General features: G+C 41.5%; 1 protein-coding gene across 1 annotated transcript; it reads right to left on the reverse strand.

The window, feature by feature from the left end:
- Window positions 1-12,482: 12,482 nt before the first annotated feature.
- On the reverse strand, window positions 12,483-26,408 carry LOC147900548 (transcription factor ILR3-like). Its single transcript, XM_087376784.1, has 6 exons — window positions 26,057-26,408; window positions 25,642-25,844; window positions 24,340-24,402; window positions 14,989-15,066; window positions 13,318-13,480; window positions 12,483-13,178 (listed from the first exon to the last, which is right to left on the reverse strand). The coding sequence occupies exons 2-6, from the start codon at window positions 25,752-25,754 to the stop codon at window positions 12,903-12,905; spliced, it is 693 nt and encodes a 230-aa protein (XP_087232910.1). The 5' UTR covers window positions 25,755-25,844; window positions 26,057-26,408; the 3' UTR covers window positions 12,483-12,902.
- Window positions 26,409-72,089: the final 45,681 nt, after the last annotated feature.

Raw genomic sequence — 72,089 nt, forward strand, 5'->3', positions numbered from 1 at the left:
TTTTTTAATGCTTGCTTGAATCTCAATGCCTTGTTTTGGAATACATATACAATTGTGTTGCTATCCAAACTTATAGCTTTTTTTAATGCTTGCTTGAATCTTAATGCCTTGTTTTGGAATACATATACAATTGTGTTGCTATTCAAACTTATAGCTTTTTTTAATGCTTGCAATGGATGTACTAGCTAAGGAGTCGATTTTGGTTTTGGTTACTTTGTTTGAATCTCAATTCACATATATTACGTTTCCTTGTTTTGGAATACATATGCAATTGTGTTGCTATCCAAACTAACATCTTTTTTTAATGCTTGCAATGGATGTACTAGCTAAGGAGTTGATTTTGGGTTAGGACGGGGCTATTTTCACTCAAAAGTAGAAGTTTTGATTTCCTTTCCTTTACAATCAAACTCTGAGGGAAGCCACCCACTAGAACTAGTGCAATCTACTATCTCACTTGTTTTTTGTTTTCTACTATTTCCTCATGTAAGATAGAATCCATTCAATCTATAATTTTTCTTCATATCAAAAGGTTAGATATTCATTGTAAAAGATGCTGAATTCAATTGATAAATTCTAATCTTTGGAGCCAAGATTCACGATTGCTTTAAGAGTCCCCTATCCTTCAATCCTTGAACCTAAAGATAAAACTTAATTCTAAAGATTAAATGGTGTTCTATGTTTTCCACAAGCAATGTGTACATGGGAGTGTTTATGAATGGTAGTAAAACTTAATTCTAAGGATTAAATGGTGTTCTATGTTTTTTCACAAGCAATGTGTATATGGGAGTGTTTATGAATGATGTTAAAACTTAATTCAATAGAGTAAATGGGTGAAAGAGTGTATCAATGAGTGGAAGTTGTCTCTTCTAAAGACTAAATGGACATGTTCTTTGTTTTTTCCAATTCAAGCAATAGTCATTTTGGTAAGAGAGAGAGAGAGAGAGAGAGAGAGAGAGAGAGAGAGAGAGAGAGAGAGAAGGGGTTGGAGTGGGAGAGAACATCCACCAACCAATAGACCCAATTCAAAGCATGCCAAAACCAAAAGTCCATGCCTCAACATGAAAGAATCTGATTAAAAAAGTAGACGCTAGGCACCACAATAGCATAACCAAAAACAAGGTTAGTAGCACGATGAGAAATAAGAGCATTACCATAACAAAAATAAGAATAGTAGCATGATGAAAAACAAGAGTATTAGCATAACAAGTATCAAGAGTAGGAACGTGACCAAAAGCACAAGTAGTAGCATTATGAAAACTAGGAGCAAACACTAGGAAACACCAATATGATAACCAATAAAAAGAGTAGTAGAGTAGTTTGGGGAAGAAAGTGGGAGAGAGAGAGAGAGAGAGAGAGAGAGAGGTCTTGGAGAGAGAGATGGGGGAGTAAAGGGAGAGATGTGAGACGGTGGAAGAGAGGGAGAGAAGGAGAGAGAAGGGATGAGATATAGATTTGGGCAAGGGGGAGGGATGCGAGAACGAGAGAGAAGGGATGAGATATAGATTTGGGCAAGGGAGAGGGAAGAGAGCAAGAGAGGAGACAATGGAAGAGAGAGGGAGGGAGGGACAGGAAGAGGGAGAGAAGGAGAGCGAAGGGATAAGACATAGAATTGAGGGGGGATAGGAAGGGAGATGAGAGGTGGGCAAGAAGAGAGAGAGAGAGAGAGAGAGAGAGAGAGATTTCATGTAACTTTCATGAGATACAAGGGAAGGGGGGCATGCACACGTGTGCGAGAGAGAGAGAGAGAGAGAGAGAGAGAGGGGGGGGGGGGGGGACATGATAGACAAGAGCAAAGAGAGAAGAGAGGAAAAGGAACATGAAGAGAGAGAAAAGATGGAAAGGAAATATGAAGAAGAAGAAAGAAGAGATATAGAGAGAAAGAGAGAGAGAGAGAGAAGAAAGGGCACATGGAAAGAGAAGAGAGAAGAGAGAAGAGAGAAGAGAGAGAGAGGAGAGATGGTACATCTTACAAATAGGATCATCCAAACAAAGATTGGAGAAGTAATTTCTTTCGATAGGCAACATTATTGTCATGCTCTAAGGACATCCAAATTCTTACCTTGCAAATGAACAAAGCAATAAGCTACAAACTATTATTCGATTAGATTGGATATCATGCTCCTTAACCACTTGCAATAGTGCCCATGCCAGCCGGTTTTATTTGTCCTTGAACAATGCAAACCAACCTCATTATTAGAAAGATTGTGTGTAGATATTGTGTGTAGACTCAAGAGGTAGAGCATAATTTTTTACTTTTTTAGTTGCAAACATTGCATGAGCAAACCTTGCAATACCAAAAACAAAATCCGTTTTTGGCATTGCAAACAAATAAGCTTGCATGGGCAAGCCTTTAAATGCAAAAAATTTTAAAAAAGGGGCTCTAGGAGCCCTTGTTTGTGCTGCCATGCCAAACGGCCAGATGGTGCACCAACACAAATAGGGGCTCTAGGAGCCCCTGTTTTTTTTTTTGCATTGTAGGCAAATAATCTTGCATGGTTGTCTAGCCGTTTGGCACGCCTTTTTTGCACTAATGAATTCCACTATAATATAAAAGAAAAGTTTTAGCAAGCCATGATAACTAATCTCTTTTCTCCAAAAACAATGTGTCAATGTACAATTATTTTTTGAGAGAGCAAGGATCATTTATTTGCAGGCGCTGATACGAACAGGGGCTCTTGGAGCTCCTTTTTTTAAATTTTTCTTGGAGAACTCTCTCTCTCTCTCTCTCTCTCTCTCTCTCTCTATCATCTCTACATGGACTCAAGTCCCATGAAATACAACAAATTTAGCAAGATCAAAAGAATATTATATTATGAGATTTGTACAAAATTTTCACAACCAGATGTGAGAGTAACAAAGAAAAACACAACCACCATAAATGGTGTGTCAATTCATGATTTTCTAAGTGAGTCATCGCCTTGGATCTGTGGGGGTTAAAGGTCACTGTGCCTTAACCCCAGTTATGTACAATACTCAAACACATATATAAATGAATGAAAAAGAAGATTAGGGTGGTTCTGCACCCACCAAACTTGTGTGGCTCTCTGTCTCTCTCTCTCCTTCTTCCGTTCTTGCTTCCGTTGAGAGCACTCTCAACTGGTATCAGAGCCCGGGTGATTTAGCTGAGCGTGCGTGAATGCTTGGAAGCTCAGCATCTCTGTGGGAGGAAGGAGAAGCTCTGTGGGAAGCTTTGTGGGTGACTTTACTTGCATCCGAGTGTGCAGAGACCTTGGAGAAACCTTTGGAAAAGTCACTTTGGCTTTGCGAAGTGGTTTTGAGAGCCTGTTAAGAGCTTTCAAAGAAAAAGTCGTTTTTTGAGCTTTTTCATGTTCCGTTCGATGACAGAGACTCCGTATTGACTTGTAGAGGCAACTATTGCTTGCTTTTGGTGTCCACATTACTTCAGGAGCTTGGAAACACCTTCATTCTTGAATCTGGGATCATTTCAGTGGATTTTTGACTCACTGTATCAGTTCCTGCGTTTTTTGCCCGGGTGTTGGAACTCAAGTTTGGAGCAACCATTTGCAGATCTGTCAGTTCCGGTGGACTCAGGAGGTCCTAAAACTTCTATGTTACTCATCATTTGCACTCCAGTGGAGTTTACAGATAGCTCTGTTTCCAAAAACGTTTTTCAGTCCGTGTGTTGGACCCAGTGATTGAGACCACGGTTTCCAAAACCGTCTGTCCCATTGCGTTCCGGATGCCCAAAAACCCCTACCTATCAGTTCTTGCGTGATTCGGTGGAGGAATTTCAGAGTTATAAATCTCTGTGTATTCGATTTCGTCTCTCTGTTATGCATTTTTTCATACTAAGGTTTTGAAACCTTAGATTTATGCCACATGGCAGTGGATAAGTGTTGACTCCCATTTCTCATTCATCGGTTGGGATTTTGGAGTTCTGGCAGAAGAGAGATATTTGCAGATTTTCTTGCTGAGTCCGATTATGCAATGGCGCCCATGTTTTGAAGCATCTCAGGTTCTATTTTCAGTAGCGCTCATTACCGTGGGACTATGATTTTTTGAGCATACCTTATGCAGATCACTCTGGTTGCAGTTTGAGCAGTGTGCGCTCATTCGTGGTATGCATTGGGTTGCAATGGATGATTTATAGGCCATTTGGATGCATTGCGGTCCTTGTTGGATGCGCTGATAGGCCCAAATTGCCTTGTGGGATGCTATTTTTTATGGACGCTTTGCACATGGATGCTATTTTATGCTGAGGGACAGCTTTGAAACATTGCAGGTGATGCACTGATAGTGCTATGCTCTCTTGGATGAGACATTATTGATGCAAATGCCAGTGGACAGTGTTTATGCTTGAGTCATTTGGCACTTATTGGCATTTTCTTTTGGGCCAGATTTGCTCATATGGATGCATAGTATATGCACATGAGTCAGATGCATCTTTTGATGCTTTGAGCTTTGAATTTTGGTGATATTTCACTCTATTGTGGCATACACATTTGGGTGCACCTGGTATTTGGTGTGATTCTCTCTTGCAGCATTTGGGATTTTGCTTTATTTGCATCATGGCATCCTCTTCCATGCCTGAAAAGGAGTTTTTCAGCATTAAAAAGTTTGATGGGACAAACTTTTCTTTGTGGAAAGAACAGATAAGGGATGTGCTTATTCAAAAGAAGCAGATTAAACCCTTGGCAGGGATTGAAGCTAAGCCTGCAAATATGTCTGAGGATGATTGGAATGAGTTGGATGCATTAGCAAAGTCTACTATTAGACTTCATCTTGCAGAGTCAGTTTATTTCACAGTAGTAAATGAGCAGACTACGGAAGATTTGTGGAAGAAACTGTGTGCCACTTATGAAAAGGAAACTGCCTCTAATAAAGTTTACCTCATGAAGAGGTTGTTTGAGCTGCAGATGAAGGAAGGGGTCTCCATTGCTTCTCATTTGAATGAATTCAATATTATTTTCAGCCAGCTTCAGGCTCAGAAAATGAATTTTGATGCGGAGACTAAGGCAATATTTCTCTTATGTTCATTGCCATCCTCATGGGATACCTTCCGTACAGCTGTCAGTAACTCTGCACCTGGTGGAGTACTGAAATTTGATGATGTTGTGGGTAGCTTGTTGGCCGAGGAGATTAGACGGAAGTCTATGGATGGCAACAAGCAGGATGCAGCCTTAAATGTGCAAAGGGGCAGATCACAGTTCAGGGGGAAGTCCCAAGAAAGAGGGAAGTCTCGTAGCAAATCCAGGGCATGGAACATTGAGTGTTACCATTGTGGCAAGAAGGGCCATATGAAAAAGGATTGCTACAAGCTGAAAAGAGAGCAAAAGGATAAGAAAAAGAATGCAAATTGGGGTGCAAATCAAAAGGAAGAGAGTCCAAGGGAGGACAAAGGAAAAGTGAAGATCGAGGAGATCAATGCAGTCACACATGATAGTGACAATGATGTTCTCTTCATGTCTAGTTTATCTACAGAGTTGCTTACCACTTCAGATGATACATATTCCCAGGATTGGATTTTGGATTCTGGTGCTTCATTCCATGTTACTCCCCATAGGGAATGGTTCTCCACTTATGATAGTGGAAAGACAGCATCTTGGAAATGACTATGCATGTGACATAGTGGGAGCAGGTGACATAAAGTTTTCTTTTGCAAATGGGTCTGCATTTGTTTTGAAACATGTGAGACATGTGCCTAAGCTGACCAAGAGTCTTATTTCAGTGGGTCAGCTAGATGATGCTGGTTTTCACACCACTTTTGGCTTTCAGAGTTGGAAAATTCAGAAGGGCTCTATGCTTTTGGCCAGGGGTGCCAAGTGTGGGACTTTGTATCCCTTACATGTATCAGGGGTATTTGATCATGTTGTTGCAATAACCGAGCAGCCAAGCACTTCTTTGTGGCATTGCAGGTTGGGGCACATGAGCCAGAATGGAATGAAACTCTTATGCCGTTTGGGTTATGTACCGCATTTGAGTTTCTCTGATTTTGAATTTTGTGAGCACTGTCTCTATGGGAAGCAGACTAAATCAGCCCATAAAAGAAGGGGAAAGAAAGAGTTTGAAACGCTTGATTTGGTGCATTCAGACGTATGTGGTCCCATGCCTACACGGTCATTAGGCGGGGCTGAATACTATGTGACATTCATTGATGATGCAACTAGGAAAGTGTGGGCTTATGCTATAGCTCGGAAGAGTGATGTGTTCCAGGTATTTCAGAAATGGTTGGCCTTGGTTGAGAATCAGTCAGGTAGAATGCTTAAATGCCTACGGACTGACAATGGTGGAGAGTATCTCTCTCATGACTTTCAGCATTTCTGTGATACTCGTGGGATTAAGAGGGAGCTTACATCCCCTCGTACTCCAGAGCAAAATCCAGTTGCAGAAAAGATGAACCGTACCATTCAAGAAAGGTTGCAATGCATGCTTTCCAATGCAAGTCTTTCTGGTGGTTTTTGGGCTGAGGCAATGAAGACTGCAGTGCATGTGATCAATAGATCACCTAGTAAGAGTTTGGATGGTGGTATTCTTGAAGAGGCATGGAGTGGCAAGAAGCCCTCTTACTCTCATTTGCATATATTTGGGTGTGAGGCATATGCACATGTGCCAAAAGAGCTTCGAAAGAAGCTAGATCCTAAGTCTAGGAAATGCATCTTTCTAGGTTATGGTGAAAGTGGAGAGATGGGCTATCGTCTCTGGGATCGAGAAGCAAAGAAGATCATACGCAGCCATGATGTGGTCTTCAATGAGAAGAAGATGCATAAGGCACCCATGAGGGATGTGGAAATGAGGAGAATCACTTTCCAGGATGTGAATCCACCTGCATATGTTGATAGGCAGCAAGCTGTCCATGCACCAAATGTGCAAGAAATGGTACAACCAAGTACTCCCACAGGTATACAATCAAGGGTAGATGATGGATCATCTATTGGTGGAAATGATGAGCCAAATGTGGCTGATATGCAAGTGGGACAGCAAGCTGAAATGCCCTTGAGAAGATCATCTAGAGTGTCTAGACCGCCTGATAGGTTTGTTCCAGGGGTAGACTATGTGATGCTTACTGATTGCGAGGAGCCTTCTTGCTACAGAGAGGCTATGATGCGTGAGGATCAACGCAAGTGGGAGTATGCTATGCAATCAGAGATGAGTTCACTTATGAAGAATAAGACTTGGGACTTGGTTTCTTTGCCACATGGAAAGAAAGCATTGCCATGTAAATGGGTCTACAAAATGAAGGTCACAGGTGATGATGTGCCTAGATACAAGGCCCGTTTGGTTGCTAAAGGGTTCAAGCAAGAGAAGGGTGTGGACTTTGATGAGATATTCTCTCCGGTTGTGAAGATGACCACACTTAGATGCATGCTTGGACTAGTGGCAGTAGAGGATATGGAGCTTATGCAAATGGATGTCAAGACAGCTTTCTTGCATGGGGATTTGCATGAGGACATCTACATGGTGCAGCCGGAAGGCTTTGAAGAAAAGGGCAAAGAGCATTTAGTTTGCAAGAAGCTGAAAAAGAGTCTCTATGGTCTTAAGCAAGCACCTAGAGAATGGTATCAGAAGTTTGATGCTTTCATTCGGTCCCAGGGTTTTAGAAGGAGTGAAATTGATCACTGCCTCTACACTAAAAGGGCTAAGGATAGTAGCCTGATAATCCTGGCACTATATGTGGATGATATGCTATTGGCTAGCAAGAATACTTATGAGCTAGATGCATTAAAGGCCAAGTTGCATGAGGCCTTTGATATGAAGGATTTGGGATTTGCAGGTCATATTCTTGGTATGCGCATCACGCGTGATCGGAGTAGGAAACTCCTTTGGCTTTCACAAAAAGAGTATGTTACAAAAGTATTGCAGCGTTTCAATATGGAGGGGGGGAAGGCAGTGAGTACTCCATTGCCTCCATATGTGAAACTGAGTCATACAGATAGTCCCAAATTAGATGAGGAAAGGGCCATGATGGCTAAGGTTCCTTATGCATCAGCAGTTGGGAGTCTTATGTATGCTATGATAGCTACTGGACCAGACATTGCATTTGCAGTGGGAGTTGTTAGCCGGTATATGGCTAATCCAGGAAAGAGGCATTGGGAGGCAGTTAAGTGCATCATGAGGTACATGAAGGGTACCAAGGAGATGTGCATCTGCTTTGGTAAAGGAGACATGCGTGTACTTGGGTACACAGATTCAGACTATGCAGGGCATGTGGATAGTAGGAGATCCACTTCTGGTTATGTGTTCACCTTTGCAGGTGGTGCAGTGTCGTGGATGTCTCGTGCACAGAAGTGTGTTGCTTTGTCTACCACAGAGGCTGAGTATGTTGCAGCCACAGAGGGTTGCAAGGAGGCTATATGGCTTGATCGGCTAGTGGGAGATTTGGGGATTCATACAGGTGTACCGACATTGCATAGTGATTCCATGAGTGCTATACAGCTAGCACAGAATCCGGTCTTTCATGCAAAGACCAAACACATTGAGGTCAGGTACCATTTCATCAGGGAGGTACTTGAGGACAAGCGCATAGAGCTTGTCAAGGTTCATACAGATGATAACCCTGCAGATATGCTGACGAAGAGTCTATCGAGTCAGCGGTTTGAGTATTGTCGTGTATTGATGGGCATTGGATAGTATGCTCACTGGTTGTTCTCCCTTAAAGGCACATTGTCCTTTAAGTGGGAGGTTGTGGGGGTTAAAGGTCATTGTGCCTTAACCCCAGTTATGTACAATACTCAAACACATATATAAATGAATGAAAAAGAAGATTAGGGTGGTTCTGCACCCACCAAACTTGTGTGGCTCTCTGTCTCTCTCTCTCCTTCTTCCGTTCTTGCTTCCGTTGAGAGCACTCTCAGGATCCTCCTGGCAAATTGCATGTCCTTGCTCATGATGGTCACCCTCTTCACATGGATCGCACACAGAGATTCGTATCCTCAAAAAGAGTTATTAGAGCCACTTCAGTAGCCTCTCACAAGGCAGGCAACGCGAGGGCTATAATTCATAGGCCATCCTTGTACACATCCTTGTAGGCAACGCGAGTGAACGGATCTCTTGGGATCAAGAGTTCTACACTCTTTTGGTATGTTCGTATCTCCTGGAGAGCGTTCATGCCTAGCTTTCTGTGATATCTCCTTCCTCCAGCTTTGGCTCCACCTCCTCCACCTCCACCTCCACCTCCACCATCTCCATCTCCACCTCCACCTCCACCTGCACCTTTGCCATTTTTATTTTTCGATCTTTGCAGTAAAGACTTTTTATCAGTAGTTTGTGTCAGTGCTGGAATGTCTGGAACCTTGTTATGCCATGGAGGTGGTTGCAAATGCTATCGTGCTTGCTGAGCTGCAAGAATTCTCTCACCTCTTTGTTGCTCCCTCCATTCCTCATCATCCAAACGTTGCCTTTTGCTAGAGGATTCTCCTTCCTGTCTTTGGGATATGTTGCTATCACCTAAGGCCTCCTATATTTGTTCTTCTTCATCGTCTTCGTTTGAGTCATCACCTTGATGTGTCTCTTCACTGTCTTCTTCTTCCTCTTCTTGTCTTTTGTCTTGTCTCTGATGTTGTTCCTCTTGGAATCTGACTCTGAGTTGGTGTCTTCCCATCTTTCCTCCAACTTTTTTCTATGCTCTTCCTTAAGTCTGCTAGCTCTGTTGTTTGCAGGATCGGTCTGCATGTCCTCTTGTTCACTACTTTCCCATAGTCCTTGCCATGTAGGTGTGATAGGAGGAAATTCACAATGACAAATGGAAGTTTTGTTGAGAGAGAGAGAGAGAGAGAGAGGAGTTTTAGTAAAGGAGAAGATACACTGAGATAATTAAGAGGCTTGCACTTTTTTAAGTCACTTTTATAGTTAAAGTTGTAAATGGACATGTAAAACCTTTCGCTAAATAAACCCCCTTAATAAAATACTACCGACTGTCGTCCATAGGAACCATGTGCCTCTACTCAACTTTTATTCTTATTTCCATTAATTAGTTTCGCTTCCTCTCAAAAAACTATAATTGTTTAAACTGAGTTCTTACAAGCCACAAATGGTTCAACTAAAATTAACCTAAGTTATGGCTCCCCAAAAATTTAATGTCCCCGTCAAAAGTGGATATTTCCAACATGCTTCATATCAATGGCATAAATGTACATTCTTTTTGGCGACCCAATGCTTTCCTAAACGGCTTCTGGTTGCTAGCCACCCTTTGTGCTTTTGGGATGCTTCCGAAGCTTTCCATGAACACCTTCTTTTACTCATTTGAGTTAAACGAACCTCTTGGGCTAACTGCATTTGCAAAGCTTTCTCCCTCGCATTCGAGGACTCAATTATCCACGATAAAACCACCCAAACATCTCACGAAGAGTGCCACTTCCCTTAACCCCACCTCCATGTCGTCTACTTTTGAAGTATGCACCTCAAGCTTTGTAATGCGACTTCTCCATCCCTTGAGCACTCCAAATATTCAGTGAACCATATTGTTGAAGGTACCATGGACCGTGATATTGCTGTGCAACCATAGGAAAGGTTTGTGAGGTAAGCATCAAATAAAATGAAAAGATATGAAATTATTGAGAACAAACATACCATGTAATGAGTAATGTGTGATTCATCCCATCCATCCACCATGGCTTCGGTGAACTCTTTCACTACGACTTAATATAGTTGCACATCTGCATTATCTATGGAAGGCTTTCTCAATATCTTTACCAAGTTATCCAGCGCTTTCCAAACACGTGCTCTCAAAGTTCTCAAATTAGGGTCAGCTTCTAAATTAGTGGTACAGTCACACAAGTCTTTCCAATAATCCTAGTGCATGTTTAATCAATTCTTGCCATGATTGGACAAAAATCTTTGTGCCTTTGAGCCCCCATGGACACTTTATTTGGAAGATTCCTTGATTTTCCTAAGAGTTGTGTGTCTTTGCATAGCTTCACATTTCCTCAATGAAGTCCCATGCTCGAGAAAGAGCTTTGAGCTTTGCAATACACATTTCCGCTCTCTCTACTTGGTCGAGAGAAGTTAAAAAGTAATCAAGAGTTCCTTATTTAGAGTCCTTTGCTTTGAGAAGAATCGATCCAACGAAAGTTTAAGTTGGATGTAATGGAGAAATAAGTTTTCCAAGGTGATAGAAGTTTGAAAAGAACTTTGACATTATATCTTTCTAAAACTTGTATTCAAAAAAAGCCCAGAGACATTAGCCTATCTTGGTAAAGTAGTCTTCTTTCATAGTCTTGAGAAGTAAAACTCTCGGAACTAAGTTAAAAGAATTGAAAAAGGAGGAAGAGAAAGCGTGGAAAGCAAATCACAAGCAATGTGTGGGATTCATGAGAGCTACGAAAATCCCATAACTTATGGTTTCCACACAATGGTAGGTAAAGTACTATGTTGGTAAAGAGGAATATTAAAGGACTTCTCTTTAGAGGTTCTTTTTCTCTTACGATGAGTTGATTTTCGTTCCAAGTTGAAACATCTTGCAAAGAAAGTTTGTAAAGCTCTCATCCAAAACAATTCCCGAGGTCGAACACATTATTAAAATGGCCCTCTACTCATTAGGAAAGCAACAAAAAGATTCCGCATCAAATTTTGCCATTGCCACATACAAATGAATTCTTCCTATGAACTTTTCTAGCTTCCCTAACATGTTCTTGAAAATGAATAAAGGAAGGCTCGACAAGATTATCCTACATAGAGCATATTACTACTATGTATGTTGTTGATAAAAGAAGGCTCAACAAGATTATCCTACATAAAGCATATTACTACTATGTATGTTGTTCATAACGTAAATTATGTGGTATGAATAGGACAAATAGGAACATAAGTTTTAAGATGCTTGTTTCTCAAGTGTCTTATTTTATTTGTATTAAAAATTCTTGCCAAGGCATTTTCTCCCTTGCTATATTCCCTAACTCTAGCAAGAGTGAGACTAAGTTGGGCTTGCTTGCACAATCGTTACTCATCCCAAGGTAGCTCCTTTACTGCGAGGGTACATCATGGAGCCAAATGACGGCAAAGAGATTGCATGGGTGTTTGGAAAGGTAAATATACCCCCCAAATTGGCAACTACAGTCAACGGCCAGTGCCCCAAGATCCTTTTGATCTAGAAGGACCAAAAGAGAAAAAGAGAAAGAAGTAACAAAGATAAAATATAAAATATAAAAAAAGAAATAAAAGTGGAGTAGAGGACAACTACCAAAGACAAGAACTAAAGGACCACAAAAAGCTATTGAAAAAGTCTTCGTAGTGCCCAAGCATAAGCAACTATACTAGGTTTCTAAAGACCCGTGTGTCTTGGTAAACTCAATGCTTACTAAAATACGCCCGGAAAAAAGAAGAAATGACTAAGCAAAATAAACAAGCATATCGGGACCAAAGTCTCTCTCTCTCTCTCTCTCTCTCATGAATGAAAGAAAGAATGACAGAATGGATTATTTAAGACATTAAAAACTAAAGGAAGTGTTACACTGATGTACCAATTCCTACAATGAAGCAATATTTAATTCCTTAATTTAAAAACACATGCATATTCAACTTAACTCTCTTTTCAAAACATCACCAAATCAGAAACTATCAATTTAGAAATTGCACACAAGGAATATTGCAATGTACCGGCAAGAAACGACCATGACAGGATTCAGGCCTATAGGGCTTAAGTTGAGATCCCATCTGGAGACAGTTTTTTCTCTCTTCTTTTTGTCTTTGTCGGGGACAATCCAAGGAGCTGCTTATATGGCAGCTGTAAAGAGATTTTGCAAAAACCACCACTAGAAGATAACGACAAATCGATCCATCACCTACCTAGATTGTCTTACATAGACCTGACAGCTATCCGAGCAAGGTGTCACATTATCACCTGCTCAAATAAATGGCCCTTTGCCTGCAGGATGTGCCACAATTGTCTTCGCAAAGACAAGGTATCACCAGTACACACACTGCATGCCCATTAAACCAGAAATAATCTATGCAACTGGAGGTCTGAGTGTGTGGTCCTGGGATGTGTCCAGTGCAGCAGGAGGCATCCATTGCCACATTCCCATTCCTGGATATCCAGGTATAGATGCAGCCTTATTGCCAGCAGCTTGATTTTGTGCAGCAAATGCTGCCATTGCAGCATGAAGAGCAATTGGATGTGGCATATACCCAGCAGGCATGGTCAATGTCTTCATTTGTTGCTCCAGCTTATCTTTTTCTGCCTTCAACCTCAGCTTCTCATCTCGAAGTTCATTCTTCTCTGCCTGAAAGATCGCAATTCCAACAGTCTCTCATCTGGTTGAAATCGATGTTTGTGTACTTCCAATGCTAATTAAAGAAACATTCCCACCAATATATCAAGCACTTGTAATTTACATTCAGAAGCTTTGCAGAACATCACACCTTTAACTCTTTGATAGTCTCTCGAAGCTGCTCAGTTGAGTCCCTCAGCTGCTGAGCTTCGGTCTTCAACTGATTCAGTGTGCGAAGTGCATCAGACAAAATGACCGTTTTATCTGTTTTCGGAGGCTTCCCTGGCTCCAAAATAGTGCTTAGTTCCAAGAACCTGGTTCATCCACCCCTCAAACCACGTAAATCACTTTTTTTCCAATTGTGAGTTCATATGAATACTAAAAGGCCAAATGCACCCCAAAAATGCAAAACAGTGTGGGCACACAGGCATACAAGCACCTTGAAACATCCTTTGGATAAACTGTGTCACCTTCCATTGAACATGAAAGTATGGAGGCAAAAGTATGGAGGCAAAAGTATGTGGCATCTTGTGTCACTTTTCATTGAGCATGAAACATTGTGACATGTGCAACATGTTTCAACATATTTCATATTCAATGGAATGTGTTCAGCAGAACTCCTACTCCATCACCTGTATGTTTGCCATTCATAGCGTACATACTATGATATCAAACTACTGCACTCAAGGATTAACAGATCTAGCGTGTTTTCCTCAGTTCACTAACAAAATGAGCAGTCTTGACTTCATCAGACTCCAGAATCCAAGCAAAAAGCCTCCAACTCCATCGCAAGCAGCACCATGTAAACCTCACCGTCTTAACCAGTATTTCTCCAGCAATTAAAGTCTGATGAGGCATGCCAAAAGCAAGCAAGCAATCACAAGAAAAGCCACTCAAGTGCATCAAACGAGTCGAGTTTGAAATACTGAGATTCAACAACGCTATACTAATAAGTACATGACTTGACAACAATATACTGATAAAGCTATAAGCCACAACCTTATAGCCCACAAACATGGCATTCTTAACTGTATCCCAACATGGCATTCTTAACTGTATCCCTCAGCTAATAACAAAAAATTGTGCACTTTTTAACTTCCTGGGCCTCTAGTATCCAAGCACAAATCTTCTAGTATTCATAAACCTGACCAAACACCCTACCTAACCAGCAGTCCTCCAAACTGCAAGGCGGTGGATGCCAAAGGTTAGCTAGCACACTACACCAAAGCCGTTCCTTACTGAATTTGAGTTACAATTGCTAGTAAAACATCGTTAGTACAAAAATGTAAACCTTCCAGCAGCTTTTGCTACCCCCACAAAACAAATATACCTTTGTAAGACTATCTATCCAATCGTACAAAGTCATTCTAAAGTCCAAAATTCTACAAAGAAAAGGAAAGAGAAGAAAAAAGAGCTTTTAAAAATTTTGAAAAACAAAAGGTAGACATACCCCCCACATAACAAAGGCTGGGTCGCACTCAAAAGCAAAGTCATTCCTTACTCAAACTCAAGCTATGACAGCTATTGCAAAAAAATTAAGAGTCAAGACAGAGATAAACCTTCCCAGCGGGATTTGCTACCCCACCTGACAGTGTAAAGATGAAATCAGCTCTTGCCAGATTTTCTCCCCCTACCTAGCAGTGGGGATTGCTTAATCCAGATCTATAGAGAAGGGACCATTTTTCACTCCCCGTTTCATACTAGTTCAGTAGCATCCATCTTGAGATGGTGATGAAGGTTGCAGGTTAAAATCCTGCTATTCTGATAGGTAATAGACTTGCAAGAGACAAGACATGTACAAATTCATGGTAAATAAACTCACCTGTCATTCAGACGATCCCTGCGCATCTTCTCCCGGCATGCTTTCGTACCACTGCCACCACAAGAATCCTCCCGCAACCTTCCATCACAAATTCAATCACATCAAACAGCTTTGAGTTGTCCTGCCATTAGAAAATGGCATCATGTCACACTGACGTTGTAAGTCAATACCCTTCCATTGCAAACCTGAAAATACAAGCATTTACATCAAGCAAGCCTGTATCACAACCAAAAAAAAAATCCACCGTTTTCTAAATGTTAGACCCATGAACAATGGAAACAAAGTACTTGCATCACAGAATTGCCTATGGTACCGCTGAGAACCCACTCCTCAAACTAAAGGACCTGGTAGAATAAGTGTTTCCCACTCAAAATGGTAGCATATGTTAGGTACCATGTGTATGGCACAACTACCAGTACGCTGCACTATATGTGAAAATTTTTAAGGTGGCTTTGTACATTATTATTGTTTCCCCCCAAAAAGGCAGGAGGAAAGGGAGAGAGAGGGCACTATGAGACTGAAAATCCTGATACAACAAGCTGTGGTAGTGGAGCTACTAAACGAGCGTCCATACCAATGCAAAATGCAAAAATGCAAAATGGCAGTACTAAGTCCTAAGTACAACATAGTCGTGTCAGTGGTCGACTATATATCCAATAGAGTGCTGTCGGCCACTCAGAGGTGCGGTCCTGGCACGTCTCCTAGTCGTAGCTCTGCGTCTGACCAAGGCTACTGTGACCCCCGTCGGTCGGGCTCCGACTCTAAACAAGGAGGGGATGTCCCCAAGTGTGATCTGTGTGTCAACCCTCTGTCTAAGTAAGTCTAATACAATTGAATTACTGATGGATGATGAAGAAATAGATAGTATTATGTATAATATAGGAATGATCATGTCAAAGTCAAGACTGAAAAATCAAAACTTATTAATATGGCTGAGGCTATGCTGAAGAGACTATGGCTGATCTGTTCCCATGGGAGGTAGGATGGTGTAGAGGCTACAGCATTTGCTGTTTGAAGAGGCTGTGACGTCTGCAGCTATTAGAGCTACGAGTTCTTCTTGAAGACACAAATCGAGACGAGTTTCATGAGAATGAGAGAGTAATACAAAAGGGAGTGAACAGGGATTTTCTGTTAGCAGGTTAGTTGGTTTTTCTTTGCCAGTAGATGGTGTCTAGGTGGTCTAGTGCTCCGATGATGGTCCATTCGAAGGCCATTTGTAATTGGGCAACAAGAGTGTGGGTGAGCCCTGAGCACTTGGAGCTTAATAATATCACTCAATGCATTGGGCTGAAGCAGTCATAACGGGAGGAAATTAGCGTATGCCGTCAAGCAATTTGTGGTGTGGATAGTTTGAGAGTTTTCTTTAGTCTTGCCCTGTGTAGTCGGTATCTTTGTCACTCTTCTTGATGTTTTGTTTCGTTTCCTTACTCAGCTTAAGGATGGATGGTTAGGGAGTAACCCTCATAAGGGAACCTTAGGAAAAAGTGGTTGGCCATGCAGCTGCAACGTGGCAACACTCTGGCATGCATTCGCTAACAGGAGCACGCTTCGAATCAACAAATGAATGTTTGTTGGAAGTAATGTGCTTGGATGCACCACCATCAAAATACCAAACCGCATCTAATATATCACTCACATTGAGTTAACTGATCTCAAGGTTGGGATCATAGTTGCATACTAAAAAAGACCACTCTTCAATCATGTCAACATCTAAAGTGTCACAAATCAAAACTGATATTCCAACTTCCTCCTCTTTTTCCAATATTTTCTTGTATCCCCTAATATGATAACCTGGCTTTTACCAATAATGTCTTTTTTGCTTTGCCTACATCATCCTTTGCCTTATTAGATGGCTGTCCTGCAGCAGCCTTAGTATGAATACCACCTTTATGCTTTGCCCTAGCTCCTATTTTGGACAGTAAGTGCTTGATTATTGCTGCGGAAAGAGGAATATTTATTCTTCCTTGTATGTTCCTCCTGCAATGACAAACCCACAAACTCCTCAAACTGAAGAGCCCGTGCATTGCTCCTCAAAGACAAAGTGAGAGAAGTGTGGAAACTCAAGTAGGACTCTGACAATGATTGCAATGTCCTCGATATCAAATCTTTTTCAAAGATCAACTCATCAATATATAGGGTTGCTTCTATTCAGATTCTCAAGATCCTTATTGAGAAATGAAACCCTTGCCTCATTCTTAAGACATGCCACACATGCAAAGAGGTCGTACAAGACCTTGTGAAGACTAATAAACCTTTTGATTTACAAAGAAATCAAGGCAAGAGCCTGTGCATCAGAAGCATTCCATCTCCTCTAATTAGCCGTGGCAGTTGCAATTATTGCAGGTGTCAGTTCAGCCACCACTATGACATGTGGTGTGGCTGGTGCATTAGGTGCAACACCTATAGGATTGGGTTCATCCCCATTCGCTAATCCTCATAAAACTTTGGCAACCAACACATTTTTAACAGATGCAGCAGCTCCAAAACAGTGGTGGCTCCTTGAAAAAATGGTTAACCAAGCAAGAAAATGCCTCTAAAACAGTTCTTGCGATAGAACGGTTCCATGAGACTGGAAACCAAGAATCCCCTTTAAACTAATGTACTACATTTGCACCATAGTTCCTGGATTGACTCTATCCAACACCACAAGCATAATGATTTTAAGGCTCACATAACAATGAAACATCATCTCGTTTTTGGAAATGTCCTAAGTGACTTATGACTAAATGCCGTAAGAAGCCTAGCTAGGACTAACTAGTCCTAACTATAGCCTACAAGGCCAAACCAGATCCAAGTGGCAACAAACCCCCCTCCATTGTATGGCTGAGGTATTATGGATACTTCTCGAGAATACCTGGAAACTCCTCGGTTAGAAGCATAATATGCCTGCACAGTATTGCACAGCACATCGTCAATGTATGACTGGTCATTTGTAACACTCCCTTGCTGAAATATGGTGCCTCCCATCTCATGCATGGGATGAGGCAAACTATGAGTATCCCCGTCAGGGATCCGAGTATCTCATTGAAATTGATGTACTATGAGCTTGTCCTTGACATCTTTGGCATCATAGTTCCTAGATTGACCCCGTATGCTCCCACAGTTCATAACAATAAACATAACAATTCACTTACGTTCAACACGCACACTGTGTCGTACTGTCACGAGTTTTGCTTCACACACATTGTGCAGCTAGTAAATTTAAAATTTACATCGCGGCACACAAGGCTTTTAGGCGTAAAGCATGTACGTAGAATAGCACTGCATCACTCAGCATTGCATGAATGTGCCCCATTATCAAGAATGTTTAAAGGACCACTGGACTCTAGATAATGCCTCCTTGCTTGATGATTTAAGTAATCAAATAATATGAGTTCCAGAGTAGTAAGCTCTATTGTGATTTTCACTTCTAAAAGCGTTTGAGTAGCCTATTTGTGTCTCTATATGTGACATACATGAGGAAAAGCTTATTTCAAATCTCTAATGGAGCAGCAGAAAAAGAGCCAAATCGTGGCTGAGAGTAAATCTCGACATTGAAGACAAAGGGCCAGGTAGAGGAACGTCTTATTTTATCATCAGTGGAGGCGATCTGTGATCAATAGATGCTCATACAGCGATGGCCACCGATGGTGATTACTGGTCATTTTTGGAGAGAGCCCCTTCAAGATAGAGAAGAGGTCCGGACTAAGCAACTCAACCAAGAGAACTACCATCAATTAAACACAGAGCGAAAGGCTTGATGTATTTCTTCATTTGTCCTTAACAATAAAGAAAATACTTGCTTTTGTTCAACAGATGAGTTTACTTCGTTCATGTCTATCCTCTCAATCAATGCAGTGCAACAACAGTGTTAAGTGTGGTTGTTTTGAATGTTGGAATATGAAGCCAAAGTGAGTCTAAAATGAGTGTCCTAGGTGTGTTTTAAAGTCTAGTGAGGCCTAGACATGCCATGTGTCATATTGGGAGTTATCACATATACACTATGGCTTTCTAGAGTCTAGTGTCACACTATATAGTGTTGTACTTGTCTATTTTCTATTATATCAATTAACATCAAGTTCTTTGGTATCATGTGAGTACTTCTCCATTGCTTTCATTTTCTTTCCATTTCATTTCCATTATGCTTATTATCTTTCCTTTCCATTCCTAGTGTTAGCTTGCTTCTCTCCTTACCACTATGATCTTTCATGTGGTATCAGAGCCATGTTTCTAGCCTTGCTCTCTCTTTCCCTTTCCCTTCCAAGAGGTTGAGGTGAGGGAGGCCAATGAAGCTACTCTACCTCCTCCTCCTTGGAAGGTTGCCCTCTTCTCACCTTCCTTGAGCTCTCTTCTCCACGCCATGATCTACCACCTCTCTTCTCCTTCCTTCAGCTACATCTTTCTGTGACCTGCGGACGATGTGACGCTTCTATCTAGATCTATAAGCAAAATCACGGCTTTATATCTTCAGCAAAGTTGTAGAGGACCTTGAGTACTACAAATTTCGTTTTTACATCATTGCAATCCAAGTTTTCTGTGAAAAGTTACAGCCCTTGCAAGAAGTGACGAAATTTGTTTCTGCGCGCGAATTCTGTTTTGGAGCTCAATGATTTGACAACCCAAGCATGACGCAACTAGCTTAATGTGGAGTTGTCCATCCTCTTCATTGTTGACCTCTACTCCAGTCCGCCATTCGCTCCTTCTGCCCGACATTCTGTTGGAGCTGCTGCCCGCAAGTTGGTGCCCATATTCTGCCCCTCATTCTCTTGGAGTTGTCCTTCTACTTCTATCTACCATGAAGAAGTTCCACGCTGCCTCTGTCTTCTTTGCCTGTCACTTGATGTGAGCTCTTGGCATTACATTGCGGTGACTCCTTCACGTGACTACTCCAAACTTTGGTGAAGACTTCCCGAGTTAGATGTGAGTTCTCCGATACAACTCCGACACACTCCACTACAGTGATCTCTCTGATTAGTGCATTACATCGAGCTTGATGTAGACCACTCTACATCAACAAGTGACTTCTTCAACATTGCTTATTCGATCAGTGTCTGAAGTACTTCGCATTGATTGACTTCCCGATTGGTCGTGGTACCCGAGGCTTCTACTTCGACATTGGTGACTCTCCTTCCAACATTTTGAGAGTCATCATCTGATTGCTCCATGTAGCTACCCCATGGACTTCACCGACACATATTTTGGGGCATTCCTACCTAGCGATTCATCGGCATCGTCATCGACTCACAGGGATGTGCAGACATGTGCCTTAGCTACTTAGAGGACATCTCTTACTTCTAAGAGATCTATTTTTATTATTACTACATGCTTGATGTTATTTTGGGATCCTCTGCCCTAGGTAGTCTCCCTAAAACGATATGAATTAAGAATTTTTTATTTTCATTGAGTCTAAAGGTCCTCTGCCTTGGATAGTCCTCCTAAAAAGGTGTATTGGTTTTTCTATTTTTTGGTGTGTGGCTTCCTAACATGTCCTGTTATGAAGCCAGGGGGGGTGTACTGTGGGAGCCATATGTATTGGCTTTGATAGGTCTCATTATCAGGCCTGGCCGAGTTCCAGGATGTTGGTGTATTCCTAGACCTATGAGCTGGTCATGTAGCCATGCTATAACGTGAGCCTCTAGCCTCTGAGCATGTTGAGTCCCAAGCCATGAGAGTGCTTGGATCAACCTCTGAACACACTCAGACTTTAGCCTCTGAGTTACATGGGGTGCACAGTTTAATGACTATCATTGTCATGTTCTGTTCTTGGTTCCATTCCAGTAGTCTCTCACCTTGCCTTCATGGGGGGGTGTTATCCCATATACACTATGGCTTTCTAGAGTCTAGTGTCACACTATATAGTGTTGTACTTGTCTGTTATCTATTATATCAGTCAACATCAAGCTCTTTGGTATCATGTGAGTACTTGTCCATTGCTTTCATTTTCTTTCCATTTCATTTCGATTATGCTTGTTATCTTTCCTTTCCATTCCTAGTGTTAGCTTGCTTCTCTCCTTACCACTATGATCTTTCATTGACATCAGAACTCAATCTAGCGTTCATGGTTAAGTGGTTGATTGATGCTCCTATCTAAAACAAAATCTGAGCGGCATTGCGGTCTCAGGTGAGGAGGAGGAAGCACTAGATAGGTGATTTGACAATGATTTCAAACTCTCAATCTAAAAAATCGACACAATGACTGCCAGAGGAAAAAATTCCCCCCTAAGCTTGCCGCAAGGTGTAAAACGCACATGGGTAAAGAGGGAGAGGCTAATGGAGTACGGTACTACCACTAGTTTGAATAGGGACAAAATATAAAAATACATACTATCCCAAACATGCTCCCTCTGCTGCTGACTAAGTCCCCATTACTGAGCTTTGATGCCAGGACTCCAAACTTCTTCAAATCAGAAAGAACCATGCTGCTCTGATAATAATCTAACATACGGGGACTTCCTTTGTGGGAATATATAAATGAAGAAAGAGAACTCAAGCATGACACACACCAGAGATCTTCCTAACTATAAAAGAAGGCGCCACTTAATGAAGGCCAATGATCTAGAAAAACACATTGTAAAGGATTGAGGATTTGACTTACCACGCAATCGTTACTATGTCTCAACTTGGCAAACTGAAATCTAAGGCAATTTATTACTCGATGCATTACTCCCAAGATATCAAGAGATATGCTAGAGATATGCTAGCACAGAAAAGTAGTTTAAAGCTGGGTCAATTTAAACTCGACAATTTGTTTATTTTCTAGGATAAGTTTCATGACGTGCACAAAAAAGATAAAGAGACAACGATAGGACACTAACAAAGCTAAGTATACTTACCTTTTGAACAAGATAAAATGAACATAAGGGATTAGGTTTTGCTTTGAAGCTTGAAGGTGAGTGGCAAGATAGCCAAAAAGAGGAGGGGGGGGGGGGGGAGGTGGGGGGGAGAAAAAAGCGAAAAAGAAAAAGAGACGTGTTATCCAAGAACCCTAGGAAACTTCCACATAACCCATGATAGGAATTAAACTCTGTTTACTTATTAGTTGAGGACAGCTAAAAATTAAGCAAGAAGGAATGTCATGACATCAGTAACAAATATTACCCAAATTAGTGTGCTAAACAATGGGATTAGTCAAGAGAAGAACATTGGTTTAAATGGCTTTAAAATCGAAGTTATATTTAGTACAGCAGGGAGAAAAAATGTTATGTTAAGTTATAGGTCATTGCCTAGGGGTAAAAAGGGATTATAATAATTAAAGTGTAGGGGTAAGGAACCTTAGAAACTCTAGTACCTAAGCTCTGAAGATTAACCTAGGTCTAGGGAGAATTGAAAGGACACATCTAATGAGGTGTGGTCACATCCCATATTCATGCATTCCACCTTTCCATTCCATCATTCTCAATGATTATAATAATTAAAGCGTAGGGAGAGGGGTAAGGAATCTTAGAAACTCTAGTACCCTTCATGCATTCCACCTTTCCATTCCATCATTCTTGAACCTCACCCCATCACCAATAGTACCCAGCTTTGAGAGCACTTATATACGTTTGTAAGACTAGAATATATCCAATCGTTTTTGAGAGCCCTTAGGCTAGGTCTATGCATGTAGATAGTAAGTCCAACATAAGAAAAGATTAGGATAGGCAAAGAAATACCCAATCTAGAGGTCATGGGGCCCTACCGTTAGAAATCTTGCACTTGCCGCCACGTAGCAGCAAAAGGAGCACCGAGTACAGGGGGTCCCACTCCCTTGCCTCCTAGCCACACATGCCCTCTCCGAGTCCCAAAAAGGCCGGCAGGACATTGGAGAGGGTTTTCACCATTATATTAAATTCAAGGTAACTCATATATCATCTTTGCATATGGGATTATTATCCCTCATATTCCACATGTCAGCTACGCACAAGGTGCCTCAATACCCCTCCAATATATCCACATTACCAAGGTGCCACCACGAGGGGGGTCAGGACCACACACCAAGGGTCCATATTTCCAACCACGAGGCACAAAATCGACTCCCCACAAAGATAACCCAACCACCAGGGTTCAACAGCGGCCAACAATTAATTCGGCCCCACCAAATTGGTTAACCCGTCAGAGGGTTCAAGGGCCGCCAACAATCAATGCAACCATTCAAGGGCTGCCAAAAACTGTAAGGAACTGCTACTGAAAACAGTGACTGTAGTAAGAGCACCCGCAGGCTGCCACCTCCCGCGAACGCGCAAAATCTACTCAACACAAGCCGTAGGTTGCCACCTGTCCGCAAGATCGCAACTGCTCTGATACCATGCTAGAAATCCAGCAATTGCCGCCATGTGGCAGCTCAAATAGCGCCGAGTATGGGGGGGTCCTACTCATTTGCGTTTTAGCCACGCAGAGTCTCAAAAAGGCCGGCAGGACATTGGAGAGGGGTTTCACCATCATATTATATTCAAGGTCACTCATATATCATCTTTGCAAATGGGATTATTATCCCTCGTATTCCACGTGCCAGCTGCGCACAAGGGGCCTCCATACCCCTCCAATATATCCACATTACCAAGGTGCCACCACGAGGGAGGGTTCGGACCACACCCCAAGGGTCCATATTTCCAACAGCTACTATTGTAGGAGGGCGTTGTTTTGATCTTCAATAACAACGCCGATGTGTGGCTAGTACCTGCACAATGCATCCTCAATTAATAGGCACGACTCATGGTGAATTAAAGCCCAAAATGGCTAGATGCAGAATGGCTTCCCAAAATATGCTTAAGTGGCACTATCTGCTAATGTGGCTGTGTGCGGCACATGGCACTGCTGAGATGTCTTACCACATAAGTAGGTGTTGGAAAAGTTTCTACCCACCTCGCGTGCAAGACTCAATCCCAACAAAGGCAGGTTCCTCAATGCAGATTCGTGATCCACGCTGTACCAATGCTGAAAGGAGTAGCAGGGAGCTTGAGTAGATTAGAAGGATAAGGTATCAAAATCAATACATGAGTACAATGGAGCTTGAGTAGATTAGAAGGCATCAAATCATTACATGAGCACAATGGAGAAGAGGCAGGCTTTGTAGTTGGGGCAGTTTGCGCCCCAATATCCTCCTCGTTAGCCCCCCTAACTAAATATCCCCCTAGTGCTAATCACATTAACTAAGCATTAATTTTCCCTTCATTACAAGATCAAAGGGGATGATTCTTTGCAACCCTGGGAAAGCAAACCAAAAGACTCAACCTGGAACATCTTTGCCCTTCAAGCAAAGAGTCACCTATTCTCACAGCTACTTCTGTGGCATCAAAACCTGCACAGATAAAGTTTACTAACTGGCAAAAGAGTATACAATCAAAACAGCACTGCACTGACACTTGTTACAGCTCAAGAATGTCCAAAAGTCACCTCTTTTTGAAGCAAGCCTTTTCTTGGTCATCTGTATCCCTTCTAGAGCAGCTGTTGTCAACACTGCAACACGCCATAAAACAATCTTTCTATAATCAGTACACGTGCCAAGTTAGATAACCTGAAGTGAAAAGACTGTAGATCAACCATAAATACAACATAAACCAACCGAAGATAGATTTCAATAGTACATAAACCACACACTAAAGGTGTTTCTGTATACACCTCCGACCTAACACTATAGCCACCTTCCAAAAAACATCTTGTGCAAGTAGAGCTGTCTCATACGACAGCTATTTCTCAGAGATCCAAAATCGAAGGTGCAAAAAAACACAAATCTAACAGAGCAAGCAAGACAAAAACTATCGGCTTGCCGATGTTTTACATAAAAGGGGTAGGTGAACCCCACCCTTTTTCACACAAAATAGAGAAAAAGAACAACAGAAAAACGCTTCAAAATTTCTATAATGCCACTGGAAAAAGAGCATGAGAAGCTAAGATGGCTAAAACAACCTGGGGTCAAGCTTTGAGACTCCTAAGAGAGCTGCGCATGGGATCCATAAATATTGCCAACCGTGTCAAGCTATACGTACCCTGTCCCCATCTTCACACCCTCTAGGTCGCAAATAAGTAAAGGTACAGGACAGAAAGAAAACACGAACGGATGAAAGCAAGGCAAGCTGGAAAATCGCCACAGGTGCAAATATGTGAGTACTTAGTTATTGTCCCTCAGCTCATCCAGCAACCACAGAGTATTCAGTGCTTCAAACCAAAGGACTTGGTCAGCTTCCAACACCATCATGACAAAGGCTGGTACGAAGTATCATGAATACCATGAGGCCTGTTATGACTCGTGAGTAAGTCTCAGAAACACTAGCTTCAAATCCAGTTGCTCAAGTGTGAAGGAAAAACTAGTAACGATAACATTGCAAAATTTCCAACGTCCTTGCAGGCTATCCTTAAGAGAGAAACATACTCAGAAGAAAAAGTGGAGAAGCTTCAAGACCACCACAAGGTAAAGGCCCTAATGCCTGGACTCTGGTGACAGTTCACATATAACAGATCGACTCTACAATGAAATCTCAGGCTATTCGCCTAGGATAAAATAGGAACTATTCCGAATTTCGTCCTTGAATTATTTGTAAATTTTAAACTTTGATCTTTCAAAACTTGTCTCTCCAAGTCGTACACCATTAAAGCAAGACAGAGTCCCTGAAGTTGTTTCGCAGTAATCGAAAATATAAAATGGGCACACCGTTTCAAGCTGGCAAAAACGAAAAAATAATCATGAGGGTTTAGAACCTCAAGTCCGCTTGTTCGTTCAAGCCACACCAGAAGAACGCATTGGGCTGCGATGAATCGTCCAGCAAATTATCATCCAAGAAGGTCATCCACTTGCTTGGAGGGGATGCCATCCTGCAGCCCTTTCAATAAGGTCCTTTTCTGCGTTAATGCGTAGTATTTTCTGCTCGCCTGTGTCCTTTCCGCTTGGCGGGCGCCCGACGCTTCGAAAGCAGCAAAAACAACACTGAGGTTCAGCACGAGCGCAGGAAGTCCATTTCCATGCTTTGATTGTGAATCATAGGAAGTGCTGACAGTAAATTGACTTAATGGCCCTTTTTTCTCCGTGGAGCTACGGATGAACGGAAATCGAAGGGATCAATCCATCAAAAGCGCAGGCGATCGTCTTCTTGTTGCAACGTGATTACTAGATTACCCTCCGGCAAGTCGCTTGAAAACGTCCTGGGAAGATCCCCCGGGCCGCTCTCTCTCTCTCTCTCTCTGTGTGGCAAACGACTCGCCCCTCCGCGCTGCAAGAGGGTTCGTTCTGCAGCGATATAGTGTTTGCCCTAGCAATCCGAGAAATCTGTCGCAGAAGCGAACTCAATTCCCTTTGAACGGAGATGGGGAAAGAGAAGAGGCAGAAACCCTGGAGACCACAGAAGAGAAAAGAGGATGCTGTGGGGGGTAGATCCAGGGGTGAGGATGGTGGCATGCACGACAAAGAGACTCAGAAATGGTACATGGCCTTTAAAAGCTTTCCTTTTGTAACCTTCCTTCTCAGCACCCCTCATTGCTTTTCACAATCAGATTCCTTACACCCCTCACCTTTTACCCTCCTTTGGTCACCTCTCAATTTTCCCACCCCCTCTAGTGCACATGTGAGCTTTATTGGCATACACCATAGAAGAGTGAGGCTAGGACATGGATGCCAATCCATGGCAACTTTTCGAGTGGCTCAAGACCCCCCATGGGAGCCTACATCTAGCAAGGACGGCACCAGCTCTCCTCATAGTCTCTCACACATGCTCTGGTATCCCCCTCGTCAATTAGCCCGGCACTGTGGCAGGACTAGCACGACAGCCCACACTACATATTAGTTATGTGCCAATCGAAACATCCTGTCCACCATAGGGGTTTTGATGTCGAAGTCTAGTGTCCCTTGGGACATCAGTGGCTATGGTTGAAGGCATACATAGCTTGGAACCCATCAAGCGATTGGCATAAATCGAGGTGGACGAATGGAACCCTGCCCAATTATCGATAAAGACCTATTGTAGTGTCCACATAACTTTCAACGTATGCTAGTTGTCCATTTGAGACTTGAACCCAAGACCTCCCAACGAGAGGCAAGGGTTTTAGCCACTTGCATTCATTCCTCCACATACTCATCATGGTAATTGTTGCATATTCTCGTGACATAGGGTGTGTCACACTAAGAATGTTATCGTCTGTGCCTTGCGGGTAATATAGAGCAAGCACTTAACCTTTAACAAGCCCTTCCCTAAAACATGCTTGCACTATACCACAATATTACAAGCAAGTTCCCCAAATCCAAGCAATTCATTAGGTTCATTATTACCTATATTGGGTTGGATGGATCCAAGCTATGGGTTGGAGGCTTGCATTAATTAGAGGGGGAGCTAATAATCCTATACTCCTTGACTCAATGATTCCCCTTGAGGAAGGTTGAAATAGATTGGTCTACTTGTGATTATAGGTAATATTTATAACTTTCTATACCACCATAGCACCTAGTGAGGTCCATGTACCACATTGCATCACTTGTGCAAGGTTACAATGTGGCTAGATTCCATGAGGCACTACTTAGATCAAGGATGTGGGATACGTGAGGAGCATTTGATGAAGAGTTGGCTTGCTTGGCATGTGGATAGGGGTGAAATGAAAAAGTAGATGCCATAACTTTGTTGTTTAGTTATGAAACCATGTTTGGTTAACCCAAGGTTAACTTAAAAGACCACAAATATCTTTATCTCCAAGAGATGATGAGAGAGATGATATATGGGCCTCAACTGCTCCCTTGGCATTTATGTAAGCCATGCTAAGGGCTTTCCTTATTTTATTCAACCCTTATATTCACCTTTTCATGATGGCTTTTCAGAACAAATCTTTAATAGCTCTTCAACATGCATACTTTTGGTTCAAAACTGTTCTCACTCAAATCATGTTCATCTTCCAATGCTGTTTTAGAAGTTTCTTTCAAAATAATATGTGGCAACACGGCATCTTGATGCATTTATGGTGACTTCCAAGCAAGATGGCACTTCTAAAAATATCGATGTGTCTTAGGTCCCCTATCCTTGTCATAAGTGTGAGAGATAATGGCTATTAGACGTATCACCGTTGAAGTACTACATAAGATACATGTGCATCTAATATTCCCATCCATGAGGGGAGTATGTGTCTCAAAAAGCATGAGACAAGACAAGCATTTTCTTGCATGAATATATAAATGAGGCCTTTTTGTAAAGATATGAGGAGTACGATCTTACTTTAATAATAACTTGATTGCCTAGTACTCTTCAATATCTAGAGTCTTGTAAGACTTTTTTAGCATTCACCGTGCTTTTACCTTTGTAAAGCTCCATAGAGGGCATTTATTGAAATCGTTCACTTGAAATCCCCTATTTTTGTTTTGCACAAGAGTTTACTAATATAACTATATATTTTGGCTTGTCTTTCATGGGGCCTGTACCAAGGTTTTTTATTTTTCCATGCTAATCTGAAAAAGGCAAGGATTGGTAATATCCTTCCTCTAACAAAAAGGTGACCGAAATATCATTGATCCCTTACCAATGACTTCAAAGGTGGATGTCGCTTGAGGGATGGGACAAAGCTCTCCTAAATTATCATTCCACATTGTTGATATGTTGCTCTAATCAGTCTTACTTTTAGAGTAGGCAATGATGTTAGAAGTATGCCCATGATTACACAAAACTTATTAGTCTTTAGAGGTTTAATCCACAACTCCACCAATTATAAATGTAACTTTACACCATGATTAATTGGGCAAGCCATATTCTTGAACATAAATGGGAAGAGAAAAAATTTCTCAAGCAGCCACTTAATAAAACAATTTATTTCAAATTATGAAAATAGCTTGGTAGTACCATCTCTAAGTATAGTAGTCTTACATTGCAAGTTAATTATGAGAGCTATCACGCAATTGTTGCATATGGTAGTATTGTGATCTTTAAAAGAAGAAGTGACTCAAAGATAGAAGGTATAGTAGTCTTACCTTGCACGTTAATTATGAGAGCTATCACGCAATTGTTGCATATGGTAGTATTGTGATCTTTAAAAGAAGAAGTGACTCAAAGATAGAAAAGGTGAGCCACATGGCTTCATCTCATCTAGTGTTGTTCTCTAACATTAAGGCCTCATGCCTCCTATGAAGCTCTATATTATGTGATTCTTAATGCTTCCCAATGAATGGGACAGTGATCATGTAGACACCATCCACATAAGGATGAGCCTATAGGTGATTAGTAATTTTTGGATTCTTTTTCCAACATTTAACACTTGTGAAAGAATTCCATAGTTTTGGACGTGACTTGGAAGACAATTAGATATAATTTATAGCTCTTAGCTATCTATAAGATAGGTCTATAAGCATTCATGTCAAAATACTAGCGACACAATAATGGCATCTTTTGAAATTATATAACTACAATAATTAGTTACCAAAATGATGAGATAGATTAGTAATTTTTAGGGTCAATAGAATAATAACAAATTTGAGGAAAATTTAATGTAAGCCAATAGTACCCTTCAGCACTTGATCGCAAAGCAAAATCAGTGATTGCACTTAAGTTTCTATCAACCCTAGGAGATAGAGCAAAGAAAAGGCTAGGATGAGAATCGAATTCTGCCTTGGAACATGGTCCAAGTGCTTGTAACATGAGAAATAGGGAGAGTGGTGAGGAGGAATAGGATTGGCCCTCCTTTCAAAAGGTGCTATGTGTAAAAGCTAGAAATTTTGACTTTTGGCCTTCAGTTGTATGTGTGCAAGTTTGAGAAATAGAAAATCTCCTTCTCTTCCAAGAAGTATTGTCTATGTTTCTCTTGGTCTTGCCTTTGAATGCCTCTCACCCCCTTTCCCCCTTCTTGCTTCATGCATCCCCTCCCCTCCTCCCTCTCCTCTCCCCCTCTTTCATTCCTCGCCCCTCCTCTTTCTCCCCTTTCTTCTCTTAAGGATTCACATTGCTACAACTCCGAAAGCCATTGGAGTGACACTTTTGGACTACATGTGCTTGCATTGCTCCCACAAGGATTGGTAGGAGGTGGAGATTTCCCTCGACATCTCTCCAAGATCACATCAACACGTGGAGTCACCGCCAAGCTACACATTTTTGGCACCATTGCCGGGGAGTTAGAGGTATGCTTTTGCTTGCACATGCTTCTTGCATTATCTCCCATTGCCAAGAGCTTGGATTTGGTGTTGTGTGTAGGGAAGAAGCTGAAAAAGTAGAGGAAAGTGAGTGAAAGATAGATAGGAAGAAACTCGAACTATTTTTGTAGTTTTGCGAGGATTGGAGGTGTCGAAATCTAGGATGGAGTTCTTGAAATCATTGCTAAACCTTGGATGAAGTCCCATCCCACTAGAAAAGCTGAATGGGACGATTGAGAAACAGTCCATATTGGGAAGAAAACCTTCCATTTTGGTACAAAGTTGCTTGTTTTTTCTATTTTTCATTCCTTGTTGTTGCTTCATGTTGTTTAATAGGTAGAGTAGCTAGAAAACCAATTCCCCAATACTTTGCTTTTTGCTATTTTTCATTTCCTTGTTGTTACTTTTTTTGAAAATAGGTAGAGTGGCTAGAAAACCAGTCCCCAAACATTGTACAGAGGGCCCAAAAACTCAGAGAATCTCAAAATTCCTATTGGCCAGGCAGTCCCAGAGAGAAGCACTACATTAGTTTTAATGCAGCGAACACGCCGGGTTACTAACCTAGTGCACTACATGTTAAAAATCAGCTATATTACCATGACTATGCCATGTTACCTTTGACTATGCTACGTTAGCATTGACTTCGTTGCTTTAGCATGTCTGACACCCTGACATCCACTGATACTCTAACACTAGACAAAATCTCTACCAGATAGCATAATTAATGCACCAAATCTTGGTCAAAATAGAGGTCAACTCTATTAGCATGTCTCACACCCTGACACCATCTGACATCCACTAACGGTCTAACACCTGACAAAACCTCTACCAACTAGCATAATTAATGCACCAAATCTTGGCCAAAATAGATGTCAACTCTAACCTAACACACGATGGCCTACTAAGCCAGCATACCCGTTACATTACAAGTCTAACCCAGCATACGCTGGGTTACAAAGCCAGCATACCCATTGAACCCAAGACCTCCCAACGAGAAGCAAGGGTTTTAGCCACTTGCATTCATTCCTCCACATGCTCATCATAGTAATTGTTGCATATTCTCGTGACATAGGGTGTATAACACTAAGAATGTTGTCGTTTGCGACTTGTAGGTAATGTAGGGCAAGCACTTAACCTTTAACAAGCCCTTCCCTAAAACATGTTTGCACTATAACCAGAATATTGCAAGCAAGATCCCATAATCCAAGCACATCATTAGGTCATAATTACCTAGATTGGGTTGGATGGGTCCAAGCTATGGGTTGGAGGCGGCTTGCATTAATCAAAGGGGGGCTAACAATCCTAGCACTTGTACTCCTTGACTCAATGATTCCCTTTGAGGAAGGTTGAAATAGATTGGTCTACTTGCAATTATAGGTAAGATTTATCACTTTCTATACAACCAGAGCACCTAGTGAGTCCATGTACCACATTGCATCACTTGTGCAACGCTAATAGCACTAAGGGGCAAGGTTACAATGTGACTAGGTTGCTATAGGAGTTATGAGATGCTACTTAGATCAAGGATGTGGGACATGCGAGGAGCATTTGGTCAAGAGTTTGTATGTTTGGCATGTAAATGGGGGTGAAATGAAAAATTAGATGCCATAACTTTGTTGTTTACTTATGAAACCATGTTTGGTTAACCCAAGGTTAACTAAAAAGACCACTTCAATATCTTTGTATGATGAGAGAGGTGAGATATGGGACTCAAGTGCTCCATATACGTGTGGTCCCTTGGCATTTACCTAAGCCATGCTAAGGGCTTTCCTTATTTTATTCAACCCTTATACCTTTTCATGATGGCTTTTCAAAACAAATCTTCAATAGCTCTTCAACATGCATACTTTTGGTTCAAAACTGTTGTCACTCAAATCACACTTTCATCTATTATCTTCCAATGCCATTTTAGAAGTTCCTTTCAAATTCACAAAATAGTATGCTGCAACAAGGCATCTTGATGCATTGTTGGTGACTTCCAAGCAAGATGACACTTCTAAAAATATTGATGTGTCTTAGGCCCCCAATCACTTTGTACTTATCCTTGTCGCAAGTGTAAGAGATAATGACTATTAGACATATCACCAATGAAGTACTACATGAGATAAAGGTGCATCTAATATTCCCATCCATGAGGGAAGGTATGTGTCTCAAAAAGCATGAGATAGTAACTCCAAGACAAGCATTTTCTTCCATGAATATATAAATGAGGTCCTTTTGTGAAGATATGAGGAGTACGATCTTACTGTAATAATAACTCAATTGCCTAGTACTATGCCATATCTAGAGTCTTGTAATACTTTTTTAGCATTCACCGTACTTTTACCTTTGTAAAGCTTCGTAGTGGGCATTTGTCAAAATTGTTCACCTGAAACCCCTTGTTTTTGCAAAGTTATTTTTGCACATAAATACTCATCTAAATAGATATTTTGGCTTGACTTTCATGGGGACTATATCAAGGCTTTGCTCATTTTCCATGCTAATTTGAAAAGGGCAAGTATTTGCCAAAGCCTTCCTCTACCCACAACACGTGGAGTCACCATCATAATACACATTTTTGGCATTGTTGGGGAGTTAGAGGTATGATTTTTCTTGCACATGCTTCTTGCATTATCTCCCATTTCCAAGAGGTTGGTCTTGAAGTTGTGTGCAGGGAAGGAGCTAAAAAAGTAGAGGAAAGGAGCAGGCATACAAGATATATATCATCCTCAGTTCTTCCACAACCAGCTTTCAGTTTTTTGTATGGTGTTAGGCCTCTCCAAGGCCGACTGATCTATCATGGATAAACTTTGTCGATGTACAAAGGTTCTTCAAAGTTAATATAAAAACCTATTTTTTTTCCCCAAAGATACAAAGTAGAGGAAAGTGAGTGAAAGGTAGAGGTAGGAAGAAACTGAAACTATTTTTTGTAGTTTTGTGAGGATTGGAGTTGTCAAAATCTAGGATGGGGTACTTAAAATCGTTTTGCTAAACCTTGTATGAAGTCCCATCCCACTAGAAAAGCTAAATGGTGATGACTGGGTTGAAGTTTCAAAGTCGTGGGAATGAGAAACAGTCAATCTTGGGAAGAAAACCTTCCTTTTTGTTTTAAACGTGCTTGTTTTTTGCTATTTTGATTTGTTATTATTGCTTCATGTTGTTTAATGGGTAGAGTAGATAGGAAACCACTCCCCAATGCACAAAGGGCCCAAAAACTCAGAGAATTCCAAAAATTCCATCGATTAGGAAGTCCTAGAAAGAAGCACTACATTAATTTTAACGCAGAGAACACGTCGGGTTACTAACCCAAAACACGATGGGTTATAAATCCATTGCATTATCATTGACCATGTTGGGTCACCATTGACTATGCTACGTTAGCATTGACTTCATTGCTTTAGCAGTCCGCCACCCTGACATCATTTGACATGCTGACACCGAACAAAGTATTTGCTAGTTGGCATAATTAATGCACCAAATCTTGGCCAAAATAGGGGCGACTTTAACCTAGTGCATGTTAGGTTACTAATCCAATGTACCCATTGCATTACGACCCCCCGCACGTCAGGTTAACATCCTAATGCACATCGGGTTACTAACCCAGTGCACACATTGGGTTAGTGGTCAATGGTCAATATAATCATGTGAGTCAAGTCTAGTCATTTAGTGATCTAGGATGTGCTGAAACACCTCCAACCTCTTAGAAAAACTGAATGGGCCTTCCAAGAAAATTAATTTGAAGGGTGAGTGTGTTCGTAAAATAATCAAGATAAAAGAAATCTCTACAAAAATCATCATATTAAGTGGCACTTGGCAATCTGAGGATCCATAGCATTTCTAAGGACTACTATAGAGCCACTAGGCACGCAAATTGACCCATATGATTTCTAAGGACTGTTACAAGGCCATTGGGCACCCAAATTGACCCCCTAGCCTACCAAAAATAGAACCATGCTCCATTAGCCTTAACATAGTGCACACACTACTTTATAACCTGGTGCAAGTTAACCCCCAGCTGATGTACCAATAGAGGCAGCCCCTGACCTTGCCTGCTCCACGTAACTAGTTTAATCAAGGCCAAGTCTCTTGCCAACCAGGGGCAATATAGAGCTCTAAACCTTCCATTGTCACCACCTGTCTTAGGCTCTCAACCCTCACAATGTCGGATCACTCCCATGAGCCAAGTGACTATTGAGGAGCCACCTAGCAAGTGGGAGGAACCAAACTATGCCCCATTGGCAAGTGACTCCTCGCTATACAAGAGTTCTTTATACCAATCTAGTCAAAGAGGTCACTACATTATAGGGTGAACAGTACGTCTCGATGTACCAAATGGCTCCCACCCCTCAAAGAGCCCAGGATATGAACATCTTGACACAGAAAGTAGCGATGCAATGTTACACATGCCAACGGCCACATCGGGCCAGTGAGTGTCCTTATAAGACACTAGCCAACCAGCTGGTATCATGCTTTAAGTGTCAAGGACCTCACTTCCTAAGGGACTACCCATATAAGGAGGACCAACCCCTGCCAGCGACCACCCGCAACACAAATTCTTCATTGTGCTTGGGCTATGGGGTGGATTACCTCTCCAAGGAGAGCCCCAAGAGCGGCCCTTGATCCTAAGACCAGCATTAACTTGCTGAGTATCTAGAGAGGCCAGGTCTCCTCAGTATCATTGAATGTGATCACTAGGGCCCAGGCTAGGGCTATAAACTCCAAAAGCAGGCTAAGAGGGATAAAGTAGCCACAACCCAACCTAAAGACAAAGGTTGCATGGGTGTGATTAAAGTAGGTAAGGGATCGGATAAAGTCATCTTTTAGAGTGGGTTTGATGAGGACACAGCCATTGTATCTACTTCCACATCTTCTCGACACAAAGGCTTAAAACCCCAAGACTTCTCCTAAGGAGAAGTAGCTTGCCCTTGGAGGATGATGAAGAAGAGGAGACTGACTTACACTAGGTCCCCAAGCACTTTAAAGCTTACACGGTCTAGGACCGCAAAATACTACTTGAGTAAGCTAAAAGTACAAAGGAGGAAGGGAATCAACATTGTTACAATGGTTCGGCTAATGTCAAGGAAGTGGACCTTGTAATAGAAGGAAAAGACCCTAAACCTATCTACATAATTGATGACCTCACCACTGAGCAAGAAGGGGCTCTAATTGCCCTCTTGCATGGATATCAGGATCGCTTTCCGTGGAGGTACACTGATTGAAGGGCATGCCACCTAAGGTCATACATCCCTATAATGGATGACATCTACGAGACAATGTCTAACATCATGGTCTGGCACATACGGGTCGCAAGCTGTAGCATTGTGATGCAAGGGCATCTATCTGTCTCAAAATTATTTATACCTATAGTCTACTTGGTAGCAAGGTAATGAGGGCTCTAGATCTTCATGAGCATTTTCGATAAGGCTTGACCTACAAGTATCTTTATATGAGCTTAGATTGAGAACCCATTGATTATGTATTCCACCACATTGTCCATTGGTGTTGGTCAACATAGTACATGAGATGGAACCCTAAGAAACAAGATTTTAATGGCCATCTCTCCTCGTAGGTGCCCCTATAGATATTTATCATGTCAAAGGATACAACCAAGCAAAATAATTGACTGCTTGGAGATAGTGGCTCCTGTGGTGAACCCAAACCTTGGGGGGGCACTCATAATATGTTAGCATAGCACGTGGGTTCAACAGAAGGAGTTTTTTAATCCTCTTTTTAAAAATTCTTCACATACACAAGGGTATCATATCAATGGGGTATTTGTAGATTGAAGAGAAAAAGGGTGTGATTTATTCATGATACATTTACAGATAAGGGGTTTCACAAATAGGACTTGAACACATGTGATATATAGGCCTTATACATAGTGACCCCCTTGAGAACTAAACACTTAGAAATGTGAGTCTTATGTCTGCTTTTTTGAATGGGTATCAGGAAAATGCTCTAGGACTTTGAGTTTCAACTAAGATATTAAAAATGTTGCTACAATGTGATTATTGTAGCTTTAAAACAAAGTATATTTTGCTAGACAAAGTACATATTTTGAGGAGGTTTATATGTAGGAATGCAAAGCCTCAAAAAGCCTCCTATGGATGCCAATGAAAAATTGTCATGATGTGTCAGTGATAATGAACCTCAATATGCTTTGTGCGGGCATGGAAATCTAGATTTCGTGCAACAGACAAAGCACTCTGACTATCAATGAAGATGACGACAGGAGTTTGACATGCATGAAGATCTGCACATAACTTCTGGAGACAAATGCATTCCAATGTAGTTGTAAAATCTTCTTTGTACTTAGTGAGAGTGCTCTCAACGGAAGCAAGAACGGAAGAGGGAGAGAGAGCGAGAGAGAGAGACAGAGAGCCACACAAGTTTGGTGGGTGCAGAACCACCCTAATCTTCTTTTTCATTCATTTATATATGTGTTTGAGTATTGTACATAACTGGGGTAAAGGCACAGTGACCTTTAACCCCCACAACCTCCCACTTAAAGGACAATGTGCCTTTAAGGGAGAACAACCAGTGAGCATACTATCCAATGCCCATCAATACACGACAATACTCAAACCGCTGACTAGGTAGACACTTCGTCAGCATCTCTGCAGGGTTATCATCTGTATGAACCTTGACAAGCTCTATGCGCTTGTCCGCTTGTCCTCAAGTACCTCCCTAATGAAATGGTACCTGACCTCAATGTGTTTGGTCTTTACATGAAAGACCGGATTCCGTGCTAGCTGAATAGCACTCATGGAATCACTATGCAATGTCGGTACACCTGTATGAATCCCCAAATCTCCGACTAGTCGATCAAGCCATATAGCCTCCTTGCAACCCTCTGTGGCTGCAACATACTCAGCCTCTGTGGTAGACAAAGCAATGCAATTCTGTGCACGAGACATCCACGACACTGCACCACCTGCAAAGGTGAACACATAACCAGAAGTGGATCTCCTACTATCCACATGTCCTGCATAGTCTGAATCTGTGTACCCAAGTACACGCATGTCTCCTTTACCAAAGCAAATGCACATCTCCTTGGTACCCTTCATGTACCTCATGATGCACTTAACTGCCTCCCAATGCCTCTTTCCTGGATTAGCCATATACCTGCTAACAACTCCCACTGCAAATGCAATGTCTGGTCTAGTAGCTATCATAGCATACATACGACTCCCAACCGCTGATGCATAAGGAACCTTAGCCATCATGGCCCTCTCATCTTCTGATTTGGGACTATCTGTATGACTCAGTTTTACATATGGAGGCAATGGAGTACTCACTGCCTTCCCCCCCTCCATATTGAAATGCTGCAATACTTTTGTAACATACTCTTTTTGTGAAAGCCAAAGGAGTTTCCTACTCCGATCACTCGTGATGCGCATACCAAGAATATGACCTGCAAGTCCCAAATCCTTCATATCAAAGGCCTCATGCAACTTGGCCTTTAATGCATCTAGCTCATAAGTGTTCTTGCTAGCCAATAGCATATCATCCACATATAGTGCCAGGATTATCAGGCTACTATCCTTAGCTCTTTTAGTGTAGAGGCAGTGATCAATTTCACTCCTTCTAAAACCTTGGGACCGAATGAAAGCATCAAACTTCTAATACCATTCTCTAGGTGCTTGCTTAAGACCATAGAGACTCTTCTTCAGTTTGCAAACTAAATGCTCTTTGCCCTTTTCTTCAAAGCCTTCCAGCTGCACCATGTAAATTTCCTCATGCAAATCCCCATGCAAGAAAGCTGTCTTGACATCCATTTGCATAAGCTCCATATCCTCTGATGCCACTAGTCCAAGCATGCATCTAAATGTGGTCATCTTCACAACCCGAGAGAATATCTCATCAAATTCCACACCCTTCTCTTGCTTGAACCCTTTAGCAACCAAACGGGCCTTGTACCTAGGCACATCATCACCTGTGACCTTCATTTTGTAGACCCATTTACATGGCAATGCGTTCTTTCCATGTGGCAAAGAAACCAAGTCCCAAGTCTTATTCTTCATAAGTGAACTCATCTCTGATTGCATATAGCATACTCCCACTTGCGTTGATCCTCATGCATCATAGCCTCTTTGTAGCAAGAAGGCTCCCCGCAATCAGTAAGCATCACATAGTCTACCCCTGGAACAAACCTATCAGGTGGTCTAGACACTCTAGATGATCTTCTCAAGGGCATTTCAACTTGCTGTCCCACCTGCATATCAGCCACATTTGGCTCATCATTTCCACCAATAGATGATCCATCATCTACCCTTGATTGTATACCTGTGGGAGTACTTGGTGGTACCATTTCTTGCACATTTGGTGCATGGACAGCTTGCTTTCTATCAACATATGCAGGTGGATTCACATCCTGGAAAGTGATTCTCCTCATTTCCACATCCCTCATGGGTGCCTTATGCATCTTCTTCTCATTGAAGACCACATCATGGCTGCGTATGATCTTCTTTGCTTCTGGATCCCAGAGACAATAGCCCATCTCTCCACTTTCATCATAACCTAGAAAGATGCATTTCCTAGACTTAGGATCTAGCTTCTTTCGAAGCTCTTTTGGCACATGTGCATATGCCTCACACCCAAATATACGCAAATGAGAGTAAGAGGGCTTCTTTCCACTCCATGCCTCTTCAGGAATACCACCATCCAAACTCTTACTAGGTGATCTATTTATCACATGCACTGTAGTCTTCATTGCCTCAGCCCAAAAACCACTAGAAAGACTTGCATTGGAAAGCATGCATTGCAACCTTTCTTGAATGGTACGGTTCATCTTTTCTGCAACTGGATTTTGCTCTGGAGTACGAGGGGATGTAAGCTCCCTCTTAATCCCACGAGTATCACAGAAATGCTGAAAGTCATGAGAGAGATACTCTCCACCATTGTCAGTCCGTAGGCATTTAAGCATTCTACCTGACTGATTCTCAACCAAGGCCAGCCATTTCTGAAATACCTGGAACACATCACTCTTCCGAGCTATAGCATAAGCCCACACTTTACTAGTTGCATCATCAATGAATGTCACATAGTATTCAGCCCCGCCTAATGACCGTGTAGGCATGGGACCACATACGTCTGAATGTACCAAATTAAGCATTTCAAACTTTCTTTCCCCTTCTTTTATGGGCTGATTTAGTCTGCTTCCCATAGAGACAGTGCTCACAAAATTCAAAATCAGAGAAACTCAAATGCGGTACATAACCCAAACGGCATAAGAGTTTCATTCCATTCTGACTCATGTGCCCCAACCTGCAATGCCACAAAGAAGTGCTTGGCTGCTCGGTTATTGCAACAACATGATCAAATACCCCTGATACATGTAAGGGATACAAAGTCCCACACTTGGCACCCCTAGCCAAAAGCATAGAGCCCTTTTGAAATTTCCAACTTTGAAAGCCAAAAGTGGTGTGAAAACCAGCATCATCTAGTTGACCCACTGAAATAAGACTCTTGGTCAACTTAGGCACATGTCTCACATGTTTCAAAACAAATGCAGACCCATTTGCAAAAGAAAACTTTATGTCACCTGCTCCCACTATGTCACATGCATAGTCATTTCCAAGATGCACACAACCTGTCTTTCCACTGTCATAAGTGGAGAACCATTCCCTATGGGGAGTAACATGGAATGAAGCACCAGAATCCAAAATCCAATCCTGGGATTATGCATCATCTGAAGTGGTAAGCAACTCTGCAGATAAACTGGACATGAAGAGAACGTCATTCTCACTATCATGTGTGACTGCATTGATCTCCTCGATCTTCACTTTTCCTTTGTCCTCCCTTGGACTCTCTTCCTTTTGATTTGCACCCCAATTTGCATTCTTTTTCTTATCTTTTTGCTCTCTTTTCAGCTTGTAGCAATCCTTTTTCATATGGCCCTTCTTGCCACAATGGTAACACTCAATGTTCCGTGCCCTGGATTTGCTATGAGACTTCCCTCTTTCTTGGGACTTCCCCCTGAACTGTGATCTGCCCCTTTGCACATTTAAGGCTGCATCCTGCTTGTTGCCATCCATAGACTTCCGTCTAATCTCCTCAGCCAACAAGCTACCCACAACATCATCAAATTTCAGTACTCCACCAGATGCAGAGTTACTGACAGCTGTACGGAAGGTATCTTATGAGGATGGCAATGAACATAAGAGAAATATTGCCTTAGTCTCCGCATCAAAATTCATTTTCTGAGCCTGAAGCTGGCTGAAAATAATATTGAATTCATTCAAGTGAGAAGCAATGGAGACCCCTTCCTTCATATGTAGCTCAAACAACCTCTTCATGAGGTAAACTTTATTAGAGGCAGTTTCCTTCTCATAAGTGGCACATAGTTTCTTCCACAAATCTTCCGTAAGTCTGCTCATTTACTACTGTGAAATAAACTGACTCTGCAAGATGAAGTCTAATAGTAGACTTTGCTAATGCATCCAACTCATTCCAATCATCCTCAGACATATTTGCAGGCTTAGCTTCAATCCCTGCCAAGGGTTTAATCTACTTCTTTTGAATAAGCACATCCCTTATTTGTTCTTTCCACAAAGAAAAGTTTGTCCCATCCAACTTTTTAATGTTGAAAAACTCCTTTTCAGACATGGAAGAGGATGCCATGATGCAAATAAAGCAAAATCCCAAATGCTAGTGCCTCAAGAGAGAATCACACCAAATACCAAGTGCACCCAAATGTGTATGCCACAATAGAGTGAAATATCACCAAAACTCAAAGCTCAAAGCATCTGACTCATGTGCATATACTATGCATCCATATGAGCAAATCTGGCCCAAAAGAAAATGCCAATAAGTGCCAAATGACTCAAGCATAAACACCGTCCACTGGCATATGCATCAATTATATCTCATCCAAGAGAGCATAGCACTATCAGTGCATCATCAACAATGTGTCAAAGCTGTCCCTCAGCATAAAATAGCATCCATGTGCAAAGCGTCCATAAAAAATAGCATCCCACAAGACAATTTGGGCCTATCAGCGCATCCAACAAGGACCGCAATGCATCCAAATGGCCTATAAATCATCCATTGCAACCCAATGCATACCACGAATGAGTGCACACTGCTCAAACTGCAACCAGAGTGATCTGCATAAGGTATGCTCAAGAAATCATAGTCCCACGGTAATGAGCGCTACTGAAAATAGAACCTGAGATGCTTCAAAACATGGGCGCCATTGCATAATCGGACTCAGCAAGAAAATCTGCAAATATCTCTCTTCTGCCAGAACTCCAAAATCCCAACCGATGAGTGAGAAATGAGAGTCAACACTTATCCACTGCCATGTGGCATAAATCTAAGGTTTCAAAACCTTAGTATGAAAAATGTTGGGATATCTCAAGGTGTATGCCTCAGGCACACCTTATGTTTCTATGTGTGAGTGATAGAGGCACAGTTAGGTGCCCACAAGCACAGTTAGGTGGTGGAAAAGCCACATAGGATGATTGAGTGAATCTAGGAGCAGATTAAGGAGATGATTGTGGAGCTTTGAGGTCATCAGTGATGTCAGTGACCTTGTATGAGGTGCCTACTTAAGGACCTCTTTCTTCTTCATTCTATATGCAAGTATTCTAATTTTGTGTCAACTCTACTCTCTCCTTTCAGTGTTTCAACATGGTATCAGAGCCATTTCATCCCCCTTGAGCCCATTTCTGCCACATCATCATCATCTTCTTCTTCTTCTTCTTCACCATCTCTCCCTCTTCTCCAAAAATTTTGCTTGAGCTTGTTCTCCTTCAATCCTCAACCATTTCCCACACCCTTTCTGCTGTAGATCCCTCTTGTTAGGGCAAACTTCGGGCTGCAAGCAATTGGAGAACAACCCGCGCTGCTAGTCGCCATTGCAGAAAAGTCGTCGATTTTCTCTTCTGCGTTTTCTCTGCACCTGCTCTGTCTTTTCTTAATTCCTTCCAGGGCAAGCTTCTACATACCTAGAGCTACCTTGTGCTGAAATCTGAGCAGCAATGGCTGCATATTGAAGGAGAAAACAGAGAAAAACCAGTCGACTTTGTTCAAGAAGGTGAAGGCGACCTGACGCGTTTTTTTGCCTCTTCTTCCCAGAGGATCTACTGCGGTATACCAGCTTTCTTTTGCCTCAGAAAGCCCCCTTTCTTTTGCTTTGAAGAGTGTGCTATGAGCCCTCCAAGTTCAGCTCTCTAGTTTTGACAGTTTTTACATGCTTTTGAAAATGATGCTACATAAAATGCTACTCTAGCATTTCTGGTCTTTTGAAGTTTTTAATAACTTCACTACAAGTGTTGCTTCAGTTTTGTTTTGACTTGCTAGACCTGGTTGTGATTGGAAAGTGGTTATTTCATCCACTTCTATGAAGCATATAAAAAGTAGCATCATTGTTTGAAAACTAGTCACTACTATTTGCTACATCAAGTGGCTATACTTTGGAAGTATTGCAGTTCTTTTTGCCTTGTAAGAGAGATAGACACTGCCCAATATCTGGGTTAGACCCTCTCATGGCTACTTTATATAATCTTGAGAAGTTCAATGGAAAAGGGTTCCATACATGGCAAATGAAGGTAAAATTTGCATTAATGCGGGAGAACTTATGGGGACTTGTCAAACCTTCTCCTACCGCTTCTTCTACGGCCTCAAATGCTGGGGAATCTTCAGCTCCGACACGACCGGCAAGGGATCCAGCAAGAGAAGAAAAAGCATATGGTATAATTGCTTTAGCTTTGGGTGATGATTACATACATCATATATCTGACTTGGAGTCTCCATCGGCGGAAGCATGGCAGAAGCTAGATTTGATTTTTGGTGCAAGCTCTCATATTTCTAAACTATCACTTAAAATCTCTTTCTTTGAATTAAAGATGGCAAGTGATACTACTTTAGCTGCCCATGTCAACTATATGCGGAGTCTTATGACTCAGTTAGCTTCTATCAACTCTCCTATCACCCCTGATGATGCTATGGCAGTACTACTTAAGAGTATGCCTGAAAGCTTTGATCACATTGTAAGCACTTTGAAGAATCTTCTCAATCCAAACCTTGAAGGCATTATCTCAGCTCTCCAAGAAGAAGAAAGACACATGGAGTTAAGGAAAGGCAATGACACTGCTTATGTTATGAAATTCTAGAAGGGCAAGTACTCTCCTTGCAATCACTGTGGAAAGACAAATCACCTTTCAAAGGACTGCTTCAAAGTTAATCCATGTAAGCACTGTGGCAAAAACAACCATAGTGAGAAGTTCTGCAGAGACAGAAAATGCAAATCTACTTACAGTGAATTTGCCTCCACAAGATGAGGCATCTCATGAAGATTATGCATTTTAAATCATCCTATGTATGCTCCAGATCACTCTTTTTATGTCAAGGTACTCAGCCTGGATAGTCCTCCAAAATGAATGAAAATAAGTTATTGTGTGTTGTGTGTGTTTTGTAAACACCTCTGGTCACCTTATGATGTAGGCCATGTGTATGTTTTGTTCCATGGTACCTCCTACAGACATTGTGTGCATGTACATGTAGGAGAGATAACCATTGGAAGGTCTGTTTGTATCCCTTTCTATTTACCTTACACCCAAGGAAACCCTTGCTAGCATGAGAACCTAGCCATAGATTTATCCTTGACCACCATGAGATGGCATGAGAAACTATGAGACTAGATGTATCCTTGACATAGCCTGAGGCATCTCCTTGAGGGGGGGTTTGTTGGGATATCTCAACGTGTATGCCTCAGGCACACCTTATGTTTCTATGTGTGAGTGCTAGAGGCACAGTTAGGTGCCCACAAGCACAGTTAGGTGGTGGAAAAGCCACATAGGATGATTGAGTGAATCTAGGAGCAGATTAAGGAGATGATTGTGGAGCTTTGAGGTCATCAGTGATGTCAGTGACCTTGTATGAGGTGCCTACTTAAGGACCTCTTTCTTCTTCATTCTATATGCAAGTATTCTGATTTTGTGTCAACTCTACTCTCTCCTTTCAGTGTTTCAACAAAAAATGCATAACAGAGAGATGAAATCGAATACACAGAGATTTATAACTCTGAAAATCCTTCACCGAATCGTGCAAGAACTGATAGGTAGGGGTTTTTGGGCGTCCGGAACACAATGGGACAGATGGTTTTGGAAACCGTGGTCTCAATCACTAGGTCCAACACACGGATTGAAAAACGTTTTTGGAAACAGAGCTGTTTGTAAACTCCACCAGAGTGCGAATGATGAGCAACATAGCAGTTTTAGGACCTCCTGAGTCCACCGGAACTGACAGATATACAAATGGTTGCTCCAAACTTGAGTTCCAACACCCGGGCAAAAAACGCAGGAACTGACACAGTGAGTCAGAAATCCACTGAAATGATCCCAGATTCAAGAATGAAGTGTTTCCAAGCTCCTGAAGTAATGTGGACACCAAAAGCAAGCAATAGTTGCCTCTACAAGTCAATACGGAGTCTCTGTCATTGAACGGAACATGGAAAAGCTCAAAAAACGACTTTTTCTTTGAAAGCTCTTAACAGGCTCTCAAAACCACTTCACAAAGCCAAAGTGACTTTTCCAAAGGTTCCTCCAAGGTCTCTGCACACTCGGATGCAAGTAAAGTCACCCACAAGGCTTCCCACAAAGCTTCTCCTTCCTCCCACAGAGCTGCTAAGCTTCAAGCATTCACGCACGCTCAGCTAGATCACCCGGGCTCTGATACCAGTTGAGAGTGCTCTCAACGAAAGCAAGAATGGAAGAGGGAGAGAGAGCGAGAGAGAGAGAAAGAGAGCCACACAAGTTTTGGTGGGTGCAGAACCACCCTAATCTTCTTTTTCATTCATTTATATATGTGTTTAAGTATTGTACATAACTGGGGTAAAGGCACAGTGACCTTTAACCCCCACACTTAGCCTCACGGTGGCTAGAAGTAGCAACTTTAGTCCGCTTCTTGCTCAACCAAGAGATGCATGAAGTACCAAGCATAAATCAATTGCCACTATGTGGCAGATGTGTGTTGAAATAGCCAACCCAATCACTATCAGTGAATCCATGCATGACAAGTGAAGAATTGGCCTTGTAGAGAAGGCCCAAATCCTGAGTGCCTTTGAGATACCTGAAGACATGCTTCATGGCCTACCAATGGTGTGTGTAGATGGGCTATGCATATATCTACTCAACTGTGAGACATCATACTAAAGATCTGGCCTGGTATGACAATAATAAATTAAACAACCAACTACCTCTCATAGAGTGATATCACATGCACCATTGCCATCCTTAGATGAGAAATGAAAACCAAGCTTTAATGGTGTGGATATTGGCTTGCAATCTTTAAGCTCAAAATGTTGCAAAAGCTATCCAATGTACTTGGATTGTGACATCAGAATACCCCCCTCATAGGTAGCAAATGAATGCCCAGATAATAATGCAATAGACCAAGAACTGACATGTCTATTGATGTAACATTAAATATAGTAAAACATAAACCCAAAACCCTAAACTCTTAGGTAGCTTGTGGACTCGATGGGTCACTTAGTACAATATGTCTATATCACGTGCATTCAAGGCTTCTTTATAAATCCCTATGTAACATATTTTTTGCATTTCTTTACACCCTCTTTGTAACATTTTGCAAAATTTATAAATTACATGATGTAAATATATTTATTCCCTAGAGGAATTTTAACACTAGATTGGTAATAGGACATAAAAGTGTTGTAAAACATTAAAATGTCATCCTAAGTGGCCATGTTTGAGGAATTTTCACAAGCTACATAAAGTGAACTTTCATATCCTATCTTCATCATGTCCTTTCTCATGATCCAAATTTTATCAAAAAAAATTCTGTGGCGTAATTATGTGTCCTAGGATTAAATTTGATAAAATTTTCTCCAACCTAAATGCCTGGTGGTCAAAACAATACCCAAAAGCATCAGCTTAAGGTTTTGTGAAAGTGACTCTTACATGGTCATAATGCATAATTTTTTTGATCTATAGAATTATAATAATTGCTATATCGTCAAAAAAATCTTATTAAAAAAAAAACTCTAAATCTTAGTGATATATCTAGGATTTAACTTTTATTTTCTCTTATTGTTGTTTCAAGCAGGCCAAAAATGACTTGTAATCAATTTTTTTTCTCAAAATAGGTATTTTTAGTTTGAGGTTTCGGATGAAAACTTCATTTAATAGCAAAGATAAAGTTACTTTTTTGAAGTCCTTGAAGGTGAGAGTTTTATCATCTTTTTTATGGTCTATCTAAATGATGAATTATCATAAGTGCTCCTAGAGAGTAATGCTTTGAGGGTCACTATGTATATACCATATCTCCTACCACCACTGTGGCCTCATGCCCTTCACAACCTTCCACATCACATTACACCACCTCACTGCACAACATCACCACACACACACACACACACACACACACACACACACACACACGCACACACACACACACACACACACACACACACACATGTATACTTCCCCAACTATGAACTATTCTTTTATGTACCCCTTGTGACATCTCTCCTTTAAACTTTCATTTTAGCCACCCTACACACCAAGCCCACTAATCGTCCCATACCTCTTCTAATCCCTTCTCAACCCATGCACTCATTCGCTCCTTACTCCATTTGTTGTGACTTAAACTTCACTTGTAGGTTATTTTTTTTAAAAAATTATCTAAGAATCCATATGGTTTTCTATATTCCTCCTATATTCCTAGGTAAAGCGATAACAATCCAGGGAAAACATGCATTACCTGTCTACCAAAACGTAGCTATGATGTTCTAACACCTAGTTTGTTTGGATAGTGGTAGGTACGTGGACCTCAACCTCGAAACCTGGATTGCCTAAGGATTCGACATCTTTTTTCAATATTATGATTGTCAAACTCAATATTATTAAAAATTCTTAATTTTGATCAAATTTTTTACAAACTCTAGTTGCTACATTTTTCAACTTAGATATCTCAATTTTATTTTCTTATATGTTTTCCTTTTTTTACTTTTTATCCAATTGATGGAATTAATTATATGGCTCAATTATTGATGGGACTTTTTAATCCAAACACACACTTTGATTTCCCAACCAGCCTTTGGTTAGGCTAGTGCCATACAGTTAATTTACATCCATTGGATAATTCTTTAGCATGGATAATCCCTAGTCATTTTGTGATCCACCTTATTTTTTACTAACTTTATATCTATTTTGCACAAGTGGTTTACACATTTACTATTGGCATCATTTTTTCATTTTGACAATTATCATACAGATCCACTTTTATTCACTTATTATCAGTAGGCGAGTAAGTTCCACATGGTGGGCTTACTCCCCACCATGTGGTCTTATCCTCTGGGTTGGGGGTGGGCCACACACACACACACACACACACACACACACACACACATTCACGCATGCATGCACACATATATACTTTCCCAACTATGAATTATTCTTTTATGTACCCCCTGTGACATCTCCCCTTTACACTTTGTTTTTAACCACCCTACACACCAAGCCACTAATCGTCCCATACCTCCTCTAATCCCTTCTCAACCCATGCACTCATTCGCTCCTTACTCCACTTGTTGTGACTTAAACTTCACTTGTGGGTTATTTTTTAAAAAGAATTATCTAAGAATCCATATGGTTGTCTATATTCCTCCTATATTCCTATGTAAAGTGATACAACAAGCTGGGAAAAACATGCATTACCTGTCTACCCAAATGTAACTATGATGTTCTAACACCTAGTTTGTTTGGATAGTGGCAGGTAAGTGGAACCCGACCTCGAAACCTGGACTGCCTGAGCATTCAACATCTTTTTTCAATATTATGTTTGTCAAACTCAATATTATTATAAATTCTTAATTTTGATCAAAGTTTTAGCAAACTCTAGTTGCTGCATTTTCCAACTCAGATGTCTCAAATTTTTTTTCTTATATGTTTCCCTTTTTTAACTTTTTATCCAATTGATGGAATTAATTGTATGGCTTAATTGTTGATGGGACTTTTTAATCTAAACACACTTTGATTTCCCAACTAGCCCTTGGTCAGATCCACCTTATTTTTTACTAACTTTATATATATTTTGCACAAGTGGTTTACACATTTACTATTGGCATCATTTTTTCATTTTGACACTTATCATGTAGATCCACTTTTATTCACTTATTATCAGTAGGTGGGGAGTAAGTTCCACATGGTGGGATTACTCCCCACACACACAAAACCCCCCCCCCAAAAAAAAATTATCCCCCCAATAAAAAATAAAGGTTTAATTTTAGTTTCTCCCCTCCTTTTTTTCCATTTTATTTCCACACACACACACACACACACATTCTCTCTCTCTCTCTCTCTCTCTCTATCTCTCTCTCTCTATCTTTCTATATACTCTCTCTCTTTCTATATTCCCTCTCTCTCTCTTTTTGTACTCTCTCTCTCTTTCTCTACTCTCTCTCTCTCTCTCTCTCTACTCTCGCTCTCTCTCTCTCTCTCTCTCTCTCTCTCTCCTCGCCATTTTTCTTTGACACACTCACAATTATTTGCCACAATAAACTTCTACTCCCTCATAGGATTTACTCAAATTTTTCTAATAACTTACTTCTGCCTTGCTTGTAAACCTACTTTATTTTGTATTGGATTAAATTTCCCTTATATATTTATTTTCTCTTTAAAATTGGCATATATAATTATATTGGCTTTTTAAAAATGGTTTCACTTTGTATAATTTTGAATTGTATGTTTGGTGGCTTTAGCCACACACACATAGATACATCATGTCTCAATAAAATAAAATTCTCCCTCACCTACTTAAATCTAAAGTAGGTATATAGCTTATTGTGGTAGTAGCTAAGCTCGTAGGAAAGGAGACAAGGTTGTTCACTTGGCGGTGAGCTAGATGAGGTGGATTAATGCACCATATGGTGCTAGCTCCTATAACTTAGCCTAACAAAGGCTCCTCTAACTCTCATTTTGCTGCTGCTACCCATGGTCTCAATAACACACACCTAAGGCTCTGCCCTTCACTATGACAAATGCATCACTGCTTTCACATATCACTTTATGTGACTCCCGTCTTCGTGCGATCATCTTCATTGCGATCAGCATTCCATGTGACCTCTTTGACCTTACCCTTGGTTTCTACTTAGGTCTCAACTTCTCCCTCTTTTATTGCTATTCGCTCCACTCTATTTGTTGCTGCTCTGCTCTATTTGTTATAAACTTGATCTGCCAATTCTGGAACACTGTATTATGACAAGTAGAAGCTGCATGGGCGTCCTCTCAGAGCTTCACAGTTACCTCTCATCTTACGTACTTCTTAGCCCTGACGGGCTTTCATCTAATTCCCAATACCTTGCCAACTTACCTTTTTGCGTCCCTGCTGATAGTTTGTGTCTATGCACGCGGTAGCTACTCTCGGTACATGGCTGCAGCATGGTGAACCTCTCTGTTCTTGACTTAAGTGTTCTTCCTTGTTCCGTCTTCAGTAATACTACCGTCTTATTGATAAGCTAGCCTTCGTAGTTCAGTTATGGCATTACGTGATCTCTTTCCTTTTTTCTATGCTACAAGCTTTCTTGTTTAGTCCTCCTACTTCTAGTTAGCGTCAAAGCTTACTTCACCCACAACAGCATTGACTTCGACCCGTTTCAGTGCTACACAGTGCTTTTGTGGAGGTTCTATGTATTTTAGTTAATCTTTATGTCTGTTCTTTGAAGTTCATTTGGCAACCACTTTTCCTTTTTACTATTGGTCACTTTTGCTGTATATATAGGTCACTTTTAACTTGGCTTTTTTTGTAGAGTAGCTAATTTTGTTTATTTTTTCTTATATAGTTTTGGAACATTTAGTTACCCTTGTAATTTTTTACGCTTTCTTTTTTAATTGTGTACATGTTCTCTCTCTCTCTCTCTCTCTCTCTCTCTCTCTCTATCCCTTATGAAAATAAGTTCTTCCCCTTTATTATTATTAAAACAAATGTCTATGGAATTTTAATCCATGGATTCTTAATCCTAGGTACTTCTTCTTATTTCATTGAAATTGTTTATTGTTTAAATTGAAGGTTTACCTTATTTATTTTGACCCTTATTATGTTCTTCGATAATATTAGAATATTGGATTCTAATGGTGGTGTGGACCACACCCCTCCATTAATGTTTGTGATTAAGATAATGGACTTTGACTATGGGTGTTGATTAACCCCTTTTAGATACTAGCACATTGCTAATGGTTACAGTTTATCTATACTTGTCGGTTTGTATATAAAATATTTCTTAGTCCGTAATTCTCTTAATGACTTCGGTGGACTACCCCCTACCCATTAACTCAATTAAATTGCTTTTTTGTTGGGTGTGGATTACCCTTGTTGTTAAAATTCTTTCACCCTTGGGTGTGGATTACCCCTGCCTATTTTTTCAATTATGTGGACTTTGCTCTTGGTTGTGGATTACCCCCTATTAATTCCATTCCATTTAATCGTCTTTCACCTAGAGGATCTATTAGTAGTGCTAAGTCTCCACTTCGTAGTTCAGTTATGGCGTTACGTGATCTCTTTCCTTTTTGCATGCTACAAGCTTCTTGTTTAGTCCTCATGCTTCTAGTTAGCGTCAAAGCTTACTCCACCCACAACAGCATTGACTTTGACCTGTTTCCATGTTACACAATTCTTTTGTGGAGGTTCTGTATATTTTAGTTAATCTTTACGTCTGTTCTTTGAAGTTCATTTGACAGCCACTTTTCCTTTTTACTATTGGTCACTTTTGCTGTATATATAAGTCACTTTTAACTTGGCTTTTTTTGTAGAGTGGCTAATTTTGTTTATTTTTTCTTATATAGTTTTGGAACATTTAGTTACCCTTGTAAATTTTGATGCTTTCTTTTTTAATTGTGTACATGTTCTATATATATATATCCGTTATCAAAATAAGTGCTTCCCCTTTATTATTATTAAAACAAATTGTCTATGCAATTTTAATCCATGGATTCTTAATCCTTGGTACTTCTTCTTATTTCACTGAAATTGTTTATTGTTTAAATTGAAGGTTTACCCCATTTATTTTTCCCCTTATTATGTTCTTCGGTAAGATTAGAATATTGGATTCTGATGGTGGTGTGGACCACACCCCTCCATTAATGTTTGTGATTAAGATAATGGACTTTGACTATGGGTGTTGTTTAACCCCTTTTAGATACTTGCACATTGCTTATAATGGTAATGGTTTAACTCTATTTATAGGTTTGTATATAAAATATTTCTTAGTCCGTAATTCTCTTAATGACTTCGGTGGACTAACCCCTACCCATTAACTCAATTAAATTGCTTTTTTATTGGGTGTGGATTACTGCCGTTGTTAAAATTCTTTCAATTCATTTGTTTTCACTCTTGCGTGTGGACTACCCCTTGCTTACTTTTTCAATTACGTGGACTTTGCTCTTGGTTGTGGATTACCCCTTGTTAATTCCATTCAATTTAATTATCTTTTACCTGGAGGATCTATCAGCAGTGCTAAGTCTCTTTGGTATAAGTGATAACAAGCTGGGGAACACAAGCATTACCAGTCTTCCCACATGATGCCATTTTCTATTCTAACAGATGGTTTTTTGTGGATGGTGACAGATAAGTGGACCTTGACCTCGGAGCCTGGACTGACAGATTCAACACTTCTGTAGTAATTTTTACTTTATGTACACCATATAGTAATACAATGTTTTATCCACCCTTATTTGAGCTTCATGTGTCGTGTTGTCAAAAGGTTTTATTTTTTACACACACACACACACACACACACACACACACACACACACACACACACACACACACACAGATGTATACTTTCCCAACTGTGAATTATTCTTTTATGTACCCCCTATGACATCTCCCCTTTATACTTTCTTTTTAACCACCCTACACACCAAGCCCACTAATTAATCCATACCTCCTCTAATCCCTTCTCAACCCATGCACTTATTTGCTCCTTACTCCACTTAGATCTGATTTTGGTATAATACTACATGCGATTTGAGATATCCTCGAGGGGGATATGCTATATAAAATAACGAAGCCGGCAAAATACATTAATAAATTAAGGGGGCAATAGTATAGAATTGGTTAGGACCTATTACGGGATTCATGTATTATCCAGCGGGTATTCTTCAATACTAAGAGATGTATGCAGGACATAAGATATACATACTAGTCAGAGAGGTGGCTACACTATAACTGGTAGCTCCATTCTGAGACCCAAAAAGAATACTAGTGAATGGCGCCGAATTATTAATGAAGATGGATATGACCACTAAGGGAATCACACCCAAAGCACTGGATGGTGGACTACGTGGCAGAACAACGGTCCTCTTTAATGGAGGACACCTCCCAGCACGATTGCTTGAGATGAGTAACCTGACCCGTCTACAATGGGCTAGCGACCCGCTCCGCCGGGTCTTAAGAAGACAAACAATAGCATGTTTCCCCACTCACATATAATCCAAAAAACCTTTTGTTTTAACAAAAATAAAGCAACAAACAATGTACACGGTTCTTACCCAAGGTAGCTCTCCAGCTGAAGCAAATCCAACAACAGTTGCGTGCTCTCCGAAGATCCCCAATCCGTAGGATCTGCAGTTTTCTAAAAGTGAGTGACTATACTATTAAACGTGTCAACATAAAATGTGGTTGTCAAGCAACTATGTACCTTGCACTTGTGCTCCTGTTTCAGTGACAAACGTGAACTGCCTAGACATCCTATCGCATTGCAAAAGAAGAATGCACGTGTCAATCTACATAAACTGGAAAAAACAATAGGATTTGAAGAGAAAATATCTTGTAGTATATTGCAAACTCGTAACTCAAATGAAAAATGAAATCCAAACATTATCAAGGACAAAGTCATGAAATATTACGTCTCACTTCATATTTGTATAAATAGCCAACATTCCCGAAGACCTATGAGAGTTGGAATATTGAAAGAACTTAAAAAAAGCTATACAAAGATTACCGAAATGAAGATTTGCCACCCAAGAAAGTCCGAGGAGGGCTTGAAAGAGCAATGTCATACTCCTAGGCTCTTGCTGTTGCCTATTGCAAAACTTCCTTGTACACAGCATTTGTGGTAGAAGTATTATCCATCTCCTCGCCCTTGGCATCAGACGCACCCTTGGCATCAGACGCACTCTGCAAAATGAAAACCTTAACAGTGTTTGATGCACGGATACATGAAAATGCCACGTATAGTTGCCCATGATTGAATACTGGTGTCGCCAAGTATAGCCCCAAAACAGACAATGTTTGGCCTTGTGACTTATTGACTGTCATGCCAAATGCCAATCGGATAGGAAATTGCCATCTCCTCATGTCAAATGGAAGTTTAAGTTGGTTAGAATGAATGTTATCCTTCGAATAAACGTTCTATCACCAGAATTGGTACCAGTAATGATTTCAGCTTCTAACACTCTCATGTGAAACTCTTTCCAAATACACATCCGCAAACAAAGTCATAACTGAACATACAAAATCTACAATAGACACACAAACATCCCTAAAGGGAAAAGTCTGCGGCCATGTACTATAGGGAAAAGCCTACGCCGGCCATGTACTCCACATCCGCCACGTCCAAAAAAATTTCTCTATGATAGAGTACTTCAAAATATCACATCCAAAAGTGTAGTCACATGTTTGAACATGCAAAAGCTACATCAAAGGACTGATTGATATATCCAAATACACAGCCGCAAATAAAGTCATAACTGAACATACAAAATCTACAATAGACACACAAACATCCCTAAGGGAAAAGTCTGCAGCCATGTACTACAGGGAAAAGCCTGTGACGGCCATTCACTCCAGTCCACCACGCCCGCTGCATGTACCGCAGCTACGAACATACAACGGAGTACCAAGAATCGTATTTAGACTAGCATCACATAGAAAGATAATTTAGGAACTATAATTATTGAGCCATAAAACTTTTATACATGTATGTTGGTAAAATGCAACTCATTCTTTAGAGTACTTACTCAGACACAAAGGGCTGTCAACAATGCTCACAAAGGTGTACGTGTAGTCCCCATTTTGCCCTCGATAGAAAATTTATGTTTGCACACATTCATAGTATCCCAGCCAACGAACAGTGATGGTCTATGGTCCATCATCCCTACGAAGCCGGCAAGCTAGGATAGCATAATATCCCAAATGGACTCATCCATCCAAAGGATTGTGGACGTGGAGATTCATTAGAAACCTTGAATCAGGAATAGTCCTAAAAGACAAATAATAGCATGTTTTTCCACTCACATATAATCCAAAAAAACTTTTTGTTTTAACAAAAATAAAGCAACAAACAATGTACACGGTTCTTACCCAAGGTAACTCTCCAGCTCAAGCAAATCCAACAACAGTTGTGCACTCTCTAGAGATCCCCAGCCTGCAAGATCTGCAATTTTTTAAAAGTGAGTGACTATACTATTACACATGTTAACATAAAACGTGGTTGTCAAGCAACTATGTACCTTGAACTTGTGCTCCTGTTTTGGTGACAAATGTGAATTGCCTAGACATCCTATCGCATTGCAAAAAAGAATGCATGTGTCAATCTACATATACTGGAAAAAACAATAGGCTTTGAAGAGAAAATAGCCTGTAGTGTATTGCAAACCCATGACTCAAATGAAAAATGAAATCCAAACATTATCAAGGACATAGTCATGAAATATTACGTCTCACTTCATATTTGTATAAATAGCCAACATTCCCGAAGACCTATGAGAGTTGGAATATTGAAAGAACTTAAAAAAAGCTATACAAAGATTACCGAAATAAAGATTTGCCACCCAAGAAAGTCTGAGGAGGGCTTGAGAGAGCAATGTTATACTCCGAGGCTCTTGCTATTGCCTATTGCAAAACTTCCTTGTACACAACATTTGTGGTAGAAGTATTATCCATCTCCTTGCCCCTGGCATCAGACGCACTCTGTGAAATGAAAACCTTAACAGCGTTTGATGCTCAGATACGTGAAACTGCCACGTATAGTTGGCCATGACTGAATACTGGTGTCACCAAGTATTGATTGTCATGCCAAATGCCAATCGGATAGGAAATTACCGTCTCCTCATGTCGAATGGAAGTTTAAGGTTGTTCGAAATGAATGTTATCCTTGGAATAACATTCTATCACCAGCATTGGTACCAGTGATGATTTCAGCTTCTAACACTTTTGTGTAAAACTCTTTGCATATCAACCGTGTCCCATTGCACAAACTTTGGGTTCATGATGACCAATTAAATTCCCCATACTTGATTCCAATATATAAAAAAAATGATCCGAAAGCTCAGTGGAAAATTTTTCCCACAAAAGTCGAGAAGACGTTGGCTCACAAAAAACCAATATTGTGACAAATAGGTGTCTCAGTTGTGCATTATTTTGATAAAACACAGCCTCTTGCATACACACAAACCATTCATCATCACTCTCCAACAATCCCCGTGCTATGCATGCTGCCTTGAAAGTAGGGTACACTTGACTATCAAAAGTACGTAGGTCATCAAAGGACTTGCATCCCGTGCACACATTAAGAAGCATATGCATGAAGTAGAGCTCACCAGCTGAGGGCGAAATATTGTACATCCAAGCGATGGTATTCCCCTTTTGCCTTCTAGTCCACCGCTTACTGGTTTTGTTCCAAATGAACTTGTCTGGCAAGTCACCATATAGCAAGTTGCTTGCATCATATTGCAACTGATTGTAAGTGAACCATTCTGTGAGGGTGGTCTTTTGATTTTGTTCCCCACCTACAAAATTTTGCAAATCATCATCATCTCAAAAGATGACGTTATTGCACATCGGAAGATGAACCTGCAATCTTTGCACATCGGGTTTTTCATCGTGCATGGCATACTCGTAAATCCGCCAACATGCTTTTGATGCTGACACGTAACGTGCATCTAAGTAACTACTAATCTCATCAATGCCACCGTCAACTGTGTTGTGCAAATGCCCTTGCTCTCTTGTATTATTTAGCTGCATCCTGGTAATGGCTCTGTCATGACCTTTGTACACATATTTATACAAATCTTAACTGTAGTGATTGTGGAGCATATTTCAACATTTATGTGTCCCTTGTACTTCATGGAGAGGAAAGGATTAAATGGCACAATCCAACGATTATCAATGACACCCCCTTTCACTTGTATCTTTCTACCACCATCACGATGCATGTAAACTGGATAGCCATCGTTGCCAACAATCCGAGATCATCTGAGGCTCCAAATGGGCCCTGCAACCCAAGAGTGGGCTGCCCTGGGAAATGCTCCGTCTACCCTCACTGCGGTTAGTCAAGGGATGCCTTCCCGCACTTGCATGTAGCCTAGTTGGCGATGTGCCAACTCTATCTGAAGCCATCCAGCCATCAGGCCACACATGGCCCCCATCTGGTGTCCAAATCAGGACCTACCGGCCAGTCATCAGGCCACACATGGCCCTGCAACCCGAGAGTGGGCTACCCTGGGAAATGCTCCGTCTACCCTCAGTGTGGTTAGTCAAGGGATGCCTTCCCGCACTTGCATGTAGCCTAGTTGGCGATGTGCCAACTCTATCTGAAGCCGTCCAGCCATCAGGCCACACATGGCCCCCATCTGGTGTCCAAACTAGGACCTATTGGATAACTGAGCTACTCAAATGCCTTCTCCTCATATGGGGGGCTTACAAGTAGAGTTAGCCAGTTCCCGCGTAGTTACACGAGAGTGGAGCATTGATATCTAACACCCCCCCTCAATGTCCACCCGCAAGTGAACTTACTTTTTCGGCCCAATGCCAAGTCGATGAAGATGCCTCTCCAGCAAGTCTCTTCCAAGAGCCTTCGTGAAGATGTCTGCAACATTCTCTGTAGTCGGACAGTACACTAAGTCGACCTCTCCATCCATGATCAGCTTGTGTACAAAGTGATATTGAATCTCAATGTGTTTTGTGTGAGTGTGGAACATCGGGTTCTTTGCAATCGCCATGCAACTCTGATTGTCACATGATAACTGCGTAGGCTTGTTCTAAACTGCACCCATGTCCCCCAAAATCCTCCTCAACCACACTGCTTTGCAAGAAGGAAAGCATGCAGATTTGTACTCGGCCTCGGTTGAAGAAAGAGAAACCGTGGGTTGCTTCTTGTTGATCCATGATACAACTCTAGATCCAAGTGAGAAACAGTACCCTGTCACTGATCTCCTATTGTCCACGTCTCCTGCCCAATTCAAGTCATAGAATCCGGTCAAGATGATGTTGCCCTTGGTATAGGTGATGCCATAATCAAGTGTGCCTTTGATATATTTCAGCACCTGCATCCCTGCCCTCCAATGGTTCTCCCGGGGCTTATTGGAAAACCTGCTAAGTACACCAGTCGCAAAGCTGATGTCCGGCCGTACATTGCACAGGTAAATTAAGCTACCCACAAGCGTTCTGTACTTCGCTTCATCCACTAGTGGTGATGAATCCTCGTTTGAGAGCTTTGCATCAACCTCCATAAGGGTACCAACTATCTTGCACTCAGCCATGCCAAATGCCTTCAGTATCTCTCCAGCTATGAAATGAAGATTTGTTTCGGCTCCTGTGAAACTTCAGCTATGAAATGAAGATTTGTTTCGGCTCCTGTGAAACTTCAGCTATGAAATGAAGATTTGTTTCGGCTCCTGTGAAACTTCAATCCCCAAACAAAAATGCATCAATGCCAAATGCCTTCAATATCTCTCCAGCATACTTCAGCTGTGAAATGAAGATCTATTTCGGCTCCTGCCAAACTTCAATCCCCAAACAAAAATGCATCCTGTCATTTCAAACTCTCTTCCTAGCAAATGCTTTGTCTGTGAGATCTTCTCTTCATGGTTCCCTGTTATGACAAGGTCGTCCACATAAAGGACCATGATCATACACCTGCCTCCTTCTCTGAAGATATACAAATTTGCATCAGGTGGGCTCCTCCTGAACCCATTTTGCAAAAAGTAGGCATCAATTCACTGGTACCATGCTCGTGGGGCTTGTTTCAGCCCGTAAAGTGCCTTCTTCAGTTTGCAGACTTTACCTTCTGAACCGGGAATCTCAAAACCTGGTGGTTGTTCTACGTATACCTCCTCCTTGAGATCTCCATTCAGAAAGGCAGATTTCACATCCATCTGAAACACGGGCCAACTTCCCTGAGTAGCTAAAGCCAAAACACTATGAATTGTGGTTAGTCGAGCTACGGGAGCAAAAGTATCTTGATAATCAAAACCATGTACCTGTGCAAATCCTTTTGCCATGAGCCGAGCCTTGTACTTATCGAACGTACCGTCGGTCTTGTACACCCACTTGGTTCCAATTACCTTACGTTTTGGTGGTCGATCCACAAGGTCCCAAGTGTTGTTCTTCATTATGGAGCCATACTCCGACTGCATAGCCTCCATCCACCTATCATCACCCTGTGCCTCTTCAAGACACGGGTTCATCAGAGCACGGATCACTTCTGTCATTAAAGTATAGTTCACCAAGTGTTCCTGTGCCCTTATTTACTCCTCTAATCTCTGGGACTGGTGGTGTTTGGATGGTTCCTCCTCAATGGTTGGAGGTTCTCTGCCGTCCAAAAGCTACTTTACCCACTTTGGGAATGGCCGTTGCCATTGTGGTTCTGTAGACTCTTCTTCATCTTCTTTGTCTTGAATCCTCCCAAGCACCATTAGGGGAGTTCGGTCTACTGTTGGTGGCGGTACTGGATGGATATCTTGGTCCTGGTTGTCTGGGAAGAAAGCATCCTCCTCCAATTGATGCGGCTATTCTGAGAAGACCACATCGCGACTTACAATTACCTTCTTGGTAACAGGGTTATAGAGATGGTAACCCTTCGCCTCTTCACTGTAGCCCAAGAAAATACACTTCCGGCTCTTCAGTTCCCATTTGGTCCTGGTAGCATCAAGGACATGCACAAAACAGTCACATCCAAAAACTCTGAAATGTGCAGCTGAAGGTTTCTTACCAGAAAAGGCTTGCATTGGAGTCATCCCATTCATAGCCTTCGTGTAGCTACGATTGAGGATGTAAACTACAGTGTTACATGCTTCAGCCCAGAAAGTCTTTGGCAAATCTTTCCCTTTCATCATACTTCGGCCCATTTCGCAGATGACACGCATCTTGCATTTTGCTACTCCATTTTGCTGTGATGTATGTGGTGGGGGTTTCTGCCTCTTGATTATGTGACTTTTACAGTAACTTTCGAATTCAGTCGATGTGGACTCTCCACCTCTGTTTGATCTCAGCTTCTTCACCTTCCTCCTTGATTCTTTCTCGACCATTACATGCCATTCCTTGAACCTACTGAAAGCCTCGTCTTTCGTCTTCAGGAAGTATATCCATATCCTTCTATTGTAGTCATCGATTAGTGTCATGAACTAGAAGGAACCACCCAAAGCTTCCGTCTCCATCTTTCCGCAGAGGTCAATGTGAACAAGCTCTAGAGGAGCCTTTGCTCTACTGGCCTCTGTAGGAAAGGGCTACTGATGTTGCTTGCCCATCATGCAAGCTTCACATACATCGGACAGATCTGAAATTTCTGGTAGGTCTGCAATCATTCCACTTTTATGCATCTCCTTCAAAGAACTAAGGTTTAGATGACCAAACCTCTCATGCCACAGCTTAGTGTTCTTCACATCCGCTCGAGCATTAAAAGCTGAGAGTTCATAAATGTTGTTGTGCCGTGTACCTTTACCAACGACCTTTCCTTGAAGATCCAGGCTCTATGCACCATTCTTATCGAATTGAACTTTGAGGTCCCGATCCATGATCGTAGAAACGGACATCAAGTTCCTCTTGATATCTGGCACATAAAGAACATCAGACAATTGTTTTACAACTCCATCTGACTTGAGAGCAATCGTACCTTTTCCTTTTGCTGGACATTTTGCATCATTGCCGACTGCTACCATGAGGTCATTCCCTACCGCTGTAGAGAGGTATACCAATCCTCCCGACTGGTCATGTGGCACAATGCACCACTGTCAATGATCCAAGGTTCATCCATAGGTACATGAATTGCCTCCATGCAAATCTCCTCAATTGCTACGAGCAGCTCTAGTGGTACTGCTTGCGCATTATTGCTGGACTCTTTCTTCACTCCGTTCTTCTCATCTGCAATCTTCTTGTGGCACTCATTCTGCTTGTGCCCTGCCTTGTTGCAATAGAAGCACTTGATCTTCTTCTTTCTCTTTCTATCATCAGAAGAAGATGGGTTACCAGAATCCTTACCCTTACCTTTCTTTGATCTAGTCCAGAAAGCCAAATCTTCTCCAGTCCTCGTCTTTTGACGCATCTCCTCCTCCAGAAGCATCGTGCTGAAATCCTCAAAGTTGAGGGGCGGATTTCTGTTTTGTGTATTCAGCATCATAACAAGACCATCGTCTTTTGGTGGGAGAATTTGTATGCACCTTCGTGCTAGATTCTCGCTGGTGATGGTGATTCCAAGCACAGTCATCTGATCGTGCGAATTCTTCACCCTGTGATGAACTATTCTACTGCTTCAGACTAGACAACTTCTTGTTCGCGAGTTGAGTCTCCAGATTCTGAATTTGTGTCTAATTCATGGTCTTGTACTGATTTTTCAAGACCGTCCATGCGTCCTCCGCTGTGGTGACATGTTGAATTAACGCCATGACAGAATCACTAACACTGTAGACAATAGAACACAGCGCATGTGCATTTCTTCTTGTCCATGTGAGAATCTCATCCACAGTTGGTACTATCTATTGTCTTGCATTGGCTAGATCCGGTCTCGGAATTGGCCTCACATCCACCCTAGTAGCAGTGTCCCAAAGCTCATATGCATTTAGGATGGTCTTCATCTTGAACTTCCAGAGAGGATAGTTAGAGCCATCCAACTTTTTGCTTTCACCGAACAGTGGGATTCGCAGTCTTGCGAGCTAGGCCATCTCTCACAATCTGCTCGCAGATAGAAACACACTACTAAATCTTCTTGCTAGAGTCCAGGCTCTGATACCATGTAAGAAAATAATACAATGTCTATGCTCAACAGATAACAGGATCTCGTACGCAAGAGAGAAAACAAGATAGTATGGAGAATAAAAAATTTGATTACTATAGAACTGATACAATAGATGGCACTGCCTCCCAACCGTGCGCTCCTGTGAAATAAGCTTTGATGGCATGTTGGAAATAGTAGAAGACGGAGGTTGAATACTAAGGAATCAAGGTTGCTGTAGCCAGTGATGAAATGGGCTTCACGGGCTTACTCCCATATAGCCACCAGTCGTAGTAGTCAGTTAGGCTCAATTAGGTGGCCGACCCAGTCCGCCCAAAACGGTCGACTGGGGGTCGGAAATAGGCCACCGACCATACGATAGAACCGGTGCGCAAAACATAGCAACTGACCTAAGGTCATCGTTTGGCCCATAGCCATCCGGGATCATCTGAGGCTCCAAACGGGCCTCGCAACCTGAGAGTGGTCTACCCTCAGTGCGGTCAGTCAAGGGATGCCTTCCCGCACTTGCATGTAGCCTAGTTGACAGTGTGCCAACTCTATCTGAAGTCGTCCAGCCATCAGGCCACACATGGCCCCCATCTGGTGTCCAAACCAGGACCTATCGAATGACCGAGCTACTCAAATGCCTTCTCCTCATATGGGGGGCTTACAAGTAGAGTTAGCTAGTTCCCGCGTAGTTACACGAGAGTGGAGCATTGATATCTAACAAATATTTCAGGCCATTTGGGATTATAGGTGAATGTTATGAATAAATTAGGTTTGCCCCTTTTCCTGACAACTGCCATAGCATCTTGGTATAGCTGGCACATATACCGAGGCCCTCTTGTAAAAGAAGAAGGCAACACCACCCTATGCCCTACAGCATTGCCAAGCACAGTATGTGTCCCATTAGTTGTATTCACCATGTCCATCAACCCTTGATAGACTTCAGCATGTAGGGAAGCTTGGTTGTTTTGTATCCACACCAACCTTGACTCTTCCATGCTACTGTAGGCATCAACCATGTATTGCTGCAACAATCTACCCCCATGCAAAAGACATGCATTTGTATCACATCTCACTTGCAAACGATATGCATAGTATTGCCTCTGGGTGACACAACTCTATCCACGTATCTTGTGCAATGGTGTGTGATTAGGAACATCACTATATGGGATATATGGATGCCAACCATCTTCCCCCTGAGGGAATAAAAGAACATACATGAGAGGCATGTATGATCGGTGCAAATTAGATATTCTACGCACAAACCCATTGCGGCTAAAAATCTGAATGTCCCAATTTCCAATATCGAAGTCAACCCCTTGTCCTAGCATGATTGCAGCAACCTCGCTAGCCATAGGAGCCAAGTACTGCCTTGAGGTGGAGTGGCTCTCACAAATAACCATCCTCAGGTTTGTATGTGGATTTGTTCTTAGCACTTGCCCGATAGCCATCAATGCACTGGCATATGGATTGCACTCGTGCATCATCCTCTGCAACAACTCCGAAATGCTTGGATCCAAACCAGGCATCGCATGCAAACAGTGTTCTAGTTCATGATCAGTGTCATACACATACAACTATGCAAAACATGGCATCTATTGCCTAGCCTCATCGGGCAACAAATTTCCAACCCGATGATACACACTACCATGGACCCGAAAGTTTTGTATACCCCCATTTGTGAAGATAGTGGGAGAGAAGGAAGGAGTCTCATTCGCGGCTTTCTCACATACATAATGGGGGAATACACACAAAGGTGGAGGCTGAAAATAGTTTTCCTCTTCTTAGTTGTGAAAGCCAAAAGACCTCTAGTACAAAGAAATAGAAGAAACCTATATGTGGGTCTCAAACCAAACTCAGCTAACTAAGGTGGCATACTAATTGAGCCACGAACTAGAATACATAAGGATAGCTGTCATCCAGCTATTATTCCTGGGCGGTGTACCAATCGCATCTATAGCTAACAAGTCGGTGACATAAATGCACAACGGTCACCCTGGCATATCATGAGTGGAGCTCAATATCTCAACACTCCCCCTTGAGCTCAATCCCAATTCCTGCACACCAAGCAGGTCTCTAAACTTGCGCAGCTTCTCTGTGCCCAATGCCTTCGTGAATATGTCAACTACTTGATCCTCTGTGCTGACATAAACTAGATCAATAAGACCTAGTAAAACCTTCTCTCGCACATAGTGATAATGTACCTCAATGTGCTTTTTTCTAGCATGATAGACTGGGTTATTTGCCAAGTGTATACTGCTCATGTTGTCACAATAAATGACAACTGGCCCATTTGTAGACTGATGCATATCATAAAGTAGCTTATGCAACCAAGCTACCTCACATGCAGCCATTGCCGCACCCCTGTACTCAGCCTCTGTGCTCGACAAGGCAACTGTAGGCTGTTTCTTGCTGCTCCAAGTGACTGCAGCACTCCCAAAAGAGAACATATATTCACTCGTAGATCGTCTATCAGAAATACTACTAGCCCAATCAGCATCAGTGTATCCATGCAACTGTATTTAAACCCCAGCCTCATAAAATAGTCCATACTACAATGTGGACTTCACATACCTGAGTATGCGTCTAGCTGCATCCAAATGCGGTTTCCTTGGAGCCTGCGTAAACTGACTTACCAATCCAACAGCATAGCTCAAATCTGGCCTGGTAATAGTCATATAAATCAAACTTCCTACTATGCACTTGTACATAGTAAGGTCTTGCAGAAGCTCACTTGCATCTACACTCAGCTTCACATTCTGCTCCAAAGGAACTAAAATAGGCTTATAGCCTGTCATCCCATATTTGGATAGCATGCCCAATCCATACTGCCTTTGCAGGAGCCGTATCCCACTTGGTGATCTAATCACCTCAATGCCCAAGAAATAACGTAGCTCTCCCAAATCCTTCATCTCAAACTTCTGCTTCAATAGCATTTTCACATGAAGGATATCTTCATCACTATCACCTGTGATGATCAAATCATCAACATAAATGACAAGCAGCATTATACCTTTCTGTGTTTTTCTCACATAAAGTGAGAAATCTGCCTTGGAAATTTGAAAGCCATTAGTGACAAGATATTGTCCTATCTTGTCAGACCATGCTCTAGGTGCTTGCTTCAAGCCATACAAGGCTTTCTTCAACCTACAAACAAACTCAGGATGAACAGCATGAACATAACCTAGTGGCTGCTCCATAAAGACCTTTTCTTGCAAATCACCATGCAAGAAGGCATTCTTCACATCCATCTGATGTAAAGACCATCCCTTTGATGCAGCCATAGCAATGACTACTCTTATGGTTGCCATCCTTGCAACCAAACTGAATGTTTCTTCATAATCAATGCCATATGTCTATGCATACCCCTTGACAACTAATCTTGCCTTGTATCTATTCACAAAACCATCTGCATTGTGCTTCACCTTATAAACCCACTTACAGCCAATTGCATTCTTGTCTTTAGGCAAAGGCGCCAATTCCCATGTAGCATTTGCTTCCAAGGCATCCATTTTTTCATCCATGGCTTTCTCCCATTTTTCTTTTCCCATGGCTTGCTCAAAAGAAGTGGGTTCTGGTTCCTGTATCACTTTGACCATATAGGCATAGTGAATGGCTATAAATCCATCATATTTCAGCCTATCCACAGGATACCTAGATCTGGTATACCTGCGCAAAATAGGCTCACTTCTAGGCGCTCTCAAAACATCCCTGGTCTTCCTTACTCCAGGTGTAACAATAGAGGGAATACCCAACTCATCATCAATGTTCTGTTCTGAGCCACTAGATTCACCATCCACATAAGAGTGACCTGCATTCACATCAAACATGGGCTGATCTACCTTCTCTTTTCCTTTTTGTGATACCTGTATACCACTATCTGTGTTGCTTTGAGGAGATTCTTCTGATCTCAATTTGCCTGTCCATGGCAAAGTATGTGAACCAGTGCTAGAGGATACTGCATGTCCACTAATATTTTGTGATTGCTGCTGTGAATTCTGTGTAGCATTACCATTTTGTGCATCTATATCATCAATCACATTCATTGGTTTATACCAGTTGCTCATCTCATAAAAAACATCTCTGCATACTGTAAACTTACGAGTAGAAGGGTTATAGCATCTATACCCTTTCTGCTGCAGAGAATAACCAATAAAGATGCACTTCTCTTGCACTTCTCAGCTTTTGGATCCAACTTGGACCTCAACTCATCTGGCACATGAACATAGGCAATGCAACAAAAAAATTTTCAAATGAGAAATATCTGGTTTCCTACCAGTATACATCTCCTCTGATGTCATGCCATGTATTGTTGCAGTGGGAGTCCTGTTCATTATGTAAACTACTGTAGCAACTGCTTCAACCCAATAATAATCTGGTAGGTCTTTTTCATTTAGCATGGCCCGAGATACCAAAATAATGACAGCCTCCAATAGATGTAGCTTTAGTAGTCCACACATATGAGTGGATTAATTCCAATGGCTTCTTACTCTCTTGAACATGTCTAGGAAATGGTTTCCTTGCCTGTTTTCCAAATTGATAGGCTTCACATACCTTATGCATTTCTGCAACTTTGAATTTAGGCAATCCTGCAACAATATTTTGGGCCTGCATTGATTTAAGTCACTGTACATCAAAATGACCAATGCGTTTATGCCAGATATCAATATCTGCAACTACACCGGTCCCATGTGCAAACATTACTGCACTCAATTCAGGCCTGTCCGCATCCAACGTAAACATCCTTCCCTTCTTCTTTCCTTTTGCTATCAAGCGACCGTTATTTTTCATATCCTCAACAAAGCATCCACGAGGATTAAATCTAACCTACAAGCCCTGCTCAACCATTTGTCCAAGAGAAACCAGGTTCTTGGTGATATTCGGGACATGAAATACATCAGATAGGTATTTCTTTTTCCCATCCTGCATAGACAAAGGAATTTTACTAATCTACACAATAGGATGTGCAGTACCATCACCAGTCTCCACAAATCTTGGTCTTTCCATTTTGCTTGCATCTTGCATCCATTCTGCATGACCTGTCATGTGGTTTGATGCACCTGAGTCAACATACCACACATCATTGCTTTCTTCTGCACTTGTCACAGAATTGGTCATGTGCTGCACCATGAACAGATGCTCATTTCTGTCATCACCCTGTCTACTAGAAGATGCATAATTGCCTTGCTGAAATTTTCCATTCATAATGTCATTCTGCTTTTTGTAGTAGTCTTTAGCCATATGACCCATTTTACCACAATAGTAGCATTCAACATTGTTGTTTGCATTTTGGCCTCTCTACCATCCACCACGACCTCTTTGGCTCCCCCTGCCTCTAGAGTTACCACGTCCTCCTCCAAAGGATTGGTTTTCTTGAGTTTGCTGCATATTTTGATTTCTACCATGGCCTCCAGATTGGCCTGCTCTACCTTTGCCTCTACCTCTTCTAGCATTTGAGTAGAAGACAGTTTCTTTTGAAGTTCCTCCTGAAGAAGATGCACCACCATTTCTCTGATCTTCAAAAATTAAAAGAGCAAACAACTCCTCAAAATCAGGAAATTTTTCACAGATGGCAATGGATATCCGGAACTATGCATAATCCTTTCCTAGACCATCCGGAAATTTGTCATTCTAAAGGCTTTTCAGTGACAATCTGTGAAAGAGAATCAGACGCCATTATAGAACACTGCAAAATATTCTGTCACTGCAAAAAACAGAGCTTCTGCCTCATAAGGGCAAATCTGCAAAACTGACGAAAGTGGTATTTGACCACACAGTCACTTCCTAGTGACGATTTTGCATTAACAAGCAGTAAGGATGATTCTGTAACTCCCCAGTATCTCTGTGTATAAGCATACAATGCAATTTCTGTGGCAACTTTTCACCAACCTGCAGAGCAGTGGTTGCACAACAAAAATAGGGCCTTTTTCTCAGTGCTTGCGGAGAACTTCTGCCTCCAAAACGGGCCCCGAAATGGCCTTGAATCAGGAAAATAAAGTCACTAAGGGCTTCGCCATCTCCTACAGCATATATTGCCCTCTTGCCACACCGCGAAGGGTGTCTCAATTTGAGACAATGCACTCTTGAACTTTTCGACTGTGCTAATTGTAGAGATTTGCTCCCAAACTCAAAAAAGGAAAGCAACAGTGGTCCTCTTACCAGAACACCGCAAACTTGGTTTGCTTTCTTGAGCTCCTTTCCACGAGCCAGGCTCTGATACCATGTGAAGATAGTGGGAGAGAAGGAAGGAGTCTCACTTGTGGCTTTCTCACATACACAATGGGGGAATACACACAAAGGTGGAGGCTGAAAACAGTTTTCCTCTTCTTAGTTGTGAAAGCCAAAAGAACTCTAATACAAAGAAATAGAAGAACCTTATATGTGGGTCTCAAACCAAACTCAGCTAATTAAGGTGGCATACTAACTCAGCCACAAACTAGAGTACATAAGGATAGCTATCATCCAGCTATTATTCCTGGGCAGTGTACCAACCGCATCTGTAGCTAACAAGTCAGTGACATAAATGCACAATGGTCACCCTGGCATATCACGAGTGGAGCTCGATATCTCAACACCATTCCCACGGAACATTTGATCAACATGGGCTCCCAATGAAACAAATGCCATGGCACTATTATAAGCCCTAATGTTTTTCTTATAAATAGTCTGCTTCTAGCATCATGTCCGTGCAATAGAACTCTCAAAATCTCTGGTGGTTCTTCTAACGGCAACAATGACACACGACCAACTTTGCAATAGTGCTTGCCCACAACTTGATGCATATGCATTCACATCTCTTGTTTCCACAGTTGAGCCTGGAAAAAACTGCATGTATGATCCATGGATCTGAGTGCATGAAGAGAAGGAGCATTGAAGACCAGTGGATACAAAGATGGATGCTCTACATTTTCCCTTAACGGAAAACTATTCAAGATAGAGAGGCTCCCCCCTACCCCCAAAATGATAGCCTTGTTGTGAACAACATGCCTTCGGGCTCTTAAATGAGTAGCATCCCTAGTTGCATCCATTTGTGTAGTTGTACGTACTACTGGAGCAGGTTCATGCTCATTACCTACTATTGGTGAAGTATGGAGGTCCATTGTATTTTCAGCAATGCACGCTACATTATTGTACCCATGCATTTGATTCTGTTGTCTGCATAGGCCAACTTCTACATGCATAGATTCCACTGCCACCCTCACGCTTCTAGTAACTTGTCTTCTCGACCATGTTCTTTGTATAGCATAAACGCGACAGGCCACACATGTTGAATCCATTTGAGTAGTTGTACCTATTACTGGAGCATGTTCATGCTCATTATCTACAGTTGGTAAAGTATTGACGTCCATTGTATTTTCAGCAATGCACGCTACATTACTGTGCCCATGCATTTGATTCTGTTGTTTGCGAAGGCTGTCTTCTACATCCATAGATTCCACAGCCACCCTCATGCGTCTAACTCCTTGTGTCTTCTAGCTAGGTTGAGGTGCGTGCAAATTTTTGTGACCATCGGATATGCTTTGCATGGCCGATCACGCATTATACACCGTTTTTCCCCTAATGATATGCACATTCGCAAAAAAACACGCCCTTAGGTGTGTTATCTGACCAAGTACTTATCGGATGGGTGTGCCTCTTTGAGAACATTTCAATACCACCTAGTTTGAGGTGTAGCAAAATTGTTTTTCCCATCGGATATCCTTTGCATGGTCGATCAAGCATTAAATACCATTTTTGCCTTAGTGTCATGCACATCCGTAAAAAAACACGCTGCTAGGTATGTTATCCGATCAAGCACGTATGGGATGGCCGTGCCACTTTTCATGTATGTCAATTCCACCTAGTTGAATGTGTGAGCAAAGTATTGTGCCCATCGAATATGCTTTGCATTGTCGATCAAGCATAAAACACCGTTTTTGCCTTATTGTCATGCATAACCATAAAAAAACACTGTCCTAGGTGTGTTATTCAATTAAGTACTTATCGGATGGGGGCTCCACTTTGCACGCAAGTCCGTTTCACCTAGGTTCAGATGTGTGCAAAGTATTGTCAGCATCAGATACGCTTTGCATGGTCGATCAGGCATTATACAACATTTTTCCGGTAGTGATGCACATTCGAAAAAAAACACGCCCTTAGGTACGTTATCTGACCAAGTACTTATCGGATGGCTGTGCATCTTTGAGAACATTTCAATACCACCTAGGTTAAGGCGTAGGAAATGTTTTGTGCACATCGGATATGCTTTGCATGGTCGATCGAGCATTAAATGCCATTCTTGCTTTAGTGTCATGCACATCCGTAAAAAAACACGCTGCTAGGTGTGTTATCTGATCAAGTACTTATGCGATGGGAATGCCACTTTGCATGTAAGTCAATTCCACCTAGTTGAAGATATGTACAAAGTATTGTGCCCATCGGATATGCTTGCATTGTCGATCAAGCATAAAACACCGTTTCTGCCTTTGTGTCATGCACAACCATAAAAAAACACGGTCCTAGGTGTGTTATTCCAATAAGTAATTATCAGATGGGGGCTCCACTTTATATGCAAGTCCTTTTGAACTATGTTTTGGTGTATGCAAAGTATTGTCACCATCGAATATGCTTTGCATGGGCGATCACGCATTATACAATGTTTTTCCTGTAGTACGCAAAAAAACATGCCCTTAGGTATGTTATTTGACCAAGTACTTATCCGATGGGTGTGCCCCTTTGAGAACATTTCAATACCACCTAGTTTAAGGTGTAGGAAAAGTATTGTGTCCATCGGATATCCTTTGCATGGTCGATCGAGCATTAAATACCATTTTTGCCTTAGTGTCATTCACATATGTAAAAAAACACGCTGCTAGGTGTGTTATCCGATCAAGTACTTATGCGATGGGAATGCCACTATGCATGTAGGTCAATTCCACCTAGTTGAAGGCGTGTGCAAAGTATTGTGCCCATCGGATATGCTTTGCATTGTCGATCAAGCATAAAACACCGTTTTTGCCTTAGTGTCATGCACAACCATAAAAAAACACGGTCCTAGGTGTGTTAATCAAACAAGTACTTATCGGATGGGGGCTCCACTTTGCACACAAGTCTATTTCAACTACATTGAGATGCGTGCAGAGTATTGTCACCATCGGATATGCTCTGCATGGTCGATTACGCATTATACAACGTTTTTCCGGTAGTGATATGCACATCCACAAAAAAGCATGCCCTTAGTATGTTATCTGACCAAGTACTTATCGGATGGGTGTGACTCTTTGAGAACATTTCAATACCACCTAGGTTAAGGCATAGGAAAATTATTGTGCCCATCCAATAAGCTTTGCATGGTCGATCCAGCATTAAATACCATTTTTGACTTAGTGTCATTCACATCCGTAAAAAAACACGCTGCTAAGTGTGTTATCCGATTAAGTACTTATGCGATGGGAATGCCACTTTGAATGTAATTTAATTCCACCTATTTAAAGGTGTTTGCAAAGTATTGTGCCCATCAGATATGCTTTGCATTGTGGATCAAGCATAAAACACCGTTTTTGCCTTAGTGTCATGCACAACCATTAAAAAACACGGTCCTAGGTGTGTTATTCAAACAAGTACTTATCGGATAGGGGCTCCACTTTGCATGCAAGTCTATTTCAACTAGTTTGAGGTGTGTGCAAAGTATTTTCTTCATCGGATATGCTTTGCATGGCCAATCACGCATTATACACCGTTTCTCCCCTAGTGACATGCACATTCGCAAAAAAACACGCCCTTAGGTGTGTTATCTGACCAAGTACTTATCGGATGGGTGTGCCTCTTTGAGAACATTTCAATACCACCTAGGTTGAGGTGTAGGAAAAGTGTTGTGCCCATCGGATATCCTTTGCATGGTCGATCGAGCATTAAATACTATTTTTGCTCTAGTGTCATGCACATCCGTAAAAAAACACGCTGCTAGGTATGTTATCCAATCAAGCACTTATGGGATGGGCATGCCACTTTGCATGTAAGTCAATTCCAACAAGTTGAAGGTATGTACAAAGTATTGTGCCCATCGGATATGCTTTGCATTGTCGATCAAGCATAAAACACCGTTTTTGCCTTAGTGTCATGCACAATAATAAAAAAACACGGCCCTAGGTGTGTTATTCAAACAAGTACTTATCGGATGGGGTTTCCACTTTGTACGCATGTCCGTTTCAACTAGGTTGAGATGCGTGCAAAGTATTATCACCATCAAATATGCTATGCATGGTCGATCATGCATTATACAACGTTTTTCAGATAGTGATATGCACATCTGTAAAAAAACACGCCCTTAGGTATGTTATCTGACCAAGTACTTATCGGATGGGTGTGCCTCTTTGAGAAAATTTCAATACCACCTAGGTTAAGGCCTAGGAAAAGTATTGTGCCCATCGGATATGCTTTGCATGGTCGATCGAGCATTAAATACCATTTTTGCCTTAGTGTCATGCACATCTAGAAAAAAACATGCTGCTAGGTGTGTTATCCGATAAAGTACTTATGCAATGGGAATGCCACTTTGCATGTAAGGTAATTCCAGCTAGTTGAAGGTGTGTGCAAAGTATTGTGCCCATCGGATATGCTTTGCATTGTCGATCAAGCATAAAACACCGTTTTTGCCATAGTGTCATGCACAACCATATAAAAGCACGGTGCTAGGTGTGTTATTCAAACACATACTTATTGGATGGGGACTCCACTTTGTAGGCAAGTCCATTTTAACTAGGTTGAGGTGCATAAAAAGTATTGTCACCATCTTTGCATGGTCGATCACACATTATACACCGTTTTTCCCCTAGTGATATGCACATCCGCAAAAAAACATGCCCTTAGGTGTGTTATCTGACCAGGTACTTATCGGATGGGTGTGCCTCTTTGAGAACATTTCAATACCACCTAGGTTGAGGTGTAGGAAAAGTTTTGTGCCCATCGGATATCCTTTGCATGGTCGATCGAGCATTAAATACTATTTTTGCTCGTGTCATGCACATCCGTAAAAAAACACACTGCTAGGTATGTTATCCGATCAAGCACTTATGGGATGGGCATGCCACTTTGCATGTAAGTCAATTCAAGCTAGTTGAAGGTGTGTGCAAAGTATTGTGC

Source organism: Dipteris shenzhenensis, chromosome 7 (genome assembly GCF_047967505.1).
Source record: "Dipteris shenzhenensis isolate YYH24624 ecotype China chromosome 7, Dip_SZ_1.0, whole genome shotgun sequence".
In the NCBI taxonomy this organism is placed as follows: Eukaryota; Viridiplantae; Streptophyta; class Polypodiopsida; order Gleicheniales; family Dipteridaceae; genus Dipteris; species Dipteris shenzhenensis.

Coding starts and splice junctions, on each gene's coding strand:
- LOC147900548 (XM_087376784.1), bottom strand. CDS start 25,754: ATGGCATCCCCTCCAAGCAAGTGGATGACCTTCTTGGATGATAATTTG. Junction 24,403..25,641: donor AACGAACAAGCGGACTTGAG/GTTCTAAACCCT, acceptor GGCGTGTTGCAG/TGTTGACAACAGCTGCTCTA. Junction 13,481..14,988: donor AGGGATCGTCTGAATGACAG/GTGAGTTTATTT, acceptor TGGATGAACCAG/GTTCTTGGAACTAAGCACTA.